The sequence below is a fragment of the Corvus moneduloides genome, chromosome Z (assembly GCF_009650955.1).
Source record: "Corvus moneduloides isolate bCorMon1 chromosome Z, bCorMon1.pri, whole genome shotgun sequence".
Taxonomy (NCBI): Eukaryota; Metazoa; Chordata; class Aves; order Passeriformes; family Corvidae; genus Corvus; species Corvus moneduloides.
Genome location: NC_045511.1, coordinates 29,238,997 through 29,308,012, shown reverse-complemented (window position 1 = coordinate 29,308,012; position 69,016 = coordinate 29,238,997). Strand labels below are relative to the sequence as shown.

At 43.1% G+C, this 69,016-nt stretch overlaps 3 protein-coding genes across 5 annotated transcripts; 1 reads left to right on the top strand and 2 right to left on the bottom strand.

The window, feature by feature from the left end:
* Window positions 1-11,159: 11,159 nt before the first annotated feature.
* Window positions 11,160-43,789, top strand: MTAP (methylthioadenosine phosphorylase). 2 transcript variants are annotated; one of them, XM_032095900.1, is made up of 8 exons: window positions 11,160-11,445; window positions 16,733-16,819; window positions 22,936-22,994; window positions 25,285-25,452; window positions 31,694-31,796; window positions 36,256-36,495; window positions 37,013-37,135; window positions 42,858-43,750. In XM_032095900.1, the coding sequence occupies exons 1-8, from the start codon at window positions 11,413-11,415 to the stop codon at window positions 42,894-42,896; spliced, it is 852 nt and encodes a 283-aa protein (XP_031951791.1). In that variant the 5' UTR covers window positions 11,160-11,412; the 3' UTR covers window positions 42,897-43,750. The 2 variants fall into 2 exon arrangements, with proteins under 2 accessions (XP_031951791.1, XP_031951790.1); XM_032095899.1 differs by lacking the exon at window positions 11,160-11,445 and adding an exon at window positions 11,461-11,855 and having other exon boundaries at window positions 42,858-43,789.
* Window positions 43,790-51,436: 7,647 nt separating this feature from the next.
* Window positions 51,437-61,913, bottom strand: LOC116437761 (cyclin-dependent kinase 4 inhibitor B-like). 2 transcript variants are annotated; one of them, XM_032095902.1, is made up of 2 exons: window positions 61,510-61,913; window positions 51,437-52,774 (listed from the first exon to the last, which is right to left on the bottom strand). In XM_032095902.1, exons 1-2 carry the CDS (start codon window positions 61,522-61,524, stop codon window positions 52,256-52,258), a joined length of 534 nt encoding a protein of 177 aa, XP_031951793.1. In that variant the 5' UTR covers window positions 61,525-61,913; the 3' UTR covers window positions 51,437-52,255. The 2 variants fall into 2 exon arrangements, with proteins under 2 accessions (XP_031951793.1, XP_031951792.1); XM_032095901.1 differs by lacking the exon at window positions 61,510-61,913 and adding an exon at window positions 55,020-55,259.
* A 1,580-nt stretch (window positions 61,914-63,493) lies between these two features.
* LOC116438266 (cyclin-dependent kinase 4 inhibitor B-like) lies at window positions 63,494-67,305 on the bottom strand. The gene is given in 3 exon segments (XM_032097097.1): window positions 63,494-65,444; window positions 66,935-66,975; window positions 66,978-67,305. Coding segments are annotated over 3 exon segments (633 nt in total). The 3' UTR covers window positions 63,494-65,180.
* Window positions 67,306-69,016: the final 1,711 nt, after the last annotated feature.

Here is a 69,016-nt window from a genome sequence, read left to right as displayed (position 1 = left end):
GAAGAAGATGTCAGAAAGAATTGTTTATTAGCTGGCTCTCCCTATTCTACCCAGCCACATGTTTTCACAAGTCTCAAAGGAACCAGTATCTTTGAGACCTCTCTCCCTCTTGGATTGGAATGACATTGGACAGTAATGTAAAAAGTCAGTAAGAGGAGGTGAGAAAGAAGGGTGCAGATAAACAGAGAGGCATAATGGTCAAATATGTCCAATTCTCCCCAGGAAAATCCTCTAAAATAACTATGTGGAGCAATACTTAATATTTTCCTAACCCCATATGTCTCCTTGTTCTACTTTGTAGAGAAATGTAAAGACCAAAAGCTATTGAATGGTACATTTGTCTGTAAGGATCACAAGCCTCTTTCTTTTCTCTCTCTGTACTAAGTGCAAAGATCCTTTCACATGGAACCAGCACATGCTCTGTTTCCATAGGTCTTGTCGTCTTCTGCTGCAGTCCAGGACATCAGAGCACATGCAATGCAGAGCATGAACTCATACCAAGAATACTTTGCTTTCTTTTCAATTTCTTACTGACTTAGAGAGATAACTAAACAGAAATTTCCCCTAACAAGAATATCAGCTGAAAAAGAAATTAGATAATTAGGTCAAAGCAGCTCAGCATGTTAGCTGTGTATTCTGGTTTGCTTCCTGTTTTTCTTCCCTTCCGCAGCCAGTATCTTTCTCTTATATAACAAGCTATTATTATTAGGCTAACTTCACTCAAAAGTCTATGACTCAGCTATTAATAATACTAAAGATAAAGGAGTACTTACTGCTGGCTTTCAGAAGAATTTTAACTTATTCTGTCCTCACTGAGTCAGGAGTTCTCTGCCAAGAGCTTTTGAAATCCTCCACTTCTGCCATTTGAACTTGTGCCTTTTTCACAATAGTAAGTGGCACATTCAGACCCTCAGTATGTACACCTACACACCATGTCCTGACTGCTCACGCATCAATTTACATTTACTTTGTTATTCTGCCAACCTTTCTTAATTCTACCAGTCATCCTTCCTTTCTGCAATTCAAATGAGTCATGGAATCCTTCGATCTGTTATAGCGTAAGAACTTTTCCTACATTCTTGTTGAAAATGGTTTCCTGAGAGCCTCACTACAGGCAGTGACTTTAAATACTTTCTAAATAAGGTCTTGAGAATTATTTCTGTAGAGGTATCTCCATTTAGCAGCTGAAGTACCCTAGCTCCATAATGCATCCTCCAACAATGTTTTTGAGTTTTAGCTACTACCGTAATTGATAAAATGTGGCATATCCTGTTTTAGGACTGGGAGAAATGATCTTTAACCACATGGTCCCTTAGACTGTAAAGCTCTGTATTTGGTTTGGCAGAGGTGGAGTATATTTTCCCACAGCAGCCCTCACAGTGTTGTGCTTTGCAGTAGTGGCTGGAAAGGTGTTGACAACACAGCAGTGCCTTGGCTGCTGCTGAGCAGTGCTGGCACAGCACCAGCCTCTCTTTTCACCAGTAGGCTGGGATGGGCAAGATCTTGGGAGGGGACAGATCCAGGACAGCTGACCCAAACTAGCCAAAACAATATTTCATATCATATTAGGTCGGGTCAGCAATATAAGCTAAGGGAAAGGAGGAGGAAAGCAGGGCGGTGTAAGAGACGGTCCGAAGATCCCTCATCTGCCTCACGATCATCGCCAAGGACAGAGACTGAACACAGCAGTCCTGGCCTGGCTGAGGTGGGATGTCTGCCAAGTGTTGCCTGCAGGTGTGCCCACTGGGAACTGGTACGCATTCCTGAGGAAATTAGTGCAGGTCACAATGGACTGCGCCGTTCTTGCTGCCCAGGCGGGAAGGACTGCGCTGATGAGGAAAGGAATGACCTGTCCTGTACACCTGTCCTGTACGCCTGTCCTGTACCTGTTTCCCAAAGCAACAGGCCCCATAACAATGGCTGTAGATTTCCCAACCTCTTGGCCAGTTGCCCCTCGCTTCTGAAAAGGACTATAAAGGGACTTTATAACTTGAAATAACTGAGCCTGAGATCTCCCCACAGAAAGAAGACGAATCTATTGGCAGAAGACCACGAGGACTTTGTCTCATCTGTTGGTAGCTATTGCCCCGTCTTTTTCCTTCCTCTCTACTTTGTTTGTCTTTCTCTCTCTCTCTCTTACTCTCTTCTATTGCATTACTGTGTTGTGGGCACTTAATAAAGGTGCACTGTTCTGATTAAAACTGAAATCTCTTGTGTCCTTTTACACTCTGAGATTGATAAACGAACCATCACGACCCCCGCTTGCATATGCGGATCGTAACAGGGGGTGCTGAGGGGGGGAGGGGTAGGTGGGTGGGACAGGACATTTGTTATTATGATGTTTGTCTTCCATAGCAATCGCACATACAGAAACTTTACTTCCCAGGAAGTGGCTGGACATCACCTGCTGATGGGAAGTAGAGAATAAATCCATTGTTTTCCTCTGCTTCCACATGCAGCCTTTGTTTTTGCTTTATTAAACTGCCTTATTCTTGACCCATGTGTTTTTTCCATCTTATTTTCTCCCCTCCCCCAGTCCTCCTGAGGAAGGAAGTAAAAGTGGCTTGGCAAGCACCTGGCATCCACCTGGGTTCAACCCACCACAAACTCTTAATTTTGCACAAATTCTAACCACAGGCCTTCTGTGAGCATACCTAAAGGGGGCTGCAATATGTTTCTGCATTGTTTCCTTCTAGACCTCTGCTTTTCCTCATGACAGGACTATTAACACACAAATCTTCTTTATGGCTGCAGCATTGTACACAGGTAACAGCTTTTCAGTTTGCTAAAGCTTGTTAAACTCAAATGGTCATTCATTACAGTAGCAAAACACACCAGTCACCACAGGATAACCCTGTCCCTTTCTTCATCTAAAGATTTGTATTAATTGCTTAGAAAAAGAAAATTATCTTGTTAAATAAATATACTCCTATTACATGAGAAAACAGGAAAAAAGTTTTTAGTAGCACGGTGGTGATTTCACAGGGCTCAGAAATCTGTTAAGCAATTCATCCACATGGGGATTTTTAGGCCCCTATTTCATTCAAGCAGATTAACTCTAGAGATAGTCACAGTCTTCTGCTGCTTCCCTTCTGCTTTCCACAGTCATTTGAGAATTCTCTGAAGTAATTGAAATTTAAATCTGTCTTATGCTTTGTCCCAAGGAAAGTTGGGGAAGGCTTGGCAAAGCCCTCTTCTTGAGAACGGAGGGGTGCAGATGATTGAGCTGATAGGGGTGTGGGGGGACAATGAGTGCACAGCAGCATCAGGATGAATTCTTAACTCAAAATTAGTTCAAAACTAGGATTTGGACAACTACAGCTTGTCATTGCTTAAGGAAGCTCCCTGTCTGTAACTTAGTCTGGCTCAGTGGAAGAAGCATAGGATTGGAAGAGGTGAGACATGGGATTCTGTTTCTGCATTTTCATTGCTCAAGTATCTTCAATTGCTTCTGTCTCTCCTCTCTGCCCATTTGGATCTCCATAAACAGTAAGCTCTTTGAAGCAGAGACCATATCAACACATGCTGCGCAGTTACAAGTCACTGTCTTAACACTTTTGCTCATCTACACTAAAGATTTTACCTTTCAAAGATACATTGGTGGCTACAGCACGGCACACTTTCAGAAGTGAAACTCCCTGCACATTAATACTCTTGTTAATCATGTTCAACTTATTTTAGCAGCTAAAAAAAACAGCAGGAAAGAATGTTGATCCCAAGAATCCTGACTATTACTTTATAGCTGTCTCTTAAATCTTGCTCAAAGACAAATAGTGGAAATTAGATGGATTTTCTTCATAGACAGAATTTCAGCTGCTGAAAACTACTTCTGTCACGTGAGCATTTGATGGATGTTAAATACACTCAGTGCAGACAGCTCAGTGTGCAAGCAGCAGTGGAGGCTAAAGATTGAGCTCTGCCAGGACAAGAGCCCAAGCCTGAGCACAAGGCTGTGAACTGCCAACCCTTTGCACAACTAAGGGCACAGGGACCTGTGGCACCAGCCAGGTGACTGGACACTGAGACAGAGCAGGAGCCGAGGGCTCTGGATGAAAAGGGAGACTTTGGCGCACTTAGACTGTGAAGGTTTAAAAGCCATGGGGTTCCTTTGTTCAGGGTCCCTCCTCGGAGGCACCAGCTCAAGTTGTTATCTTGTTATTTAGTTATCACACCAAAACTATTTTAAGGATCTAGACATCTGAGACTTTGTTATGGGAAACTTGGGGTTGAGCCGGTGAGGAATCCTGGTCTGACAGTGAATGCGAGGGTGGTGTAGCTGTGAAGGGGCTTCAGTCCCAGTTCAGGTGGTGTGAATGTGACTGCCAGAGTGGCTTCTGGGTGGTTGGACAGGGAAGCTTCCTTAGCATGGAGATTCCCTGTTACAATCAAAGAGGTTTTTTCCCTGTGCCCTGAAACTGGATGAGACTCAGATGCCTGGGCAGTGATGTCTCTGGATGCACCTCAGTGTTTGATTGAGAACCAGAGAATTCTCCTGAGAAATTATTTTGGGAAATCTTTTCCCTTCTGTCTGCTGATGTGCAGACCATGGAAGAACTACTTGATGCGGTAGCATGGCTCTCCTGCTCAGGTTTGCCAAATGACCCACACCGTAACAGGGACAACATGAAACTTATTCCTGATATCTCTCTTGACATTTGGGGTACTTTGATCTCACTACAAGGTGTGCAGCTCTCTCCATTAACTGATCACCATTTAGAGACCTGAGCACCAGCTGAGTTCTTCAGTATTTTGACACACTCTTTTTTTCTATCAACCCTTTAGCCTATCATTCATAAGTAGTTTTACCATCTCATTTGGGTCTTGTTAGGAGAGGCGTTTTTAAAATGCTGTATGTTTCTAAATTACAATAAGATGAATGCCACACACAACAGATACCAGCAGACATCAACTCATTGTTCAAAGCATTATCCCTTTACTCAGCTAGAAAGTAATATGTCCTCTGATCGGGGGATTTATTTTACTCCTCTTACGACGCTAGGTCAACTTAGATCAACTAAAATATTAGGTATAAAGTTCTAAATACCTCTTTAGCTTCCTTCCAAGTATTTTGCAACACTTAGCTTAAATTAAACTGTATTTTAAGCTGTCACCTTCTCATCTCAAACATCCTTTATTATTTTGGAAGATGGCAATATAAATAAGATGTAAAAAACACCTCTTTTTCATTTAACATGCAAAAAACTAATATTTAATTGTTCTTTAAACCTGAATGATGAGCTAGAAGATGACATACACCACGGTTTAACCAACATTGCCACACAGGCTACAAAGAAGCCACCCACACAATAGAAAGGAGCTATTCTGCTGCAAGAGGTAAATCACATTGCTGAAGGCCATAACCTGCACCTGCAACGGACACACGTGTTAAGAGTGTTGTGGGTTTTATTTGGCACAGCACCACTACATGTTGGCTAGAAGCACCAGCAAACCTCGGAACAAAGCATTAAATGCTCGGAACATATTTACCTCCACAAAGGACCTGCTGGACCAGGGATCTAACCATAGGGAAATGCTACTGCAAGCTCACTAAATGAGAGCAGGCAGAGGCATGAGAAAGGTGAAGATCTGGTCCTGTTCCCGCTACTCACCATCCAGAGCACGGCAGTGTGGGATGGGCATGTAATAACTGAAGGATGCACTAGAGCAGCAGTGAATACCTGCATGCCCACGGCCAGGGGGAAGCAGGGAGGCAGTCTGTGTCACATGCCTCTGAGTCACCGCACCTCCTAGGCCAGTCCCCTGGGAAGCAGTTTACAATTACCAGGACCTAACTTTTAGTCATCAAGAACATACAGAAGTGATGCCTGAGCAGAGCCAAGGAAGGCACCTGAAGTCAAGATGCAGTTGAAGACGGGTTATGGGTAAACAAAATCCAGATGGAGTTTGAATAACTATACCTCAGCACAAACCAATGAAATATTTAGGCCACTCTTTTTCATTCTTCTCCTTTTAATACTTTTGTGGTGGGAGCTAAGCTGATGTGTATGTCACAAAAAATGCTGGAAGTAGAAGCATGTGGTCGAGTAGCAAGTTCCAGCAGAGCCACATGGGGAGGCAGCTTTTACTCTAGCTCCCCAGATTAGTTTTATAAGCATTTCTATGCACAGGTGATATGGATGCACTCAGATACTTCATGCACAAAACGAATTAACTGGTATGTGGAACATATTCGAGAGAATCACTCGCATCTTAACACTAGCAGACCAGTGCAGCTATTAATTACAATAATGCTCATATTCTGTAACCATTTCCCACATGATCTGAGGTTCCCTTTTCTCTGTAGCACCACTGAATATAATGGGGACTTCGAGTCCGTACATTACATTCAGGAAGAAAAGTATGACTGCATAATTGAAGTATGGATTATATTTTCTGAACTAACTTATGTCAGTAATGTCAAAAGTCAACTTTATGAACTTCACTGTCTTACCTTGAAGATTTTACATACCTGAATTCACAGTGTGTTTCTTTGCACAGAAGCTTTCAGAGTTATTTTATCAGTAAATTATCTGTAAGATGAAAAATTCTCTTTTGTAAATGGCGGAGTTGCTCTGTCTGTGGACTGCGCAACCTTCATTGAATTAAGGTTCTTTAGTGCACAAGAAGCACCTCACAGCTTTAAAGACGATGAGGTCAGCTTCTTCATGGTTCCTTCTTGAGAAAAAAATCATGCTAGAGAAGTAATTTTCCAGTGTTTGTTTTGCTAAAATGGTCTCTTCAAGATACTTCCACTTATTTCAAATTAAGGAAAACCCAGCTGCTCATACAAACTACAAATAGATTACAAATCACAAACAGATGGATCAATGCAAAGTGTTACAGTCTCACATCACAGTCAGTGTAAAGACAGATGTCTTCAGCTACTGATAAAGGTCTTTTGAATTTCTTTGGTTAGCCTTTTGCTGGCAAGCTTTTGAGGGTTCACAGACCTCTCTGCTCCATGAGACATATGTAGAAGCAATAAACTAGTAGTTTAGATAGTGGATCACAATAAAGACTTGGAACTTAGGTTTTCAAATATTCCTGAACCTGACTCAGATACTTACATATGGTAGTCCTTAAGCTAATTTACACTTTAAAAGTTTTTTGTCCTAACACCAAACACAGAAATTATTTTTTCTTTGAAGTCAGTTGAAATCATAAATCATTATTCTGGGGACAGGGACCAGATAATTGTTTCCAGTATACAGGAGCAAAGATGAAATTAACATGGAATGTGAAAGAGAAAGCTAGTTTCACAGCAAGAGCAAATGGCAAATACAGGCTTCCTTTTTGGGTCAAATTTTGTCTGATACAGAAGGACACAGAGGATACTCTTCCTTTAAGGTGTGCAACACTCCATCACTATTGAAAAAATGTTGCGAACTGGTAGGGCAGAAATAACAAAGTCTATAAGCAGTAGAGCATAATGGGAACCCTTGACAGTGAGATCGGCATGAATAAACAGAGAAGGTAAACTGGACTTGACTGAGGCTTTATTTTCCCTTCTTGCATGAAAATACTGTTTCTTTGAAGTAACATTAGCACAAGCAATTCAAAGCTCAGCTGTGTGTACACAGCATTATTTCTTTACAGCAACTTTTGTTGTAACAAAAAAGTAAGACCTTTTGCCTTGATACAGCGCTTTTCACTTTCAAAGCATTCTCACAAATACATTCTAGCTAATCTGAACACTTCTTAACACAGTTAAGATTCTGACTACAATTCACAATTCTGACTACAGGAGGGACAGGGTTTAAATTACTTACATGCATGAAAATACTTGATGTCTGAAGAAGGATTAAAACTCAAAGGTCACTACGTCCTAATATAGACCTTTCCTCAACTTTGATTTGTACTGTGAAGAATTATCTTCTCATACACAGATTGTTTTCTATAATTAACTAAATAATATACCTTTTTTGTAATTAAAGGTTTCTTACACTAACAATAATGTTTCTGTTCATTTGACCAGTATTTCCAAGCTCTGTCAGTCACATGACCAAAACCATTAAGATAATTTTGGGGAACTTGTCAGATCTTCCCAGACTTCTAAAGACTTTCAGGGTTTTCAGGTATTGACTACATGTGGACTTCCACAAAAATTCCCTTGACATATGAAAAATAACTTTATATTTAAGTTTGAAAGGCCTGTTACATAAACTACATATTCTCATCTAAAGGTTCTTTTGTATTTTTTGAATGCTGTAAGGTGTAAATGAGACAATTTTTACTTATTATTTTAACTTCAGCTAAGGAAACACTGTCCATGAGACACAGCCAAGAGAAATACTGAGAAATCAAAGCAGAGAGATTTCAAGTAATTGTGCATTTATTTTATTTTTGAAAAAATGAAACATCAGTAAACTGTTCATTTTTATTCAGATAAATGGATTTACAGTTCATCATTTGGAATATGAAGTACAAAGTGCAATCTCTAAGAAAATACAAAGCTATCACTTTATTTGAAGGTTTTCTGTTCTGTAATGTCACAAATGGAATTGTGAACTGAAATTGCAACCTCTCTAGTAATCCTGTAACAAGTATTTTTTTAATAGTTTATGTTCATTGTGTTTTCCTGAACATTTTGGTTTTGTTGGGATGGTGTTCAATTACCTGCTTCCAATTTCAAATGGCAGCTGTAGAAAGCTGACTACTCACAATGATAAGTGTGGTGTTAAAGATTTCTGGATTACAGTTTCCTGATGAACAGTAGTCACTGAACTGGATTCCACCTTTAAATCCTAGAACAGTATTTTAACTTTAAGGTATTCAAAACCAAGATATCAAAAGCATATGGTGTACAGAAATGAAAGCATTTTAAATGTTCACTTCACAAAGCACTGTTTCTTACCTGTTACTGATCAGTTAAATAATTTTGAAGGCTTAAACACATGTATGCCTTAACTTAGGTTGTAAGATGATACAAGTAATGGGAACTCACTAACTGTTCATAAACACCTCAAATGAAGATGTGCAGAATTTCATATTGATACAGGTTTTCCTTCTAGTAAACTGCTGAACTGAAATTCATGTGGTATTAAATGTGGAAAGGTACTTCAAGAGCAGAGTTTATTAGCTCCTTTTCTGATTCTGAGTCTAAGCTGTCCATCCATTGTCTGGACTGTGCCAAAACAGTTGCTCAGACTAGCCCTCTTCAGAAACTCCATCTAATGAAGCTTCTTTTGAGCTTCCAGCTCAACATTTCTTCAAGTATCTATGTCAGTAACAATCCAACATGAGCAGTCTTTTCTGCTTGCTGTTCTATGTTCAGATTTAATGTAGATATATGGGCAGCATTATGCAGAGCAATATTCCTACAAAACACACAAAACATCAGAGAATCCACAGGTATGGAGCTGGGAGTAAGAATCAACTTTTGACTTCCAGTCCCTAAGAGTGCAAATAGTGAATACTTCAATACTATTTAAGCAACATGAGCTCTCATATTCAAAAAGCAAATAGATTTCATGTAGTTGTGGTCAAAAATGAATACTGCAACACAACTGATACCGCTTTTTATAGCAATTCAGCAGAGGAAAATTGTAGAATTAAACAGAAAAAATTGCCAAGAATTACCCATTAAAAGATTCTGTACACCAAAAGCAGAACATATGCCTTCAACAGAAGAGAAATACACGGTAAATTCCACTCTTGTTGTGGTATTATGGCTACACACGGAAGTCGTAAAAGTAGTTAGCTATGACTTCACCTGAAAAACTGTAACTTCAACTGAAGAAGTTAACCTGTAACACCACTCATGCCCTTCTTTCTCTCTGTATTAAACCATGATTTTCCAAAGTAAATTTCTTATCACTATGGTCTACATTTTGACCTGCAGTAAGAAGGTTTCAGCCTTGGTGACAAATATCCCAGCACTGCACGAAGATTGCTAGCACACACTGAAGACAGTGCTTAAAAAGAAAGTTTAAAAGTGTTTTTAAAAAAAGGTGTTTAAAAAGTGTTTAAAGCTGCACAGAGAGCGCATTCCAGCTGACGCACGAGTTCAGCACTAGCTGCTACTGCCTTAAGTAATCGGGAATATCCTTTTTCTTTTGGTACACAAAGAACTGCCTCAAGATCTTAGCAGTTAAAATGTACGACGTGTCCAGTGATGAATCTGAGCCTGCATTTACTAGCAGATTTATGACAGTTTTTTAACAGGCAGGTAGCACTGAGCGGCATGCGAGAATGGCATGTCTGGGTGGCCAACGCGTCTCCAGTAGGTAAAGCTGCTTTAAAGAAAATATGTCAAACACTTTTACAAGCAAGTACTTCCAATTAACAAGATAATGGCTATTTTTGAAAGCTCTACATTCGATATAAATATACATATAATATTTGTAACTACCTAGAGAAATAAAATGCATAAATATATAAAACCTATTGATGTTTCTCAAAATATAGGATTATGTTATGGTAAAACAAATGTTCTTCCTAAATATATGGACATATAGCAACAAGGAAAATACCACAGACAGAAAAATTTTAATTATTAGTACATAATAAAAGTGCTTACCTTTTTCTATCACTTGAAGCTCTATTTAGCTTGGAGAGCTAAACACGTGTAAACATTCTATGTTTACTTCAGAAAGATTTTTCTTTTTTGCAAGACATGCTCCTATTTGTTCTCAGACATATTTTTGGATATTGAAAAGACAACCCTTAATTTAGAGCACATTAAAAGTCTAAATTAATTAGGTTTTTTTTTTTTTTTTAATTTAAAAGAAACTTCTTCCACTTCATTAAGAGTAGGAATACAGTAGGAATTTTCATGTAGGTTAGAGCTAGAATTTTGGTCTCATTTTGCCATTTCTGGCACTCCACGACTAATAAGCACCTTTTCGCTTCATGTTACTGTTTTATAGGATGCTTCAGGGATTTTGTGGTGCAGTTTAGATCCATCTCTGCTGGCAAATTCAAGGATTTGAAAGGGGGGGGAAGTCAAATAAACCGCTGTCTTTCCAGGAATATGGAAAGGTGGTCTGACTGAAATATAAACCCTCTGAAAGTTAAGTTTTCAGAAAGACCGAGCCAGTGCTTAGCAATCTAAGCACACAGTTGCACCTTTAAGCAGACAAATTACTTCAATCACACCCACCGCAGCACCGCTCCTGTTCCACGCAGCGGAAACTCCGAGAGTCGCAGGTGAGCGTGCAGGTCGGAAGGATTAAGAAGCAAGCAAGACGGGCGCCCTGCTTGCGAATCAAGCGGCATTTAAGCACGCAGGGCTCTCATTCACCTCAGGGTCCGGGTGCTCCCCGGGCGCTCCGAGACCCCGGCCCGGGGCTCCCCGGCCCGCGCCGCTCGCGGGCCACAGCGCGGGTGGGTACTGCCCCCTGGCGGCCTGAAGCGCCCTCCCGCGGCGGGCGGAGCGCGGCCCCCGCGGCGCCGCCCCGCCCTCCCGCCAGCATGGCCGCCGTCGCCGCCTCGGTGCCCGTGAAGGTAAGTGCGCCTCTGCCCAGCCGCACCTCAGGAGGGAGGAGGCGGCGTTCACCGCCGCCCGCAAACCCTCCCCGCCTGTCGCCTCCAGTCCCCGCCTCGGGACGGCTGCGGGAGCGGGATGGCGCGGCCTACACCGCTGCCCTCCCGGCGCTGCCGAGCGCATGCTGGGAAGCGCTGCCTTCCTTCCTTTCTCTCCTTCCTTCCTTTCTCGCTGCCTCCGTCCTGCCCGCTGTGCCCTTCCCTGCTTCCTGCCGCCTTCCCACCTTCCCCTGCGCCGCCTGCCGGGAGCGGGCCCGGTAGCGCCGCGGTGTCGCTGTGGGCGGTGGCGCCCGCCCGCGCGCTGCCTCGCCGAGGCCCGCGCAGGGGCTCCCGCGGCCGTCCCGGAAGAGACGGGGTTTTTGATTTTTGGGGTTGGGGTATTTTGTTTGTTTGGGGTTGGGGTGTTTTGTTTGTTTTTTTGTTGTTTTGGGGGTTTCCGGTGGTTTTTTTTTGGGGGGGGGGGGGGGTTGGTGTTTTTTGGGGTGTTTGGTTTGATGGGCTTTTTTTTGGTTTTTGTTGTGGGGTTTTTGTTTGTTTGGTTTTGGTGTTTTGTTTTGTTTTTAGGGTTTTTTTTTGGGGGGGGGGGGTAGGTTTTTTGTTGTTAGTGGTGGTGGGGGTTTTTTTCAATCCGGAGAAATCTCCTTTTCCGGGTATCCGACCCGGGTGTGGGGGGTTTGTCAGTGAGAGGGACCGTGACGGATCTGTAACCGCGTGCTGTGTTTGTGCACGGAACTCTAAGCTTTGGCGGAAGTGAACAGTGCAAAACTTCCCCTCTAAGACTTGTCTCCTGTGTGCTTGAAAAGCTGCTCAGAGCGGTGATGGCACCAGGGGCAAGCAGGCCAGTGGTCAGGCAGAAACTTGGGTTTTTACAAACTACGCATTATTTTTTCTGCGGTGAAGTAACTCATGGTTGTTTTGGTGTGTAGAAAACAGTTAAAACCTGTCTTCGATGTACAGGTTTATTGTACTAAGCATAAATTATACACAACTTGATGTTTATCTCCTTTTAAGCAAAATTATTTGTAATGCCATCCTCACCCCTTTCTCAGTATCCCCAAAACAGAAGAGAGGAGTACAGAAGGGTTTGTTGGTGATTAGTTGTCAAAAGGACCCATAGGTGATCATGACATGTACTAGTGTTTAAGACCCTCAGACAGACAAGTGTAGGCTGTTATTGCACTGACACCTCTATGCCTTTGGCTTAAACGTACTTGGGGAAGTTCACCAAACACCAGGTGAAGAAAGGCGTACACTTCAGTGTGATTGTTACTTGGAATCACACAGAGAAATGAGTTTGATCTTTGTAGTTACTGGTGTGATGACTGTTTGCTAGATTTCACTTCTGTTGCTCTTCATCCCAGTGTTTGAGATCAACTATATCATAGTAAAATAATTTGTGTTTCACTCTACTGCAGTGCCATTTTACTTGAGATTTAATTCCAGATAACGTTCGATACAACCTCCATTAATTTTTACAGGTTATATCCTTTATATCCCTTTGTATGATGCAAAGTCTGGAATGGACAATACAGTTTTACATCTTTCCATTCTTGAGGTCATTCCTAGATGTGAGGTCACTCGTCTGGCTTTTAAGGAAAGGTGAAACTGCTCTTCCTCATCACATTGTCCCTGTCTTCCCATACCTTCAGTGCCTGGTCTGGTGGGTGGGAGTAGAGCTGAGCTCCTCTGACAGGGTGTTGTGGTTTAGAAATGGTGCTCTCCAATTTAGTGTTCCCACTGAAACCACTCCAAACCCATCCTCTGCAGCAGAATGGAGGGGAGAGTTGCAGGCACAAAAGGTGAAGATTGTGGGTTGAGATAAGAAAAATTTACTGGAAACAATGAGATAAGAAAACAAACAGTAACAGCAACGATATAACAAAAGTATACAAGAGAGGCGAGCGGCTCATATGCAACTGCTCACCACTATGCAGAGCCCAAAAATAACCAATTGTCATGCTACCCTGACCCAGAACACCTTCCCCTGTTTCTGGAAAATGATACGAAGTGATATAAAATAACCTCCAGGTCGTAGTCATGGCCCTCCCAGGCTACTGCAAAAATTAATCCTGTCCTGGCCAGAACCAGGACGTAGAGTATCTCTCCCACTGAGCCTAGAGCATCTGCGTTCCTTTTGATAATTCACTACAAGGTTAGGAAAGCAGAATTTAGTATAGAATCAGATTTTTGTGTCTAGCTCCCAGATGCAGATAGTATTTCTGGAGATCCTGTAAACTAGGAGGAAAAATAATTGTCTGTCAGGTAAAATTAATTTTAGGATTAGAGCTGCCTGCTCTAAGTTGACCTTACAGGACTGTAGAAGCAGCTGCTTCAAAAATCCCTGCTAGCCTAACTTTCCTTCCACTGGAGTAGCTCTCCAGTGAATTTGAAGTGAGCCCAGCATTTCCCCTACCCAGTGTTGCCTCAGGTGGCCTGAGGGTTGTCCAGACTGCCACTGAGGTAAGTTTGCAGTGGGTAAAAAGGCAGAAGCACACTCAACATAGTCTAGGTCTTCTATGCTTTGGATTCTGTACCCTGGGAGCTGTGAGTATTTTGCAAGCTCACTGCAGTCTGCCATTTCTGACAGCAGGGTTATTTGGTGTAAAAGCCTCTCAGGAACTGTACAGTGCAGCCAAAGCACATGTTGATGCCGCTGCAGCAGCAGGATTATGGAGGCTGAGAGCAAATTTGAGAGCAACCACATGCTGCCACGGGCCATGCTTGCTGGTTTCTGTACAGGAAGTCTGTTACTGTGATGGAGCTGTGTGTTCATAATGACCTTAAAACATTGCAGTTCCAAAATAACTTTTAATGGCGTATATCTGGAGCTGTTCTCTCCAGCATTGCGCTCTTTTCCTCAGTCCCAACAACTTTCACTTTGCTAGATGTAAAAGTTCAGTTCCCTTTTGAATCTTAAGTCATAGGACACTAGTAAAACAGATGTTACACCAAGCTAAAACTAGTGAAGTTGCTGAAGGAACCCTTTTTTTTTCCTAGATTGAAAAAAACAAAAAAGGCGCCATTTTGGTCCTGTCTTCTGTTAATGTAGCAATCATCAGTGTTTACTGAATGTGTGCTTGAACAGTGTTAAAGATGTTCTTTTACTGATTTTGAGTTCTGTGATTGTTCCTGTTGGATACCTTCCACGATTCTTAAGGCAGTATGTTATTCATCCTAAAGTGTATGTAGTTTGCAGGATTTTTGTGAGCAATCCAAGTTGGAACCTTTGTGATAGCTAAGCTACACGAGTAACGTGGGAATAGACCCATCAATACTACTGCAAACAATGATCTAGGTCTTCCGCAAAGCTTGTGTGTGTCTTCAGCGTCGAAGTATGTGGGTTTTTACTATTTCCCTTTGCAGTTCTCCTCCTGGTCCACAGGGGGGTAGCACAAGGAAGTAGGAGTTAAAACTATCTCATCGTATCAGCGTTTACACCATCGGGTGTGAAAAGCTTTGTAAGAGAGGTATTTGATATGTAACGAAGACAACAGAGCCTCTACTTGTTGAAAAGAAGTGCTTGATGAGCCAGCTAATACAGTGGTTGAACAAATGGGGTCTCTATGAATGTGAAAGTAAGAAAAAGCTAGGGTGAGAGGCAGCTGTGTATGTGTTGTGGAAGGAGGGTCTTGTATGTTGAAGTCTGGAGGTTTTACATGGGAAGTTTTCAGTCTTTGTGGTAATAAGTTATGTCACAATGGTTCAGACTTTGTTCTTCTCTGATAAGCAAATCAGTCATGATATGTATTAAACTTGAAAGTGATACAAACTGTGGAACAACTGGTCACACTGAAGAAAAAAGAGGCACTGTCATTTTCTCTGTGTGTGATAAATGGTAACATCACTTTTAAATACCTTTACTAAGCTTTCAGTTGTGAAAAGTTTGATGGTAACGATTCCATCCAAGGAGTTACAAGTGTTCTGAACTCAAGGGAAAAACTTGACTTGATCGAAAATCTGATTATCCCTAGAGAGACAAAAAACAAGTTCCTTTCCAATGATGAGCTAGAAACAAGAAAAATCAGACGCATTTTTCTTAGCTGGAATATGCAATCACAGGCAAATCAAAACACAACAGGGATTTTAGTTGGGAAACCTCTTAGATTTTGTCAAGTCAACACAAAACCCTGTTTTTTTTCCAAAAGATTTTCTTTATTTTGGACATATAATACCATGTAGGAATGCCTGTGTCCTGGTTACAGCTATGGTAAAGTTAATTTCCTCTCAGTAACTGTTACAGTGCTGTGTTTTGGATTCAGAATGAGAATGGCATTGATAACACACTGATGTTTTGGGCTTTGCTGAGTCATGTTTATCTTAAGTCAGGGGTTTCTTTTTTCCCTGTCTCATGCTCTGCCAGGGAGGGAGTAGAGGGGGTTTGCAAACAAAGCTGTGAGGGAGCATAGCTGGGACAGGCGGCCCAAACTGACTGAAGGGATATTCCACACCGTGGAATGTCATGCCCGCTGTATAAACTGAGGGAGTTACCCAGAAGGTGGCCATTCTCAGCTGCGGAATGGGAGTCTGGGATCACTCAGCGGGTGGAGAGCAGTTGTCTTGTGCATCACTAGTTTTTCCCTTTTTGTTATTTTTTTTGTTTTCATTGTTGTTATAATTTACCCTTATTACCATATTTTATTTTATTTTCAGTTATTAAATTGTTCTTATACCAACATACAGGCTTGCCTTTGATTCTTCTCCTGATTCCACCACAATGCAGGAGGAAAGAAGGGGGGTTTCAGCAAGTGGCTGTGTGGTGCTTAACCTCCAGCTGGGCTTAAAACCATGACAACCTGGTATTCAGTATGGTGGTTATGTGTAAGACTTTTTGTCCATATAAACAAGAAGCCTTGGTTTTAATGAGCTTACTACACTTTTTCTCACTATTTCTACAATACTGAGTATTTCTCACTCAATAGAGGCATTCCCAAATAGCACTCTTCATTTTTATATTGGAAATAAATGTTTAATAGTGCATCTTTGTGCATTTTTTCATAGCTTTTTTTAATTTGGTATCTTAAACAGGAAAATCGTGGGGTAAGAAATTGGCAAGCTAAATACCAGTTGTTTAAAATCAGGTATTTGAAATGTACATTCTAGGAAAATCTGATAGGCATATTATGCTCTGTTGATCTGTAGTCTTGCGTCACCTCAAGAAGAAGATACATTTTGTAGCTGCCTGGTTCGTTGTTCAGGCATGCAGTTAAATGTAAATTGCAAGAAGACTAATATGTACTTTTTGTGTAAGATTGGAATTATCGGTGGAACTGGCCTGGATGATCCGGATATCTTAGAAGGAAGAACAGAAAAATATGTTGACACTCCTTATGGCAAGGTCTGTATAACCTTTTTATTTATTACTGAAACTTTTTGCCAGTTTTCAAGATGTTTATGTGCTTTAAGAATGTTCCAATTGGTAAATGAATGTATAAAGGTGGTGCTGGCACAACTGTTCTTTTTAGTTGCTATGTTGTGGGATTTTTAGTTCGTAGAAGCAAAGTATTGCAAAGATGATCTGCAAAGGAGTGTATACTTCTTCTCATTTGTAGACTGGATGAATTTAGAAACTCAGTCCTGAATTTACAATCAAGGGATAAACCCTTTCTCTTTCAAATTTGTGCTGGTGTGTGACCTCTATTGTCTGTCAGATCGGTCCAGGAACCTTTCTGAATTGCAGAAAACTGTCCTTTGAGATAGATGAGACACCATTTTCCTTGTAACTACTGAATTATGTTTTACATGCCAATGTAAAATCATGCTTATAGCCACATAATTTGAAAATTATTTGAAAATGAAGCTCTGAAACTGTTCTTGTGACACTGGTACACCTGAACAATTCTCCTTCGTCTTGCTTCTGTCCTTTTCCTCAGCAGAAGGGAGTGGAGGCTAGGGCTGTTGCTCTATACACAGCGCTGAGTGTGTTTTGAAGGATAATTCCTGGCACAAAGCATTGTGTAAGGGGGATGAGAGTAAAACTCAGATATCTTGGTGTGAATACAAACATGAGTTCGAGATAATGTCCTGAGTTGGACTGGGACTGTTAAGCTGACCTGGATGGAGTCAGGTCACAGCCAGAGAAAGAGAGCACAGCCAAACAGCAAGCTTTTATCCTTTTAACTGTAATGGCCTGTCTTCCTTCTCTCTCTCTGTAGATCTGAACTTCTGATATTTCCTCCTGTATAGAATCACATTAACTTCAGTGACTGAATGCAGTTTTCATCCTCATGAGGAGCGACTGATGGATCAGCCTTAGTGTAAGATGTGCAGAGCTTAGTCCACAAGTTACAGTTGCACAAAGTGCAATGGATTTCAACTGAAGCAGAAACAAGCCTCACAAATTCAATTGGTATTATCAGCTGGATCAATATTCACTTACATTGCTGCTGAAACTATTTAGTATTCAGGAAGGAGGTGTTAGACAACCTGCCAGTCATTTTAGAACTACGTGGTTGAGAGGAGCAGCTATTGCTGAATGGAAAATGGCAATTTTATTTTTATTTAAGTGTGCCTGGAAAAGTTTAGAAGTTTATTGTTTGTTAGTATTTTTTTCCTAAAGATATATTTTGTTCTTGATTGTTACTGGAATAAAACCAAATTGTGACTTTTCTGCCATAAAGATACTTTTTCATAGAGCTGTGAAATCAGTGTCGAGATAATCTGCCTGAAATTTTAAGAAGTAAAGGGCTTAATCTGAATAAACTTCAGAACTTTGTGGTCTTTTATTTCCCAAGAGAAACTGAGATGAAACATCAATCTATTCAGTTCAGGCAAAAGTAGGAAGAATGAAAATGGATGAACGTCAAAAGAAAAGGCATAGTTAATAAGAATGTATGTCCATTTCCTTCTGTCATGTGAAAATGCAAAGTGTACAATTCCACTTTACTTAAATCTTGGTGTTTCATTCTTAAGTTTCTAGGCAAGGACGTAGCCAAAAAGATTTTTGACTGAAAACCTTTCTGGGATAAATATTCCTTGGCACCTTTAACATTTGACAGCAGCAAAATAAATTTCTCTTTAATGAAAAATGCTGTTTTCTTTTCTTTTAAAAGATGAATAATAGCTTACATTTTCTTCATACAGAGTCCTTGAATTCTCTGCTGCTTTGGCCTTCTTGAATCATAAGAATCATTTAACAACCAAATTTAGCATTAGGGAATGTGGGAAATATGGAAAAGTTTAAAATATACTATTATGATAGTTTTTTGCTGTTCTCTATGTTGACATTGGTCCTCCTATGATCTTTCAAGTTACATTATAAATAGGGAAAATGCAGTACAATAGTTTTTTTAAAAACTAAGTAAGCTTACAGCTCTTAAAATTCCAGCTGTCTTTTCTCCTTTGTTTGCTTCCACCATTTTCAGTGCATCAAAATTCGGTATTCTATGGAAAATACTCCAAAAATTTTTTGTGATTCTGTCTCCAGATATGGAAAATATTATTCTTCTACAGGATAACAGATGCTGTTCCAAGCAATTTTATCTTCATCATTGAATTTTGAAGCTACTAAAAAGCATTGTTCAGAATATATTTTCAGTTAGATTGTCTTACTTCCTGGATGACAGATCTTGATTCTGAATCACCTTCCCTGGTGGGCAAGAGGTCTTCCTGCTCTAGAAAATTATTCTAGGAGCTCCCTCTCTTTTTCTGCTCATAAGTTTATCTGGCAAACAAAGCAGGGGGTAGTTCCACCTTTCAATTGAGCATTTTTTGCTTTCATCAGGAAAATCAGACCATGTAACATAATACTTAAGCTCCTCTTCTACCTCTGCAAAACAATGTACATCGTTTGGTTCCTGAACTAGCTCACAGGTTAAATGGAGGTTTGCACAACCTCTGAAATACTTTTTCATTGCAAGTGTTTCATGCTCATTCTGTTTTCTGTTCCAACTAGCTTCTGAGATGAGACTAAGGAAAAAATTAATTCTGTAGACACCACATGAACAATACTTTATGCATATTTATGTTATAGACAAAGGGGATTTATTCCAATTGTTTGTTATTGTAATAGTTTGAGGTTAATTGCCCAGGGTTCTATTCTTTCTTTTCTGTTTTGCAACAATGAGTAATATATATCTGGCTTGTATTTTGTGAAAAGAGGGAAGTACTTGTTAAATACATTTATAAATTTTTTATGTTTGAGAACTTTTATTAAATCCTCCTTTAAAAATACAGTATTAGAGCTTTGAATTGAAATTGTTCCACTAAAAGTTTTTATTATCTTATCATCACTCCTGGCTATGACTGAGATAATAGTAAAGAGGTATAGCACTTGGAAAGAACTTGTGGGAGAAAGAGAGTAGAATGGAAGTACACACTAGCTATGCTACATGGTTAACACATAGTTTGAAATTTCTGTTACTATAACTTTATGCACATATCAATAGTTGGTCCAATCTTGTTCAATCTTTTTACCAGCAACCTGGATGAAGTGTTAGAATGAACCCTAAGCCAGTTTGCAGATGATACAAAACTGGGGGGAGTGGCTGACACACGTGAGGGCTTTGCTGCCACTCAGAGGGACCTTAGGCTGGAGAATTGGGCAGAGAGAAACCTGATGGGGTTCAACAGGGGCAAGTTTAGGGTCCTGCACCTGGTGGGGAGAATAACCCCAAGTACCAGCAGAGCTGGGAACTGGCATGCTGGAAAGCAGCTCTGCAGAGAAGAACTTGGGGTAGTGGATGACAAGTTCACCCTTGCAGTCAGGAGGGCCAGTGCTGTCCTGGGGTTCAGTGGCAAGAGTGTGGCCAGCAGATCAAGGGCTGTGATTCCCTTGGCCCTGGTGAGGCCGCATCTGGAGTGCTGTGTTCCAGGTCTGGGCTCCTCAATACAAGAAAGACAAGGAGCAACTGGGAAGGGTCCAGCAGAGCCCCGAGGTGATTCAGGGTCTGGAGTATCTCTCCTATGTGGAGAGACTGTAGGAGCTGGGCCACCTTAGTCTAGAAAAAAGAAGACTGAGAGGGGATCTCATCATAAATATCTCGAAGGTGAGTACCCAGAGGATGGTGCCAGATTCTTTTCAGTGGTGCTCAGCGACAGGACAAGCAGTAATGGCCATAAACTAAAACACAATATGAGGAATTTGCACTGAGGGTGGCAGAGCACTGGAACAGGCTGCCCAGGGAGGTCATGGAGCCTGCCTTGCTGGAGACGCTCCAACCCCACCTGCATGTGTCCCTGTGTAACCTGATCTAGGCAAGCCTGCCTTGGCAAGAAGGCTGGACTAGCTGATCGTAACAGGTCTTTTCCAACCCTAACAATTCTGTGATTGTTTGATCTTTACAATCTTTAGTATCTTTTAATGAACCATGATGCAGTATCTGCATTCTTAAACTGCCCATTCATCAATTAGCAGTGCTTTCTTTATTCCAAGTATTTCTTTTTCTCTTTCTAGAAATCATGTGCTAAAAAGGTGTTCAGTATGTCACCTGAAAAATGTGCAGAATGCATTTCATGGAAATCTGTGCAAAGGTGTCAGCTGGACAGTACTATTATACAACCATCCTGAAGCCTTTTGGAGTGCTAGGATGCAAGCAGATAGGGAAGAAAACCCTGGCTACAGCAACTAGATTTTGAAGCCTGTGGATTTTAGAGCTGTTACATCCTTTTTGATTGTCAATGTACGCCAGAAGTCACTGGAGTTCTGTTGTGGAAATAGAAGTCAAACAGCACCTTTCTACCCCAAATCTTTTGAAAATGATGTAAACTTAAATCTACCTCTTGCAATAAACTTGCATCTGTTACTTATAAAACAGAGTGCCCAGTCATCAACATGCTGATCTTTTTGATGGGAGACAAGAACTTTTGCTGAAAATCCTCTTTAGTTTTTAAGAGTATTTTTGTACCCTTTTGGGGACTAAGTGCTTATTACTTCATGCAGCAAATGTTTGTAAACAAAACAAAATCCCAAATGCTAATTTTTGTGAACCTTCCTTTTTATGGAATGTTGCAATGGCAAGTTGCCTTGGCCACTAGACAGCAAGGCTTTTGCCCTGTGTAAAATGTCACTCTTAAAGCCATGATTGCTTCAGAAGAGTATATGTAAGGTAAACACTTAAATATCAATAGTTTAATATTAAATGGAGACTTGAAAAAAAAGTCAGAATAACTACAGTTCTAAACATAAATTTTCTGGAATGTTCCTTTTTTTTAAGAAAAGGTAGTAAGTGTCTGCCAGAATTTAAACATTGGTGATAGAGTAAATTACAGTGCTTTGGAGAGCTTTCACATGAATAATTACCAGAAAGAGCTGTGCAATAGGAAGTAGAAGGTGATGTTTTGTATTAGAAATGGGAATCTTGAACGTGGGACTCCCATATCACTTTGTTGTCAATCTCTGCAGATTTTCAAGTGTGTAATAAAATCAACAGCTGTAAAACTAAACACTAACTGAAATCTTGCATCTAGCATTATGATTTTATTTGTATTCTATCAAGTAGTTGGCAACAGAACATTTTTAAATGCAAATGTGTGATTCTTTCAAGACACTTGCAAACTTATGATCAGGAGATAAACCATGATTTTTGTTAGTAGCTGTTTTAACAAAAAGGGAAGCTAAAATATAGTGTATTTCAGAAGGCCAGGAGCAGAACACAGCCCACAGAGGAGCTGATTTTTGTAATGGTGGTTGATGACTTAGAGACTGCCTCTCATGGGCAGGATGACCCATCTCCATGGCAGGGTACATGTTCCAGCTGCATAGCTAAAATCAGAATGCTCTGTTGTCCTGGCTGTTTGATAGTCAGGAAGATTGTATTTTCTTGTTGTGTAACTGTGAGAGAAATCCCTGGGCTGAGCAAATCCAACACTGCTTCTGCCACTTATGTACCAGAATTTCTCTGTTATATCACATTTCATTTCCCAAAAGCAGGACTCCCAGCAGCAGGGAAGAGTGAGTTTTTCAGGAAGCTGGAGGTGAGTGAAGGGTAGGTTAGAGGAATCCAGAACTCTTCACACCCCTACTACAAGCCCAAGTTAGAAGGAGGACAGAGAAAAGAATGGCAAGTGTTATGAAAAAGCACGGATTAAGCGTGACTTATGTTTAAAGGGAGCTTTACTAGAGAATGGCACCTATTTAGCAAAAAGAAACTGAAGTTTACCAGAAAGTGAGTCATGCTAACCAATTTAATGGTAACATGTGCATGCTACTATTTTTTTGTGTTTCAAATATTCTTTTCATATATTACCGTTTCAAACCCCAAAGTAAAAAGTTGCTATGTTAATGTTGGTACGAACACAGAAAATTTGTGATAATCCTTCTAGTCTCAAGTTTGATGTTCCTGTTCCAGACTGTTTTGCTAATCTGCCATATTAAATTACAGAGCTGAGATCAAGAAAATGTGAGAATACAATGGTAACCTGTATTTTCTTCCGTAACTGTTGCGCTTATTTTTAGGTAGTAGTAGAGGTTTGTAATGTGATTGTCAGGCTGTAACTCATGTGCTTGTTTTGCAGCCATCGGATGCTTTGATTTTGGGAAAGATCAAAAATGTGGACTGTGTGCTCTTAGCAAGGTAAATGAGCATTTTAAGGGGGGTTTTATTATGTGTCGTAAAGTTTTCTCGGAATTTTTTCTCTTTTCATTAGGCGAACTGAATTTCTTATCTGATACTGTCTTGCTCTTTGTGGTAGCAAAGTCCAGCACAAGTTTAGGTTTTTTCATGAGCAAATTTGATGCTGCAAGGACTGAGAGTATTAAAAATGCTGTGTAGGTTAGATAAAAAATCTGGTGGGAGATGTTGCCCTAGTAAGAATGGCAGCCTGCAAGGCCACCTGCTCTGATGGTAGATAGGTGGTGCTGATAACCTTACTGATTAATTCATCTGCTCACTATGTTAGCAGATGTCCTTTGTGAAATAGGGAAATTGTCTGCTTCCAGATGAACTGTCTCTGGTACCACTATAAACTCCTCCAAATCAATCCCTTAGATTATTGAGTCCTCCTGCTATTACAATTATTGCTTAGGGTGCTGCATCCCCTGCAGTTCTCTCTCGCTGTGTAATTTTTATTCAGACATCATTTACTATACTTGAAGAGACTCTAGAAGCAGGATCTGCAGATGAATGTGTGGAAATTTCACAGTGGTGTTTACCATGGATGTCTAGGACCAGCATGCTCCTAGATTAAATATAAGAATACTAACACAGTTCGCAGCAGCTGGGCAGAATGGACAGAGTGGGTGCTGATGACATGGTCCATCTGCAGGCCCAGTCAAATCAAGGTGATTAGTCAAGCACAGGATTCATCCAGGGAATCCAGGCAGGAGCAGTAGGAGGTGAGAGACAAGGCTGTAGTGTGTGTCTAAAGCCCACCCCGCTCTGGAGATAAACCGCAGCATAGGTCTGAAGGCCATGGGGGAGACAGGACTGAGGACAGGCACACTGTGACACAGCTCAGGCCAGGAGGGAAGACTGGGGCCTGAGCTTGGAGGCAGGAGCACTCAGGCTCAGAGGCATCAGGAGTTTGTGTGGAGGCCCAGAGTGAGACTGGCCAGTGCACTTAGGACCCAGTGGTGCACTCAGGGCCCCGATTCTTTTCATGCCAGTGTTTTTCCATTAAAGCTGCTGACTGCTAAGCATCTCCGCAACTACACTTCTGTCTGTGGTTTTGCTTTTCTTATCTTTCATGGACTTTGCTCGTGTTTTATTGCACCTGGACAACATTTTTCTCATTTTCTCAAATGAAATGCTAAGTCACGTTCTCATAGCTGAGCTGTTTCAAACTAGACCTTGGGCAACAGATGCCTGAACAATTTGGCTGTGGTTTACCTCCTCACTGGGATTTATGACCGTTTATATAGAAACCTTGTGAGTTTACTTTTAGGGCCAAGGTACCTGCAAATTTTACTTTGTGTTTTGGCTTTGAATCAGGTTGGAAAAAAAAAAAGGCATGTATATTCTGTAAGAAAATTATGACAGCAACTGCAATAAAGCAATAAATCCATGTGCCTAGTAGCTTATCAGAAATGCTGATGACAACATGGGAATCCTGCCATCCTGCCTGACAGTGCTTGGCCATGTTGTGTGCAGTTCCTGAATGATCAAATTCGTAGGACTTTTTGGCCTCTGAAAAAAATCAGTTGAGAAATTAAGTTCCTTCTTTTCTCTTACATGGTTGAAAATAATTTTCCAATGTGTTTAATCATGTAAGTGATGTACTTCTGTAGCAAAGACAGAGATAGCACAAAAGTTTGTGCTTATAAGACCAAGTATTTCCTGTCTTGGTGAAAAAGAATACTGCAGCAGTGTGAAGTGGTTCTTTTAATTTATGAAAGTTTAAGATCAAAGAGAAAAATGTGATGATTCTACTGTTTTCTTTGGAAAGATGACAGATTAGAACACAATGTGCTGTGATGTGCCACTCTTTGTGTGGGAGAATACAAGCAATGCTTCTGGGCAGAAAATTCATGGAGGTGTATATAAATCTTAAAAATTTCCTGTAGTGTATGGAAAAGGGGTTTCAGAATCTATGGAACTGGCTTAGAAAATTCAGAGGAAAATACTTTTTTTACTCTTGAAGCTGCTGATGTATATTTGAATTGTATTTTTAAGATCTGTTTCGTTGCAGTCTTGGACTTAAAATTTTGCATTTAAAAAGAAAATTATACTATTGCTTCTTAAATTGAATTCTGAGAGAAGCTTAATACATTTAGGAAAACAAAATATACCGGAAGTAGCTGAAATGGTCAGTTGCATTTCCAGTATTGTTAGGGAAAATATGTTTCCTGAAATTCTCCTTATTTGGGAGAAGGAAGGCAATTTCAGTCTGATGTATTTTACTCTCTTGCAACGTGTATCTTTGCAGACATGGAAGGCATCATACAATTATGCCATCAAACGTCAATTACCGTGCCAATATCTGGGCGTTAAAAGAAGAAAATTGTTCCCATGTATTAGTGACTACTGCCTGTGGTTCATTACGAGAGGAAATACAACCTGGTGATCTTGTCATAATTGACCAGTTCATTGACAGGTGAGTGAGAGGGAGGACAAATGGGGATTAAACCGTATAGTAACATGTTCATGTTAAATCAGGTTTTTGTAAAATGAGCTGATAGCCTCAGTTCTTCAGTCAAAAAGTAAGATTCATACAAGAAAATATGATAGGAAATGGGGATGCAATTATGAAAAGTTCCATTCTAACAGAGCTAGAAGTACCGGGCATTGAAGGATGGCCATGAATGAACTAATGTATAGCTCCATGGGAAAACTGTTCAGAAGAAGAACAAATCTTCTATTCTCAGAGCACAAGCCATTCCAAGCTTTATGAAGAGTCTGAAATGAGATGGAGAAGTACAAGAAAGCATAGTAGGAATCAGCTAGGAAAGTATATGCTATAATTATGAGGTCCTGCGCAAGAGGCATAAATGCAACACAGTAGCAAAAGAGAGGAGGTTGTTTTAAAACAAGGATAGATGCTTGCATATGTTATTTGTTAAGAATCATAAGGAAGTAAATTTGTTTCCAAAGTTTTCCTACGCCAGCCAGTCCTATCCTCTGTGATTATCTGACTAGAAAAATTCAAGCAAAGCTGGGGGCAAAATAAAAGCTACATTTAAAGATCACCAACAACACCAATAATTCAAAGATCTGGTTGTACACTTTAAAGGTAAATCTGTTTTTAGTACTTGGAGGTGTATTATATCTTGAAGTCTTATTTGGGTGTTACACCTAATTTAAAGCATTTTAAATGGTTTATGCGTCTTCTTTGGGCATTTGTGGCGCTGCTGGTAGTATTTCATTGCCAACTGAACATGTAAACCTAGATTTGTTCCTGTACTAGTTTGAAAGAAAACCAGAGATACTTGAAAATCAGAACTACAACTTAATAGGGAAATTAAAAAATAAATGTAGTAGTACAGAAATACTGCCAGAGTCAGGATACAACCTGACACCCTGTCGGTCAGGGTGGTGGTAGCAGTCCAATTAAGTGGTGGCTGCAGTCCTCTTGAGGTGACAGATATGGTTCTGTTGAAGGGGTGATCCTGTAGAAGGGTCTGGTCTTCCTCAGAAGGTCCAGTGGTGGTTATGTAGCTCTTGTCCTCTGGGAACCCTGGAGGTAAGGGTTGAGTGTGGTGTTCCAAACCTCAGATCATATCCAGGTAGCAATGCTTGGTTCCTCCCCCTGGGCGGAGCATCTCACAATGGGATGATGTAATTCTATGAGTCATGCAATGAGGTTAGACAGCCCATAAACAGAAGATATGCCTCGGAGGGAGTTATCAGGGATGTGTCATGGACGAGACAAAGAACACTGCCCCACCTGGTTTTAACAGATGGTGATAGAATACATACTTTTGGTTATATCTTACGTTGTAACCTAAGACAGTTCCCCGCAGTTCAGTGCTACTCAAATTTTGACTTACTGACTTTTTTTTTTTGCACGTGTAAGTGAAATGCTGTTTTTCTTGTAAGAGTAGGTTTAAATATAGTGTATCTAAGTTACTAAGTACTGCAGGGGCAAGCCCCGTATGAACTGCTTCCTGTTATACTAGGTTGATTTATGGGTGGATATCAGGTATATTGCTGACAATGCTCTTTTTTTAGTGCTGATACTGAGTTTTATAGGAAGGATATTAAACAGACTTGGGGACATGGTTTGGACGATTGTGAGTCAAGCACCAGTTATTTTCACAGCATTATCACTTGGCAGACTCCTGGTTAAGTGAGGGGAGCCTCTGCTTGGCAGTGGTGAATGACACCTGGAGTACTGTACCCAGTTCTGGGCTCTGCAGTGCAATTTGGACATGGACATACTAGAGAGAGCTCAACAGAGGACCACGAAGATGCTAAAGGACTGGAGCATCTCTCCTGAGAGGAGAGGCTGAGACAGTGGGACTGTTCAGCCTGGAGAAGACTAGAGTCAAGGAGAATCTCGTTAATGTGTAGAAATACCTGAAGGGAGGGTGCAAAGAAGAAGAAGCCAGGCTCTGTCCAGCAGTGCCAGGATCAGAGGCAGTAGGAACAGACTGAAACACAGGAGGTTCACTTTGAACATCAGTGAAGTTTTTACTGAAGGTGACTGAGCACTGGCACAGGTTGCCCAGAGAGGTGGCAGAGTCTCCATCCTTGGAGATACTCAAAGCCATCTGGATATGGACCTGGAGAGCCCATTCTAGGTGGACCACCAGGTGACCTCCAGAGGCACTTCTAGCCTCAACTGTTCTGTGATCTCTGTCTTCATGTATAGTTCATTCAGATGGTCACCAGTAGTAATGGTATAGCCTGTTTATGAGCAATGTTTCATTTGGGCTAGTAAGTTTTTGTTTTGATGTAGGCAAGGGGAAACTTTTTGTGACTTGTTTAATGGCATCAGGAAACCAAAACGCTTCTCAGTAAAGCACGTTGAGAATATTTCAGTGTGGAAAATGATACATAATATGAATTTAAAAGTCATCCCCAACTTACAGTTTAATTCAGAAAATTGGTATGTTGTGATAGCCTGTCTCTATTGACAGCTGAATTTCTATGTCAAGTGTTTTTTTCATAATGTTCTATGCCAGGGAGTGTTAGACTGCCAAGTCTTTGGAGGTAGGGTCTGCATCAACAGCAGTGTAAAGAATGATTGCATTATATAAGTCATTATGGAAACAGTGCCACTGATCGGAAGATATTTTCATAGGACAGAATATTTTCATTGTCCACCAAAATCTGAAAAGATAGAATTTTTCTGAAATACCTTCTAATGAAAGGTCAGGGTCCTGCAAACAGTGTTTATTAATAGTCTTAGAAAGAAGATACTGGTTAAACGTGTGTTTACACAGTCAGTTATTTTTCTTGAAAGGTATTCTGGCTTCTATAGAGTGGTTAATCCATGCCAGGCACTACATAGGAAAGAAGTTGGGGTCTCAGTGGCAGGGATTTACTCAAGCCACCATAAAAATCAGTGCCTTCTAGTGTCCAGGTATCTTTTAGTATCTGGGCTCTCTCTATATATATTCTCAATAGGGGGCATTCCTGTTCTCAATTCTCCTTACAGGTGAAGCAAAATGAAGGGATAGTGAATAGGAATGGGAAAAGAGCTAGAACTGAGCAGAAAACTGTACGCAGCTATTGTAATTTGTTCTCCTTGGGCATGCACACTGTGAAATGAGTGACAGGATTGCAATATCAGGAGTTGTGTAGGACTTCAGCCTAGCATGGGTTTGACTTACAGTGTGAAACACTGAATAGGTGTAATTAGAACTATATAAGATTTCCTAACTTGGGAGAGCTTAATTCTGCCACTCATTACCACACCTAGTGTTTGATTCTGTATGTAGTCTCTGCTTTCTTTATGCTTGTTATTTTGTGTACTTAACCACAATTAAATAAATACAAAAATACATATGTTGTGTTCTCCTTGCTTCCAAATCCAGAAATAACCACTTGTTATTATAGTCTGCAACAGCTCTCTTCTTTAAAAAAGTACTTTAAAAATCTGGGATAATTTTTTTTCTGCCTTTGACTCCTGTTAGTTTATTGCCGCACTGTTAGTCAGTTGACTACCTCAGACTAATTGGGGGCTTTTGAATACTCTCTAGTTTGCTGTTGATATTTGCTAGGAAGAGAAGAGCAAGACAGTAACTACTTACTTGAATGACTGAGCTCAGTTGAGGAGATGTAGAAAATAGCTTCCTGTAATAGCTGCCAGTTTTATTGTTTCTGTTCTCTGTGTCACAAACACTACTACAATTACTGCAGTATTGTTACACTCTGTAAATTTTTTTGTAGAATTTTCTTCTAGTGTCCCCGAAGATGCAGACCATACTGAAACTGCTTTTTATACAGCTGATGCCAGTGTGAATTTACATTTTATTCTTTTATTACCAATAGTTTGGTAATTCAACACTACTGGAAGAAGGAGGAAGGTGATGATAAAAGTGGTAGAGGGCTGTTTGTCACAGATGGAAATGACTGGTGTGTTCATTTATTTGAGTTGGATTTTGCTTCCTAGAATCAGTCATAGTCAGAATTGCCAGAAAACCCTGTGTTACTGTGATAAAAAACCAAAACGAAGGAGCAAAAGTCACCTTATTGTCTGATTAAAAGTATGGACTGTTGCTGCAGGTACAGGGGCTTAGTGGGGTTTAATTTCCAGGTGGGTTTTAAACTGCAGCAGATGCGGAAGAGAAATTGTCTAACTGTGAACACGTGTGGTCCGCTGCTCAAAGCAATTATAGGTCTTACTGGTTTTACTTACTCCCGGCAGTTTGTGTGAATAGGTGCAAATGTAGTGGTGTCTTCAGTTACAATGTAAAATGTAACCAAAAGTATGTATCTATGTATCTACTGGTGTATTCTATCACCATCTGTTAAAACCAGGTGGGGCAGTGTTCTTTGTCTCGTCCATGACACATCCCTGATAACTCCCTCCGAGGCATATCTTCTGTTTATGGGCTGTCTAACCTCACTGCATGACTCATAGAATTACATCATCCCATTGTGAGATGCTCCGCCCAGGGGGAGGAACCAAGCATTGCTACCTGGATATGATCTGAGGTTTGGAACACCACACTCAACCCTTACCTCCAGGGTTCCCAGAGGACAAGAGCTACATAACCACCACTGGACCTTCTGAGGAAGACCAGACCCTTCTACAGGATCACCCCTTCAACAGAACCATATCTGTCACCTCAAGAGGACTGCAGCCACCACTTAATTGGACTGCTACCACCACCCTGACCGACAGGGTGTCAGGTTGTATCCTGACTCTGGCAGTTTAAGCCAGTGTTTCTGTATCATTGCCTTGTTATCTATGCTAGTAAAGAACTGTTATTCTTATTTCTCATATCTTTACCTGAAAGCCCCTTAATTTCAAAATTAGAATAATTCAGAGGGAAGGGGCGGTTACATTTTCCATTCCAAGGGAGGCTCCTGCCTTCCTTAGCAGACACCTGTCTTTCAGACCAAGTGGGATTTCTTTATGATGGCATGTAGTGATGTGACCATTCTCTTCAAAGAACACAGGGCATCTGAAAGTCAGATGCTAATATTTATTGATATGAGATCTTTTCTCAGACTTTTCTGATTGAAGGTGTCTGACTAATAACATCGGAAATACTATAGTGCAGGAAGTGTATTATGGCTTTTACCATTTCCTCCAGCTCTAAATAATTCATTAGCAGAAAAAATGGAAAAGTGTGAAGAATCTCATACATTCTCTTTGCAGCTTTTCAGTATCCCATAAAGGCAAAATTAATATTAGTGTTTCATCTGATTTTAACAGCTGTATCCCATTTTCCAGATGTTTTTAATTCATCCATATCTTTCCTATTTTATAATCTCATTCTTAAGGCTATCCTATTGATGCTTTTTTTTTTTGTCCAAACCTACTCTAACATGTAACTTGTATTTAAAACCTTCTTTTAAATATTTTCTAGTGATTTTATTGGAGAGCTGTTATAAAATGCATTATCAGCAGATACTTTGTATTTCAACTGTGGATTGAATTTGGCTATTGTCTTTATTTTCTCCTGTAAAGCACAATATGTGACACACTGCAGGGAAGAAGGGAGTGTCTGAGAACATTTTTCCAGATGGTTTGCACCATCCAATTAGTTGGTTGGTTAGCTTGAGGCAGTGCATTTGAGGGTAAAGTGGTAGTGGGTAGCAGTTCCATGTGTTCCAAAATGGCATGCTGGATGGTAATTTCAACATGTTTGACCATTTCCATCCATTGAAAGAAAAGAGAAAAAGGATTCTTCTACTTGGAAGCTGGCAGTGCATGTGTGTGTGATCTTTCTGAGAACATGAAGACATCTTGTTCCAAGGTTTTTCTGATTGAATTCACATTTCCTTCATGCTGGAAGTTGTTCCTGCAAATTCCCATCCTTTCAATGTAGGAATGCAGTGATATCAACAAGTTCTATTTTGACAAGCCTTGTGGTATCTGAGATTTTATTCCTTCCCTTCTTAAAGCATACTTACTCTTTTTTCCTGCGGTTACATGCCTGAGTATTAAATTAGTTGATTGTTTTGCAGTAGAATCACAGCACAATGTGGCTGTTTGTGTCATTTAGGAACAAATCAGTATTTCAGTGTCTTGGTTTAACAAAAGATTTTGTTAATGAATTGACGATGCACTAGTGGAGTGCAGAACAGGATTACAGGTGGTCATTAATATCATACTGTTTTTTTCTTCCACTCCCAGGGATGCTGTGTTTTTTGATTTGTATCAGTTTGTTGCTTTCTTTTTCTGTTGTTCTCTCTAAGCAAGTTTTCTGCTTTTCTAGGACAACTAAAAGACATTGTACTTTATATGATGGACAGCATTCCAGTCTCTCAGGAGTATGTCATATTCCAATGGCTGAGCCATTCTGCACCAAAACCAGAGAGGTTAGTGAATTCTGTAATAGTATTAAGAAATGTTGTTTTTATGGTACTTATTTGTGATATATTAGTCTAATTGTGTATTCTTAGAATACAGAGGCAGTATGCACCTCTTTATCCTGTTTCTCATATACATCATGGTATTAAGGACAAATGTAACATCTGGAAGGCATGGGAAGTAAAAGATCTTGCATCTGTCTTCCTAAGGGAGGTATGCAGAAGAAGTCAGTTGGCAACATAGATTTTCCCAGAGTGTTAATAACAGGACAAAAGATCTTTATTTATCAAGTAACCAGCCAAGAAAGCAACAAACTGAACAAAGCAGTTAGGATTAGAAATTAGTTCCATTTTTTTCTGAATAAAGCTACACCTATGGTAGAGGCACTCTACATACTTAAATATTTAAATAAGTAGTAGTTTAACGTTCACAGAAATTGTAATATTGCTTTTGTGCATTGTAGAGGAGGGAGGTGGTGGAGAGTCAAGGCTTAGGATGTTAAATATAAACAAGCCAAATTAAATTAGCTTTTTATTCTTAGTTATTGTTCTCAGTTGTGTCACTTCATGATTTTCAGGCTTCTCAGACTAGAGAGTGTGAAACACTTCTCTATTTTTCAGTGCCTTTATAAGCTTCTGGGAGGAGTGTATCTGATTGAATATGTCACCTTAGTGTATTCCTAGAGTTGAGGAAAAAGGAAGGTGAAGAATGAACTGCCTGTTTTGTGATGATGTGGAATGCTTCTGATCAGAAGCTTCAAGGAGGTACATTCTTCAGAGGAACAGGAGTGCTTACAGAATCAGTCATATTCATCTAAGAGTCCTGCTCTCTGCAGTCAAGAGAAAGCTGAATTGTGAAGCAGGTGGCACAATCTATACCCTGAACACGTACAAACATTTGGACTACTGAGCTGTTCTGCTTTTGTCACCAATTTGCTTCGGTGTCATTATGGGCTATTTTTGTTAATTGGCCACACTTTGGTTTAGAGATGTCCACAGTGGGAACCAAGGTGTTTTACGGTGAACTAAAGTCTCATTAAGAAACAAACCACTGCATATTACACAAGTGCAGGCTTTTGCCCTTCTTACACTGAGCAGCAAATTATGCAAAATACTTTGCACTTTTCTTGCAAAAAGAGCCTAGCCACATGCTCTTACCAAAGATTAGTTGGCATTTAGCTGCTTTCTAACTGTGGCCATGATGTCATGTCAAAGCATGTGCAAGGAGTTTATTAAGAAATGGATTAAGAAGTTTTATTACTTTGGTGATCGGCGGTACTTCACACTGTCATTTTTTAAAAACAGTAACTACTCATACATTAGGCGTTTCCTGAGACTGCAGGAAACATATGCCAAGACTAGTTTTGTTTCAATAGTTAACTGAAGAGATAACGTTATTTAGGTTTTACATTTTTTGAAAAACCAGCAGAGAAATGTGCCTTTTCAAACAGAGAAAAAAACATTTAGGTACTTCCCAGTCTCACATGTGATCATTATCTCATTAGCCTGTGCATTCTAATCAGCCTAACAGATGTTTTAAAGAACATGTGGGCTCTTTGTGAGGCTGAGAAGGAATGTTTTCACTTCATTTGAAAATACCAGATAAAAGTGGCTTAAATTTTTTCCTAAAACTATCTCTGAAAATTGCTGGGATAATTTCAGGCCAGTTTATCCCAATTCAGAGGAATTTCATAGATAAATGCAATAATAATAAAGCCAAGATTGTGTATGTAACATGTTTAAGGAATTTCGCATCAAAACATCTGAAAACTTCATATTATATTGCATTTATGCAAATACATTAAAATACTCTGGTTTAGTTGGATTATGCACTGTAAATTAAATGAGAATCTAAATGGAGTTTATCTTTTTCTCTGTGAAGTTTCAAATAACATAGGGTATTTTGGGTATTGCTGCTTTTAGAAAGTGAGGCTCAACACTATGTCTTATAGCAGTAAAGTTGGAACTTAGTGAAGAATTTCAGAAAGGCACTGCTCACCTGTGGTTTAAGTCATGTCAATTCATCTATTGATTTATTAACAATGTAATTAACTGGCATTCAGCTAAACATATATTCAGAATTAATAGCCTCAATAAACCAAAATATTAGATCAGCTTAGAGCACAGACTATTAAGGGGTTGTAAAGGACCTTAAAGATTATCTAGTCCCAACTGCCACTGCCACATACAGGGGTACCTTCCACTAGAACAAGTTGCTCATGGCCTTATCCAACCTGGCCTTGAACAGTCCCAGTGTTGTGGCATCCACAACCCCCCTGGGCAGCCTGTCCCAGTGTCTCACCACCTTCATGTTAAAAAATTTGTTCCGAATATCTAACCTACGTTTCCCCTCTTTCAATTTGTGCTTGTTACTCCTTGTCCTGTCACTACAGTTCCTGACAGAGTCCCTCTCCACCTTCCCTGTAGAACCCTTCCCAGCCAGGTTGCTGTGAGTTTTCCACACAGCCTTCTCTTCAGGCTGAACAGCCCCAACTTTCTCAGACTGTCTTCATAGGAGAGGTGCTCCAGTCCTCTTATCAATTTCATGGTCCTCCTCTGGACTTGTTTCAGCAGTTCCATCTCTGTCTTACAGTAAGGACCCCAGATCTGGATGCAGTGTTCCAGGTGGGGTCTCACCAGAATGGAGCAGAGGGGCAGAATCCCCTCCCTCACCCTGCTGCCCACGCTGCTTTGGATGCAGCCCAGGATCCCATTGCCTTTCTGGGCTGTGAGTGCATATGGCTGGGTCATATTGAGTTTTTTATCAACCATCAACCCCTGCCAAGTCCTTCTCAGCAGGGCTGCTCTCAATCACTTCTCCTTCCAACCTGTAAGTGTGTCAGGTGTTGCCACAACCTAGGTACAGGACCTTGCATTTGGCCTTGTTGAACTTCATGGGGTTTGCACAGATCCACGTCTCCAGCGTGTCCAGGTCCCTATGGATGCCCCATCCCTTCCCTGCAGCATGTTGACCGTCCTGAACAGCTTGGTGTCAGTGGCAAACTTTCTGAGGATGTCCTGTCCATGTCAAAGATGTTGAACAGTATCAGCACCAGTACTGACCCTTGAGGGACACCACTGGTCACTGGTCTCCACACAGACAAGGAGCTGTTGACCGCAACTCTTTGCCTGCAGCCATCCAGCCAGTTCTTATCCACCAAGTGCTGCATCTATCAAATCCATGTCTCTCTGATTTGGAGACAAGGGCAGTGTCACAAAATCAAATTAACAAAAGCTACAAATTTCTATATATCTTTCTGTGGCTAATCCCTAGAAGCTCTGCTTTACTCCTACAAACATTCATGCAGTCTCATGCACAAAGTATCCTTCCTGAGCACATGTGAGTTATGTACACACCCACCCTCTTCTGGGGGTGGAGACTTACCTGTTCACATGCATCTGCAGTGGCAGATGTGGATACTCCAGCTTTATGTTGTGCTGCTCCACAAAATCCACTGCTCCACACAATCCACTGATCCACATGCCAGGCACCCCACAAGGTCATGTAAAGCACTTGAGCTGTTGCTGCTTGTTGCATCCATTTATGTTGAGTGTAGGTTTCTCACGGTGTTTTGCAGGGAAGCTGCTCCACATGGCATAAATCATGATGCTCGGAAGTTGCTTCTCATGGTGTCAGACTAGGTTTTTCACTGCTGCTGCATTATGAAGACCCCTCCTGGCCTACCACAATTTTTGATGCTGCTTTCATTTTCTTTCCTAGCTTTTCTTTGTTGTTGATGGCCATTTTAAATAAATGTCATCATAGTTCCTTTCTCTTTCCTACTCAGAACAGTGATGGGTATCCGAGTCCCATTTACGTAGGCCAGTACCCTCTTATTCCAGCTGTATCAGCTGGCATTATCCAGGCCAATTACTAAGAGCGAAAGTCAGGATTATTCTGCCATATATGAGGTCCTAGTTGGAATTATAAAGACGAATGTGAAGTACGTGCTATATGTCAATGTACATATGTACAGCTCAGCCACTGGCATGGGAAAATGTGGTAATAATTCCTACACAGATACCCAGGGTACTCTTTGAAGTATGTGCTTGTAGAGTTTAACTTCCAAAATGTAAATTTCTTACTATTGTTCTCACTAGCTCAGCTCCACCATGTGATAATGTAGTGCTTAGTGGAATGCTTCTACCATTCTGCTTGCAGTCTAGGCACAGTCTAAATGTGCAAAAAAATTCTGTTTCCCAGTCTTCTTGGTCTGCATTGAAAGCAGTAATCCAACTGCTACTAACAAAACCAGATGAGTTCAAGTTCATCCCTGTTGATAGGACTATTGATTTTTCCTGTTGGTGAGAAAACAAAACTGATCTTTGGTGTTGGACAGCTGTAGCCATTTGAAGTATGACTACTTTGTATAAAGCTAACTTCTTCTGTATGCAGGTTTTTGATGGGATGCAAAAGCAGTGCATGAGAGGAATTATTTCCTTTCCCTGACACTGGCATGTTTTGCAGGTTCTTATTGAGACTGCCAAGAAGCTGGGGCTCCAGTGTCATTCCAAGGGGACAATGATCACAATTGAAGGCCCACGTTTCAGCTCTCGAGCAGAAAGCTGTATGTTTCGCAGCTGGGGAGCTGATGTTATCAACATGACTACAGTGCCTGAAGTGATTCTTGCGAAGGAAGCTGGAATGAGTTATGCTAGTATTGCCATGGCAACAGATTATGACTGCTGGAAGGAGCATGAAGAAGCAGTGAGTGAAACTTTTTTCCTCTGGTGTGTCCTGAGGGATTTGGATGAGAACGTGTAGGTTTTAATAAGAGATAACATATTGTACTGAATCTGTTCTTACTTACGTTAGTATCCCTGAGTTATTCTTGATGAATGATTGTGAAAGTAAGAATAGAGTCAATTGTTGCTATCTCATTCATTTTCATAAACCTGCCTCACTACTAGCAAACCTTTCATTTCCTGTTGTCTGAATCTGGGGGTCTGTGAGTATGAAGCTCGTGAATTCTGTGTATGACTTGTCTTCTTGTGATTGGTCTGGTATTTTTTCTTTTGCAGCTCTGTGCAAAGCAATGTATATGCTTTAGTTCTCCTGTTTGTTTCCAATACACAAGTATAAACCATACACACACAGACATGTACTATCTAAAAAGTCTGTGTTATTCAAAGACTTCACTTTTACACTTCTGAGTTAAATTTATTTGTTTGCAATGCATGCCATCAAAATTGACAGACACAACTCAGCTGTATTGTATTTCTAGGTTTCAGTGGATAAAGTTTTAAAGACGCTGAAAGGGAATGCAAATAAGGCTACAAGCATACTCCTTACTGCTATACCTCAGATAGGCTCCATGGAATGGACCAACACCCTGCACGCTCTGAAAGTAAGTATGCAAGTGAGGCTGATGAGTACCGGGGACAGTGTATGTCTATGCACACATAACACAGATGTGTGTTACAGGATGCTTCTACGTAAATCAAAATATTTCAGAGTAAATGCTTCAAGAAACCAAATCCATTCAAGAAGGGCAGAGAAATTCTACACGATTCTTGCAAGTTTTATTGCCAAGATCTAGCTTCAGTTTTACAATAAGTTTTGGAAAAGGTTAAAAAAATGGATAGCTATATATGGTTGATGAAGTGTTATCCTTCGTAATACACAAATAAATGAGATACAAAGTAAGATACAAATATATATGTGAGTATCCAAATGAAACCCTGACCTAGGATCTTAGCACAATGGAGAGTCAAGTGGAAGAGACTGAAACAAACCAAAAACATTATGCTCACTTCAATATGTAGAAGAGGAAAAGTCTGTTAGAAGGTATGGTATTAACCAGTTTGAAATTGTTAGATTTGTGTTCTCCCATAGGTTTGAAGTCCAAAGTGCATGAAAAAATATGGAAAAGAAAAACATTTCAAATATATTGACAAGGGAATTCTTAGGCAGAATTTTCCTTAGACAAGGTTTACTTATGTTTTTTATCACCTGTATTTCACAGGCATACTTGAGATTCATTTGTGGCTATAACAAAGAGGGGAAAAACAATGTTAAAACAGTTGGGATGTCTAACCCACTTATCAATAAGCTTTTTTTGACTGGGTTGAGATAAGGACCAGGAAAGATCATTCATCAAATACTGTCACGAGCAAAACAGGCTCAGCTTAGAGATATTAATTGAATTTATTGCTAACAAAATCAGAGCAGGATAATGAGGAATAAAATAAACCCTAAAAACACCCTCCCCCCACACCTCCCTCTTTGCACCTCTACCTCCTACCCCAGCAGCGCAAGGAGACAGGGAATGGGGGTTACGGTCAGTTCATCCCACTCCTTAGGGAGAGGAGTCGTTCTTCTGCTGCACGGTGGAGACGCTCCTCCCACAGGAGACAGTTCTCCATGAACTTCTCCAACGTGGCTCCATCTCAAGAGCAACAGTTCCCTGCGACCTGCTGAAATGTGAGTCCATCCCATGGGCACCAGTCCCCCTCAAACTGCTGCAGCGTGGGTCACTCTTCTAGGGGGTGCAGTCTGTCAAGGACAGGCTGCTCCAGCCTGGGAGCAGGGCCTGTCTCTCCACAGATCTCCCACGGGGTCACAGCATCCTGCAGGCATCCACCTGCTCTGGTGTGAGCACCTCCCCCAGTGGCTGCAAGTGGATCTCTGCATCCCCATGGATCCCCATGGGCTGCAGGGCCAGAGCTGCCTCAGCATGGTCTGCACCACAGCCTGCAGAAGAATCTCAGCTCCAGTGCCCAAAGCACCTCCTACATCTTCTTCTCCACTGACCTTGGTGTCTGCAGAGTTTTTCCTCACATGTTCTCACTCACTCTTCTCTAGTCACAATTACAACTTTACAATCCCTTTTAGTTTCGAATTCTTCTAAATCTGTTATCACAGAGGCATTACCATAATTTCTAATTGGCCCAGCCTTGGCCAGCAGCACGTCCATCCTTGGAGCCTCCAGGGATTGTCTCTGCCAGACATGGAAGGAGCTTCCAGCAGCTTCTCATAGAAGCCACCTCTGTAGCCCCCCTACTACCAAAACCAGGCCATGCAAACCCAATACATGTTGTCAGTGATTCTCATCTCTAGTTTAGTCAGTGGCCTGAAGGAAGGACGTATTTAGTTTAAAATTCACCTCAGACAGTTTTTAAGCATAAATGCCCAGGTCAGGTTTGTAGAATTCCAACCCAAATTCTTGAGATTAGTCTTTTGCCGATTATTCTTTGGAAAACTCACTTTTCATTAGGAGTGCCTGAATTATCTTTTTGAATCTTCCTGGTTATTGGAAACAGTTATTTTAATGTTCCCTCTATACATATGAGAGAGGTAACTGACTTTTTCCTTTCCCCTTTGCATTCTTTAGGAAGTTGTATCATGGGTGGATAGGGAAGGCAACACAATAGGTATTGCTTCTTCCCTCTAATCCACAGAAAACATTTTCAGAGCATGGGACTGCACTTTTTAATACAGATGCGCAGCTGTACAGCAAACTCAGAGTTTGAACAAATAGTGTAAAATGTGCTAGATATTCCTCAGGCACTTTTTTTCATACTGGCATGAAAGGAAATGGTTCCCAAGTGTATTATGCTGCTTAAATACTGAGAGATCTGCCTTTGTTTCTGGCAGGCATACTTCAGTGAGTAGTGTCCTCTTGTGTTCCTTTGCGTGATTGTCTTGAATCTTCATTGGGAGTGAAAGAGAGCTGGCACTATGTTTGCAATGTTCTCCTTTAATAAACACCAGCTATTCTTTCAGTTCGTTGTCAAGTGCTTCTTCCAGCTCAGTCCCCTAAGTACTGTTTGCTGAAAGAAGAAAATACGATGTACCAGAGGAAAAGTCACTCTGTCCTAATATTGCTTCTTTTTCTTAAATAACACTTCTTAAAAAAACCACTTATTTTCTTAAATATCTACTGCCCATAATATTCATCAATGATGAATATTAAGATAGTTTCACTTGCAATTCTTAGGTGTTTATGTTCTTTGCAGATAGTGGGTTGGGTTGAGTGACAATGTACTGAGAAAGGTAGTTGATCTGAAGGCACTGGAAGAGCTGGAAACAGGAAGTGGTGATTGAAATTTTTTATCAAGAAAGTAGGAGCCACAAGTGTTAATGACTTAACACAATGAGGACTCTGGAATAGTGAGAAATTCTGAAGCTCCAGAGGCTTTGGAAGTTTCCTTTAATTTTACATAGGAACATCAGGAAAGGCTAAAAATGTTCCTGTTTAGGCAATTAAATGATGATAAAGCAGATGAGGGATTGGTCCTATACTTCTGTGTTAACGAATGAGAGAGGCAGTTTTGCAGAGAAGCAAAGAGAAAAGTATATGTATGTGCCTCTGTACAAGTGTGTAATTGAACCAGAAAGAGTTTTTAAAAACTATTCTCTTGTAGTGTACTTCAGTATATTTTATAGTGGGAGTTTTGAAGGCCGGATCATGGAGGTTTTGTACTGATCTGTTTCGGAGGCACATTTTCCTAGGGCTTGAAGGCAGCACCTCTTGCATGCCACGTGGAAACGTGTTAAGGAACACAGACAAGGAGCAAGCTGAGTAAGACTGCAGCTGGTACACTACTATCAGTGACAGCATATATCCAAGCCGCAGCTGAACATCTCAAATGGGCATTTGCAAATGTCTGTTCTAGTGCTGGGAAAGCATGTGGAACAGTAAAGCTCTACACAGACACAGCTTTTCTTTTCCAAGATCTGTAATCTGACTGCTATGACGGGAGGAACTTCACCAGGCAGGAGAAAATGTGCTGTCAGTCTCTGCCCACCTGTATTTCTCTGTCTCCTTCCATGGAGGTATTCATCCCAGATCAACACACATGCCAGTGGTGTCACCTCTGAATCTCACTGTAGTCTTTAGGAAAGACTGCAGTGTTGAAACAAAATGTCCAAGGGCTGTTTTTTTGATAAAGGATAGGCTGCTTGCCATTCCTTCTCTTTCATGTATCATTTAATCTGTGATATGCCAGTGAGTTTAAGTGTACTGTGGAAGTTACTGGTTTTTAACTGCGTAAGGTGTCTTTAGGCCAGTATTTTGTGGCTTTCTTGCTGTAAAGAGATCATTTTCCAGTGTCAGGTTAAAGCCCTCACTCTTACAGAACAGGGTATTTATGCCACATGTCGGGAAACACAGATCATGCTGTTGATCACAGTGATCCAAGTGATTTCTGGTTGTTGTCAAGGAAATTTCTGCATAGACTGGGTCAGTCATGGGTGATACACAGCAGGATGTGCTGTTAACTGAGAAGAGTTGTTCAGTGAGGTGATAATTAGTGGCAGTTGTTGCTATAATCCTCATGAAGTTGTGGCATTCAACATCCTGTGAGGAGCAAGTAAGGCAATTAAGAGTATGGTTGCTGGAGTTCAGGTGAGCATACTTAGTTTTAATTAATGAACTAGTAGGTATCATCTCAAAGGAGACAGCTCTGGAGAGTCAAGAAGCTCCTGCAAGTTGGCAGGTCTTTAAGGGCAGCATTCTCCAAGCAAAGTACTGATCCACAGAAAGACTTTGACTGATCAGGAAACAGAGCTCTAGTACAAAAATGCAGCATTCGAGGGTTGGAAGCAGGAACAAGCTACAAAGAGAGAACCCAGAAGGAAGTGCAGGTATGTTAGGGATGCTTTCAGGACTATGGGTGCTTGTCTGTAGCTGACAATTGGTAGAGATGTCAAAGGCAACAAGAACTGCAGCCAATGCATTTATAACAAAAACTTACCATGTAAAACATGGGCTCATTGCCTATTAAGTGAATGAATTGGTGAGAGCAGACAATTTCATATGGAAACTGATAAAGCAGACATTTTTTATCCTTGCTAGGAAAAGTATTAGTTAGGAAAACTATCCTGTTGAGAAGAATTTTAGCTCATCAGAACTGGAAATCGAGCTCTATACCTTTATTACAATAAGGTGCAACCCCATGACTATCATGTATCTCATCCCATGAGAGAATCTGTACTATAATGGTAAAAGGAATGTCCTGTTAGAACTGATTTTTTTTACAGTGTGGCTGTAAGAAGATCAGCTTGTGGTAAGGTGTCAGAGCTTTTGTCAGTGCTCCTCAGGTAAATTTTTTGGCTCTGTGAGGAAACGTGCTGGTGCTACCTGCCTTTTTATTGAACGTCTGTATTAGCCTGTGAGAAATGGTATTTGTCAGATCTCTGATACAAGGAATAATGCTGTATTTTGAGAGTTGTGGTAAGTGAATACTGTAGGATAGTTTAGATTGGGTAAGGTATCTGTAGATGTGTTTTAATACACTTCATCAGTGAGTCACTTGGGCATTTATGTGTTTGATAGGTAACAAGTTGAAGGGCATAAAGTTCAGTCACTTTTTCTAGTCTATCACAAACTGAAACTGACATTCCTAAGTTCTGTATGTAGAACTCTAACTTTGTAAATATTTTTGAGTAATTTTCTTCCTCAAAAAATATGTCAGTGAAATCAGTGAATGTACATATGTGACCAGAGTATATTGGCTCAGGTGAATAAGGTGGAGGAGGAAAATTCATCAAGGCTTCACTTCAGCTGTAGTTGCACTGGTGCAACTACATGCAGGGGTACTTGCAGGCCAAGGACTTCTCACAAAAGCTGAGATTGAAATGTTTCTCAGACCCTGCCCTTTAATGTGGCTAGCATCAAAGTTGCCTGTCCCTACATAATTTGAGTATTTGGTTCGCTCCTAGTCAGTGCCATCTGACTGGTTTCTGTTCCTGATAGCTGTATTTCAGAACTGAGAGAAAGTCATGTAGAAGTCATAAAAAGCAAGCTGCACAATTTTTTGTTTGTAGCCTGTGAGCCCAAAGTCCATAATTTACTGTTTCTGCAATATGGTTATTTTTCTCGATGCCAGTAAGCCTATCACCTAGCTTTTCAAAAGCTGTAATGAAAACTCCCTGTGTGTATATGCCCTCCTTGTAATGATACTGACTTTTGTGGTGTTAGAAGAAGTTGGAGTTACTATGCATGTGAAAGGAGTTACACCTGTTTATAACCCAAATGGAAGCTACATAGTCTACTTTTACGATGAAAAGTAGTTCTCTCTGCATTGGCAGAAGAAGCATTTACCTACTGTGACTTTGTATTTCAGACAACAGTGCAGTGTTCGGTCATCCTGCCAAAGCAGTAACAACCTGGTTGGATCTTGAAGTTCGAGTGCTTACAAGGAAGAGTGGATCACTTTCGAACTTTCAGAGGTTATAATATCTTCAAAAATTGTCACAAGCTTAAAAGAATGGACTAAACATTGACCAGTGATCATGTGTAAGGCTGCTGTTATAATTTTTGTCGGTTTGGTCATATATAAGATGGTTAAAATTAGATTTTGAGTATGTTTTCAACTATGAGTAGCTCTACTGACAAACTGTATCTGACAGTGGTCAGAGAAAAAATGTCAGTACTCTATTCAGTGGTACCTTTTAATTGATGGTAGAAAGGAAAGTCTTAAGTAATATTGTTGTTGGAGTTATATAAAATAAGATCTAAGAAAGCAGATTCACAGGCTATTTGTGTTGCTGTTTCTACCTCCCATCTTTTCCTTCAACAGGACACATGGTTACAATTCACTTCAGAAACATAACAGAAAAACTGAACAAACAATTTCAAATTAAAATTATACTATTTTTGTACATTATCCATATTTTTTATTCCAGTGACTTTTTTTAAAGCAGTGTATTTGTTTGTGTGCTAGAAGACATGGTTTAATAATTGTAGTGGTTCTGTCACAGCAGCAGTTGTGTAATGAGTTAGTGTTAGACTGAGGTAATGCCTAAACCAAATTTGTGCCTGAAGATGTACTTACGTGACTTACAGAACTGTCAAGAAAAGGTGCTTTCCTGCCAGTGTCCCAAACACTCTGCTGGCCTTTCTCTGCTTCATTGAACAGCTCCAATTTTAGTTCCTGTATTAAGTGATGAATGTGCTTGAGTGGTTTGAATGTATGCATTTCAATTTTTTTAATACAGTTTTATTTTAATAAAATAACCTGCTGCTTCTTGTCTAGTAAATAAAACAAATGAAACATATGCTTCTCCAAGATGTGTGGAAATCAGGGGGGATTTTATTTACTTCTAGCCATTATGTCTCACAATTGCTTTTGCCATTCATGGAACAGGTTGGTGATGATACCTTGTAAACAACACTTTTAGAAGTACACTTTTTAGAAAATACTGTGCTACTCAGAACTTCAGGTTCTAAGTCCCTGAACAGCAGGGATTGCTGAGGCAGAAGTGGATCAGCATGCAAGGAAAAGATCAGAAACATGAACGGTAAGGATTCTCATAGTAATGTGTAAAAAAAAAAAAAAAAAATCCAAAGGAAAATAGAAGAAAGCAGGTACATAAGCATTTTAGCTTCCTAGGCTTTTTCCATTAGACACCCAGTCTCCTCCTGTGAAGGCCTTTAGATTTGAATGTATTCTTCCTAGCAAAACCAGTAGAAGTGATTTTCAGATACTGGGGAAAATAGCTTAACCAATTTTCTGTATTTCCTGGTGGTTTTTTAAGGACTTGGATTGCAGGAGCCAGAGCTTGAACATACCTTTCATTACCTTCCACTAAGCCAAATCATGTATCTGGCCTTCTTAAGAATGGTTTCCATTTTTATCTTTCTTAGCTAGGCACTTTTGGTGAAATGGATCAGAGCCAGGAAATTCATATCTGGGTGGTCTAAGAGAAAGTTTTTTATGGGTGTCTGTTTTCAATCCTTTGCATTTGGTAGTGAAATATAATGGTCATTGTTAGGTTAATTTCTTTTGGTGTATATACTGGGTACTTAGTGTCACAGGAGAGTGTGACAGAGCAGAGAGCAGGCCCACAGGTACTGGTTCCTGTCATACATTTCTGTTACAAATTCTTTGTATGCAAGACTAGATGAGAACACTAGGTAAAGATAGCTTCATCCAACGAGTTACAGTCAACAACTCAGTGTCCAAGTGGAAACCAGGAACAGGTGGTGTCCCTCAGAGGTCTGGGACCAGTACTGTGTAGTATTTTCATCAATTAAATAGTGGGATTGAGTGTGTGGAAAGCAAAAACATCAAGCTGAGCGGTGCAATTGGTTACCAGAGGGAAGGAATGCCATCCAGAGGGACCCTGACAGGCTCAAAAAGTGAGGCCCAAGTTCAACAAGGCCAAGTGGAAGGTGCTGCGTTTGAGTTGAGGCAAAGGTGATTGAGGTCAGCCTTGTGGAGATGGAGGTGGGAGTGCTAGTGGATGAAAAATTGAATGTGGGTCGGCAATGTGCACTCACAGCTCAGAAGTCTAACTGCACCCTGGGCTGCATCAAAAGCATATTGAGGGAGGTTATTTTCCTTGCTTCTCTCATGAGACCCTGTGTGGAGTACTGCATCTAGCTCTGGAGTCCTCTGTAAGAAGATGGGGACCTGTTGGAGCAAGGGATGAAGCACCTCTCCTGAGAGGACAAGCTGAGGGAGTTGGGGTTGTTCAGACTGGAAGGGAAAAGGCTCTAGGGAGACCGCAGGTGAAAGGGGCCCTTTCAGAACCTAAAGGGTGCTTATGAGAAAGATGGAGAGAGGACATTTCACCACAGCCTGTAGTAACAGGATAAAGGGCAACAGTTTTTAAACTCAAAGGGGGTATATTTAGATTGGATGTAAAAACTGTTTTTATGATGGGACTGTGAGACAGTAAACAGGTTACTCAGAGAGGTGGATATGTTTGGAAGTATTCAGAATCAGGCAGATAGAGTTCTGATCAGCCAAGACTAGTGGAAGGGCGTCCCTGCTTGTGGTGGGGAGAATTGGGCTATATGTCTTTGAAAGTGTCTTCCAGCCAAAACCATTTTGTAATACTTACTTGTTCTGTCAACACAGGCTTGGTATCTAAAGGTATCTCATACAGAATTTGTATATGAAGTCTGTAAAACTGGTAGTGTGTAGTGTGTTTTTTGCAAAGTTCAATGTACATTTTATACTCAGAAATGTGTTGGAAGTAATTTATCCATAGGACTACAGACAAAGATGGTAATTGGCAAGAAAAGCATAGGATAATGTTTAATTATGTAAAGATAGGACCAAATATAAGTGATTTTAATTGTCTTTCTAAACAGTCCTACAGTTATTTCCTAACTTCCTACAGTTGTTATAGGAAGAACTGCAGGTGGGATAGAGAGGAAGGAGGTTTTTCGGGTTTTTTTTGCAACTGTTAATTTAGTCCATTTGCTGTGAAGAATTTGGTGTACTGCCTTCTGGTGCAGAGTATTGACATTGCTGCTGTATCAGTGTTAGCAAGTACTAGTTTGAAGCTCTTAGAAAATTGCATCTTGGGCTGGTAAATGACTTACCAGGATATAGGATGGTAAGTTGTGGCTGTTGCCTAGTTTTCAAATATCCCAGGTTCCAAAGTGTGGCCTCTCAAGCTTGACTGATACCATTGCTCATCTTACAGACACTTCATGTCTTCTGGTTGTTAATTATGACATGATACACTTCTGGTTTTACACAAACATCTCTTATACCAAATGCTGTCTCCTAGAAAAATTAAAGCTTTCAGCAGGAAACCTGTCTGGTTTCTATGTATATGTTTCACAGACCACTTTGAAGCCTCCTCTAAACTCTGGTCACTTCAAGACAGGTACCTAAATAGTGAGCCCTGAAGCAAATAAGGTAGCTTCTCTGTGGGTAAATTACATGTCATACAAAATGGCTTAGAACCATGGAAAGCCTAATAAAGTATTAGCTAGTGAAATTTTACCTTAAGTTTCCCAGGTCTGCTTCTCATTCTCCAGTGGAATTGTCGTAAACTTACTGATCTGTGTGGCCTGAATGCTGTCTTGACTTTGGGTCAAAGAGAACATCTGTAGAGCTAACAAGAACTGCTGAAGAGCAGATCAGTCTCGCATGCTGCGCTGCAGGATATGCCTTGGGGGAATAGATAAATGCAGCTGGGAAAAAGTGGGTATGTTAGAAATTAATGCTCAAAGCCTAATTTTCTTTCCCACATACACAGAGGGGAGAGTGAGTGGAACTGAGTACTTGCAAATAGCACAGATGCACAAAGCAAGAGGCATATTAGGCAAGTACCAGGAAACACAGCCAACTGATATCTTACTAAATTTTCAGCTGGCATCCAAAGTCAGAGATAAGAACTTCATTAAATGTCCAGATCCACACCAACCACAGGCGGAAATGTCACAGCAGGGTAAGTTCAACATGAAAATGACATGCAAGAGAAGACATACACCCACTCAGAGGAGCTTTTGTCCAACTGTCCCTTCAGTAATGTTCATTAGGAGTTCTGTTTCATCTTGGCACAGGTGTCACAGGCAACAGAACTCCCGCTTTGACTGAAGAGACTTCTTGATTTGGACTCAGTAGCATTCAGATGCCTTGTCTATATTCCAAGCCACACTTGCTTGTATCATGAGCACTTGCTCTCTGAGTGTGGAGTTGCTATTATCTCCTACCCTATTCTTCACTGATTGATTGGATGTTGTATTTTGCTTAGCCCAGCTATCCATGGCTTTTGAAGTCCTTTTATCTTGGTTGAGATCTCCTTTTATTTTGCTCAGAGCGTCCTCTAGTGTGCGTATTAGCAGAGTAATGTACTGATGGCAATGCAATACTGTGGGTTCAAATATGGCATGAACTAGACTATGAGGCAGGCCATTAGATTTACTCCTTTTCTCCTTTCTCTGTTTTCTCTAAAGCATTCTTTACAGCCTAACGTTGATCTATCTTGCTAACATGAGATTGCCCACTCATATCTCATTTTCACTTATCTAACACTTCACACTCTTTCATGTTAATATCCAAAGCATCTCTCAGCATCCGCACAGGTGGCATATGACATCAGAATTGAGTTTTTGTATTAGTATTCAAAACAGATCTGAGAGCAGTTGGTGTTCCCAGAACGGTAACCAGCAAGAGAGTATTTTGTCTATTGAAACCAGCTGAGTATCAGCAAGAGGAGAAATTAATTCAGGAGGTGCTCAGCACTGGGTGAGATCAGCCTTCTAAGACGGAAATTCTGGCTTAACTGTTTTAACGACTGCTTCCTCTGCCCACTGCCATTGCAGTGTTGGCTGAAGCAGGACAGTTCAAAAGAATTGAAATTAACATTTGATGACATTTTTGCAAAAGTTTGCTGTTGTTTATTTAGATGATTGTCAATTTCTCCACCGCCTTTGCTGTGAATTGGCTCAGGCAATTTGTGGTGCAAAGACCTGTGTGATTAGGCATACTTGAAAGTATGTTTTCAATCTGAACATCAGAGTGTCACAGATGAGACCTAGCTGGAACTAAAAATAGTGCCTGTTGTAAGTGAAATATATTTTAGAAGACACATGTAGTCTGTCCAGTTGTTTGTTTGGTTTCCTACAGTGTGGTTCCTCTAGCACAAGAAGGAAGACATTTCAGCTGAAGTCTTTTAATTTGACCTTAGAATCTGTGTTTTAATAATTAGTGCTTTATAGGAAGCAGCTTTTGTATGGGCTTTTATCAACTGAGTAAGAAGGTTCTGAGATATATTTTCTGTGTTTTCATAACATAGTCTATCATTGAAATAATTCTTTTGCATCTGTCTGAAGGTAAGCCAGCAAGATAATTCAGTAGGAGGATGGTAGTGGTAGGAGCTTCTTTCCCCTTATTTGCATCCAAGGACAGAGGAATTTTCTCTGTCCTGGACCAGATCTATATTTAGTACAAATTCTCCACTCCATGATGTTACTGGTACCTTGGGTTGACTCTGATTTTCTTCTCTGGCCCTTAGGCTGCTCGCCATCTAAAGAGAAAACAGATGTAAAAAAACCATAAAGCCAGCAGTGTTCAAGTGCTTGTTCTGTATAGGCAAGGAATGCCCTCCAGCCCATTATTTCCACCAAGCAGATTCTGCTGTCTGATTTTAAGTGCCACTGCTCAAAAGCCGCATGCATTGGATTTCTGCAAGGATGAGTGTTGAGAAGCCAAACAAAATCATTGACCCAGGCTGGCATGGAGTGGGTAGGGGTAAATGTCCCTGGTGCATCCTTTCAGGCACAGGCAGCCATATTTATCTCCCCTTTCCCCAGGCACCTCTTTCTTGAGCTGGACCTGTGTCTTTTCTCCCCTGGATACCCTCCTCCCAGCTCTCAGCATGCCTGTTTTCCTACCTGTCAACAGCCAGCACCATGGAGAGTAGAAGGTGCTGATGCTGGCACTTTCCCCACCTGGGAGGTCAAACTCTCGTAGATTGCCACTCACCTCCTCAAGTAAGAATGTTTTTGTTTAGAAATCACATGTAGGAGGCTGCTTCCTGAAAGGAGTGACTACATCAATGGCAGCGACAGCTACCTAGTTTGGTGGTGGGAAGTAGGGTATTTCTAGCACCATGACCTCTGCTGATGGTGTCAGCTGAACCCTAGATGTGTTGTCCCTTTTCTCCTTATTTGCCTGAAGCTGTAGGTGCAAACAAGGATTCTCACAGCCCACCCTCAATCCTGAACTTACACTTGATAACAAAAGCAATGCTGGATTGAGTGGCAGTCGTCTGTGTACCTTTCTGGGAGGCAGCCTGAAGTCAAAAGAATTGCAAGATTCTTGGTTTTCCACTCCTAAGGACCACCTCTCCTTTCACTATCCCTTCTTGGACTTTGTCCAGCACAGAAACACTTTGTTTGCAAGTGTTTTTACCAAAAGCAGGAAGATGCTTACAAGTACATAGTAATAGTCAGGAATGTGGAGACATTGGTCCTCTAGGGACATTCCCACAACGAAGAAGAATGTTCTGTCTTCTGTTCATACAGTATTTTGAAGTATTTTTACCTCTTTTTCTTGTGAGTTTGGGGAAAAAAGGGAAATGTTTAATTACTTCAGTGAGTGTCAGTTTAGGATTGATTGAAACCTGGTTTAAAAAGAATAAAAATAGAACCACTAGGTAAATAATCTCTTTCCTGGAAGTGATAGCCCCACCAGGGCACTTAAAAGACACAAATGTCTTCAGAGGTTCCGTCTCTGGCACTTGGTACTTTGGCTTGCCTGTTCCATCTTCAAATCCTCACTTTCTTCTGTAAGGGCTCTGAGCATTTCCATTTTTATCCTGAGACTCACAGTACATGAGACTTATTTTCTTTGTAAATAGGCAGTGAAGTTAATGTATTTCCACACCTTTGTTCCAGGCAAGGTCGGGTGATGACTTCTTTTTCTAAAACACTTTTTGTTTTTCCTGTTTTTCCTGAAGCTTTCAAAGGCTTTGAACACAAGATTTAAAGCCTGTGGACTCTTAGACCTGGGTGAATTTGAAGGGGATGTTACCTGTTGTAAAGCTTGGGAGTCATGTTCTCAAAAGAGCAATTTTTCATAGTGTGTAATAGCAAGCTCTGTTTTTCGAAGTGCCATTACATCTGAAAGTATTTTTACTAGATATTAACGTTTGGCAGAGGACACCACAATTGAAAAGTATCTTGTCAGCTTATTCAGATGCTGGCATTCGCACACAATTGAGGTGTGCTTTTTGTAGCACACAGCTCTGCTGGCTCCTGGTCCAAGCACTGAAAGGCACTTACACCACCTCTGAAATCACCATACATAACTCCATGCCGAGACCTTTCCATCCTCTTGAGGCAACTCCCCTCGGAAGTTTTCGGCTTTGGCAGCTCTGGGAAGGTTACACTCTTTTGGCACAGCTTTCCCGAGTGGGGAGAGGCTGGTGAAAACCCCGTGGGCACCCGGTGTGAATACCACTCCCCCTGCCGTTTCGGAGGGGACTCCCCGGAGCTCTGGCCCTCCTTCCCACGGGGTGGGCAGCCTGCAGTCAGGAGGGCGGCCGGCAGGGACCGGGACAGGGAGCCCAGAGGCTGGGATGGATGATGGGTGAATGGATGCTCTGCGCCCCGCCGCGCCAGCCGAGCTCTGCCGAACACCTGCCTCAGGCCCCAGCTCGCGAGGCTGAGCTGGGCTCCCGCCCACTTGGAGGGTCGGGGGAGAAAAGGAAAAGTTCATTCACAGAATTACAGACTGTTCTGAGTCGGAAAGGGAACAGTTACTTGTTCCACCCGCCCTGCCCCAGATGGGTTTGCTCCCAGACGCCGAACTCTGTGATGGAGGCTCACTCTCCATTTGTCCCCCAAAGAGCAGGAAAAAAGGAAACAACCTCTTTTTTTTTTTTTTTTTTTTTTTTTTTTTTTTTTTTTTTGGGAGTAGAGTGGTTCTTCATCCTGCTCCTATTTTAAAGAAACGGGTCTGGCGCTTCTTCGGGATCTGTGCCCTGGCCAAAGTGCGGGCTCCCAAACACAGACATACCAACAGCAGTCTTCCTGCAAGGATCAGAAAAAATAGCCTTCAGTTATAGTACGCACCCGTGGTGCCTGATTCCACGGTGTCGGTTGTTTCTTTTTTTTTCCTGTGGCAGGAAAACCCTCGCACTCTTAAAAATAGATCACAAAGTTAAGCAAAGATACAAAGTGCAGGTGAGCTTTCCTGTTGCACTTAAGAGTTGTTTTCAATAAGGAAATAAACTATTTGGATATTTCTAATTCGCGTGTGTATGTGCTTAAATAATACATATCTGTGAAATGTCCTGTTGTCTGACCTACGTGATTGTGCTGTGCATCCATATTTATTTATGCAGAAACACACACACAAATATTGAAAGCAATAAACAAAGCTGAAATAAATAACACCACCCAACTGAGTAGGGCTGCATACAGAACCATTAAATAGTCGAACACGAGGAGTGAAGTATTTTAAGACAATCTTTTTTTGTTTTATTACTGAATAATAGCAGATATTTCATCTCACATAAGGGGTATGAACATTGGGTAGATGACAGAAATCACATGGGAAAAACAGAAAACAAAAACCGAAAAGTGTGAAAAGATCCAGATCTATAACCAAATTCGGTCATTTGTTGTTGTTTCCAAATATCTGGTTTAGAGACACGGAAAACTGTCTTTAAAATAAGAGGTTAATTGCCCATATCTTCTGAGCAAATGGGGTCTCCAAATGCAAAGAACGATGCAGTAAGTAGTTGATTGCCAATTGTTTTCTCACATGAACAGCTTTCCATGAATACAGCTACACAAAATATGTGTAGTTCCCAAACTGTAACGCTTATCAGCGTTAAATTTTTTTAACATTTGATCAGTGTTACATCTCTATGTTAAAATCGTATGTTGAGTGGGCTGGTGAGGGGAGAATATTTGGGGATTAATTAAATTTTTGGATGAGATAGCTAAGGTGTTCAGTATTTCGGAGCACGACAACATAAAGGAATCTCGAAGAATAACTAAAATACAAAGCCTTGCAGAGCAGTGAGCAAACCAGTAAGGGAAACAGAGTGTTCTTACTTCTCTAAGCAGCTTTCTTGTAACCGAAAAAGAGAAAGAAAAAATAGAGAGAGGGGGAAAGGCGAACTCTTTCAAATTCTTTAAAAAAAATTTTTCCCCCTAGAGCACAGACGAGCAGTCTTGCTTGTGGTCTACCCGCCGGAGAGCATGAGAGGGAGAAGCAGGAGTGCTAGCCTTGATTGTGTTCTGGTTTTTTTCCTCTTTTTCTCAGGAAATTGAGTAGTACGTGTCTTCTTGCAGAAGCGGCAGCCGGAGTGCCCGGGGCGTGCGGGAGGAGCCCTGGGGGTAACGGCACAGAGGAAGACTCTTCCCAGCAGTCGGACACCGGGAGCGCCGCCAGCCGCGATGGCTCGCTGGTGACTCGGCGGCGCGGATGCGGGCTGCAGGGGACGAGGGGACAGGGACTCGGCGGGACGACCGGGGACGGGTCAGCGCGCAGCCTTCTCGGCGGCCCCCCCCGGCTCCCGGAAGGTGCGGCAGGTCGCGCAGGTACCGCCCCACCGCTCCGTGCGGGCCCCCCGCCGCCACGTCGAGGGGCAGGCGGCCGCGGCCGTCGGGCAGGTCGAGGCGCGCCCCGGCCCGGTGCAGCGCCGCCAGCGTCTCCAGAAAGCCGGCGCGGGCCGCGTCGTGCGCGGGGAGGCAGCCGGTGCGCGGGTCGGGGCGGTTGGGGTCGGCTCCGCGCCGCAGCAGCAGCTCGGCCACCCGCGGGCTGCCCAGCATCATCACCTGCGGGGAGAGACAGCGTCAGCGCCCGCCCGCCCCGACCACCGCCGGGCGCCGCCTCCGCGGAGAGTCCGGGTGGCAGCCGGGGCTGGCGGCGGCCGGACCCGCGTCTCTTTCGGGGCCTAATTCTGCTTTGTCGGCTACTTGGAGTCGTGACCTGCATGTATGCTGACAGCCGTTTGCGATGATCTGTACGGGTCCCTTCCAACTCGAGACAGTCTATGATTATATGATAAATTTAAAATATGAGCTATGATGTGTGTGGTTCCCAGACTAGGTACGACACGTGTACGTTCTTCTTCACTTTTATGCCATTTATATACACCATGGTATAAACGGTACTCGTGGTGTGTGCATAAGCATATATGTGTACACACTCACGTTTATACGCACGTACAGACACAGCTATGTAAGTGTGTACAGATATATACACACAATATAGATACTGCTTGCGTAATGTACCCTTTATTATATAATAAATAGTGCATGTATATGTATTAGAAATATATTCAGGCATACACACATACAAAAATACTTTAAATATATTTATACACATAAAGAGCGTGTATATATTTGTATATTATATATACACACAATGCATTTAATGAGAGCTCTGAGGGACCTTGCATTAAGTTTCCTGCCACTTAGAATACATTATTGATTCATCAACGGTGAGCAACCAACGGGGCAATGCAGCTGGGTATGGTTCCTTTTGGCATTCGGTGTGTATTTTTCCCCTTATGAATTTTGGACCAATATGGGATTTTTTTTTCTCTCTCGCTTCTGTCTTCTTCTCAGAAGTGAGAGCAGCTGCTGAGCACTCTTGAGCAATGCACAAAACTTAACTGATGGAAAATTCCGAGTTATATTTTATATCTAAATGTCAAATTCCCAATGGCATTCTGCTTTTCTGCCAATGGAAGAAACTTGGCAAGGTTTGATCACACACGATTGAACAAAACCCAACAGGAACCCCCAATTAACCAAAAACCAAAATAAATTTGCACCTGGGGTTTTACTTCCCTCAATGTCCTGGTCATTTTCAGTGGAATTTTAACCTCCCTAAATTGTGACTAAACACTTTGAAAAAGATCTTAAGACAATAGGTTTTTCTCATCATTTTCTTTCTCGGTACTTTGGTTTGTGCACTTCAAATAATTGGGTGTGATTATAATAGAAGTGCGAATATGCTTATAAATGTAATAATTTATGAATTCCTGATATTAATCTTTTTCAGGAAGAAAAAGAGGGTCCACATATTCGATGTGTCAGCCATTTTCTAAATTGCTGACAAGGGAAAAAGAACTTAGTCTCACCGTGAAATGAGGAAAGCAAAGAGATAATTTATGAGAATTTGGAGATTCTTTTCATCTGGAATTTGAACATACAAAAGAAATAAAACAAGTAACTTTCTGAGAGCCTTTCTCGGTAACATACTTCAGAAAAACATTTCATGTAAAGTGCAAGGGTCAAAATGGCTGTTCAGCTTAGCTGATGAATCATTAAATATGTCTCTTCAAATGGCAACTCGAAATATCTTCTTCGTGAGATACACAACTCTAGTTTAAATCACAGTATATTAATCGTTTCAAACGAACATTAAAAAGCTTTCTACTTAAGTATGTCGATTGATATAACACACTTTTAACTCTCAAACTGCCTAGAAAGCAATTCTACATACTGCTACTTCTAACATCTATGAATAAATTCTGCCACTATTTATGAATAGAAAATATTAATATTACTACTACTTAAAGAAAAAAAAATAAAGAGGTGACTACTAATATACACCTAATTTCAAGTTACAATTTTTACCAGCACAATTTCCAGGTTCTTTGTTCAAGAATATACTAGTAAGGGACCCTGCTTCGATTTACTTGGGGAATAAAGACCTATTCGGTCTTTATTTTAAAAATCAATAAATTTGCTCGAAGTGCAGATAATTCCCCAAACCTATCTGGAAAATGATTTTGCAGTCCCACTTCTTCTTTTGAGTACACCCTAGAAAAATTCGTTTGCTGCCAGGAGTTCCTCACTGAACTCCATCTTGCATTTCCAGGACGGCAGGGCTTAGTAAAAAATAAAGGGCTCGTTTGAATTCAGACGGCTGCGGCTGGAGTATGGTTCCGATTATAACAATAAAAATTAATTCTATTCACAAAGTACCCACCCCTCCCCGCCAGCGTGGCAGAGCACAGCTTCCCCCCCACCCCCTCACCCGATTACCCCTCTTCCCTGTGCTCCGTACCTGGAGCGGGGTTCTCCCAAGGGAGTTGGTCCCGTTGGGATCCACGCCTGCGTCCAGCAGCCTCCTCACCTCTTCGTGGTCCCCGCGGGCGGCGGCGCTGCACAGGTGGTCGCCGTCGCTCCGGGGGGACCCCTCCATCGCCCCCCGCCGATCTGAGCCGCACGACCGCCTCTGGCTTTCCCTCTCCCCTGTCTGCGATCTCTCCCGTAGCTGAGACGCAGCTCCTCCTTCCCCGAGGGCAGCGGCCGCCCCTTCGCGTCCCCCTCCTGGCCCCCCCCCGTGCCCTCCCCGCGCCACGCACTCCGCCGGCGGGGCGGGCGCTATGGCATCCGCTCTCCCCCGTCCCCCAGCGGCTGCCGGAAAATCCGCGCACCCGCCCGGGGCGAGGGGCATCGGCAGGGCGACGAAGGATCGCGGGATGCCCGCAGTCTGGTCCTCAAGCACGGCACCTCGGAAAGCAGCCCGGTTTCACCCCCACCTCGAGCGCGGGCGGCTCTCGCAGGGTTTTCCTCTCACGGGGGAGAGGGGATGGAGCCCCATAACCTCTGTCCGTATAGGGGCGGGTTGCGAAGGCGGGGAGCGGGGCGCAGACCCACCGACAAGCAGCCTCCACGGCAGCTGCCACGGCCCGGGCAGGTGGGACGCGCCACGCGAGTATCTAACGCGGGCGGACGACGACATGACGGGAACAGAACTTTCTCGGGACAGAGAGGGACTTTGTGCGAGTGATGGCTCTGGTTTCTGTCTCCGAAAGGGGTTCTGCCTTGCCGGACCCCCTCCTAGCTGTGGGTCGGGGGTCCATCCCTCCGTCCTGCGCCGGCAGAGAGCAAGTGGACCGGATGAGGAAGGGAGCCGTGCTCCCGTTGTCTGTGACAAATCTCATGGCACCGGATAGAGGAGGATCGCTTCAGCCTGGCCCTGCCAGAGCCTTCAGCGAGCTGGAAAACCGCGGCGAGAGTCCGCCAGGCTAAGGTGCAGCTCCAGCCGCCCAGCGGGAGGCTGCGCAGAAGAATCTCGCCTGGTGGCTGTAAAGATCCTCAAAAAATCCTGGCTCCTCCCCTTGGCTTTCCGCCCAGCGCCACCCTGCTGCAGGCCCCAAGCACGCCCGTGACACATACCCCCACCCCGAGCGACCCACCCCGCGGTAGTCGAGGGGGGAGCGGGTGGTCGGCACCCACGACCCGCGGCGTGAAGTTTTTATTCCGCCACCTCAAAGTTCCGGGCAGACCTGTGTAAGAGGCAAGGGGAATAAGGGTGTTTTTCAGGGTTTTGTTTTCCCTTTTCTTTGTTGTTTCCACCCGCCACCCCCCCGCCCCTCACAAAGACAGTTCCCTAATCTTTTTTTTTATTTGCAGAAGACCGGTGCGACGCCACAGAAGTATGCGCTGCGCAGATACTTTGTGCTCTTAGGCGTTAACCCCCGAAAAGCTCTGCTAAATGAGAAACACGGTGATTTATTCTACATTTACTACTAGCTGAAAGACAGTGACATCATTGGATGAGGAGAAATAAACACAGATTTATCCCTGAATAGACAAGTCAGAGATTCACCAAAATGTCTTAATTTAGCGGCTTTCTTTCCCTTGCAAAGTTTCTGGGGCAAGCGGCATTGCAAGATGAGTGTCCAACATTTGAAGGGGGTTTGTGAGGTGAGACCCTTGCTTGCCAGGGACTGGTGGTGAGGTCCCACCACACCGTGTTTTTTCTACAAGGCATGGTGCAAAGTGGCCCTTGGGACAGGTAAAAAATTAAAACCAAATAAATAAATAAATAAATAAATGTTTAAAAGAGTGGATTTTAAAAAATCTGTAAAGTCTAAGAAATTAAGAGGGTCCCCCACCCAAAAGGCAAAGTAGCTTCCAGTTCTTCTTGTGCTCTTTGACATTAATGACAGCCACACAGAGATAAATCTAAGGAGAAAACCTCATTGGTTATGTCTGTCAGGTGTCTTAAAATTTCAAATCAATAGTGATGCGTGGCAGGATTGCAGGTTATCACTGGCTAGTCTTGCTTTCTGTGAAATAGTACTGATCATGGATTTTATGCATCTGTATGTATAAATATGGGAATATGTGTCCTTTTGTGAGTATATAAAGATAAAAATAGGTTGGACTCAATGACCTTAAAGGTCTTTTCCAACCTAGTTAATTCTGTGAAGAAAAAAATGCACACTCACAAATCAATATACTTGCAAGTGAATACATTACTACGAGTCAGAGGGCCCATACCTCCATCTCCCCTAAATTAAAAGCTAATGGTGTAAAACAACAAATACTGTCCCATTATTATGTCTCAACATTACTGACGCTCCAAATCATGTATCGAACTACTAGAACGTTTTTAAGTCACAGAATTTTAAATTACATTATTGAAATAATGTGATTTCTTCCCCCTCTAAAAGCAAATCTTATATTCTACAATTCTAATGCCAAAAAAAGACCTCAAATTAATCAAAACATAACAACATGGAGTCATATCTGAAGTTAGGACAATAATGAAGCAGCCTGTGCTACTGTGGTTTGAAAAAGAACTACGTATTGCACTTGTATCTTGGTGGGGAGGAAGGAAAAACCACCTTCTCCCCCCAGCAAACCTTACTGCAAGGATATTTTCACGGCAGTAAAAAAAAAAAAAAAAAGAATCAAGTTAAGCAGTGTCCCTATCATACATTTCTTCTCTTTTAGAATCATTATTCAACCGTACAGACGTTTGACAAAGAAAAGAGATCAATTTTAATACTACAGTAAAGCAATCCTGCAAATTGTTCTGAGATGTTTTGATAATAGCATAAAGGACGGAAGAGGTAACTTTCAGTTAACAAATGCAGCCATCTTATGCCTTGTTTAAGGCTTAGCAAGTATTACCCTTTCAACAACAACAAAAAAAAATTCACAACATTTACCTCATTTTATCTAAGAAGTATTTGGATAATAAGTTCAGGGGTTAATTAAATACTATAAAGAGACAAACAAAAAGATAAAGAACATAATATTGGGATTTCCTAGCTTGTAAATAGGCAAAAAGGGCACAATGGAGGCAGGGGTAGGAGGTGCAATGGAGAGGTTGCATGAAGTAGCCTGTTTTATATCTAAGGGGGGTGGAGGGAACAGCTGTTCTGAGTTACACTAAAAATGAAGCAACGCCTGTGTACAGAAATAGTTTACACTATTGTTCTTCTCTTCAGCTTAAAATGTTAGAATATTTGTGAACATGTTTATCCTGATTACACATGCTGCTTAATAACAGGAAAATCTATCACCTTAATTTTAGTCATTCAGAAGTTATGCCATGGAGGTTTCTGTTGAACACAAAAATGATTGAAAAATAATCCTGCACAAACAAAGTCAAAAACCAAATGCACACAAAAAGCCCAAACAAAACTCAAACAAACTGCAATAATAACGAATAAATACTTCACGGATTATATTTTACAATCAGAGACAGGTTAGGGTTGGAAAGGACTTCAGAGGTATTACTTCCAATCCCACGCTGCCACCCTGCCTCATCCAGTCTGGTCTCGAGACTATTCTAGAGATGGGGCAGCCACGAGTTCATTATGTGTTACCCTAGACAGTTACAAAATTATCCCTAGGCATTGTATCTTTCATGGGGTTTTTTGGTTCTGTTTTGTGTTTTGGTTGTTTGGTGTTTTGTTTTTGTTTTTTTTTTTTTTTTTTATTACATTTAACACACACACTTATCTTACTCCATCCCAGGCCCTTCAAAATCAGATTTCTAGTCTAGAGCTAATTGGCATTTTAGAAAAACTCATTCCCCGATTAAAAAGCTCAGGGGAAGGCGATAAAAAAGTAGCAGTATTTACAGCAAGTGTGGAAATATAGTGAGAAAATAATAGCTACACTTTCGGATCCATGAGGGGGTTTTGTCTTTCCTACAGAGAATTTACTTCAAGGTACTTAGTACCCTCACACTTATGTTTCAATTTGAGATTCATGTTTTTCAGGTCGGACAGAGTTTACAGTTTCTTTTTCTTCCTTTTAGTGCAGGATGAAGAAACAAGGCCTAGTACAAATGCAAAAAATGAGGCATTTGAAGGCAACAAAGAAAATTTGCTATAGTTTCTGATTTATATATTTATAAATACGTGTGTAAGTTCTTACATGTGTGTGTGTGTCTGTGTGTATGGCGCCACACGTTATTCAAAAAGCACTGGAAGCAATCTAAACAGAGAGTGGAGCTGGGAAACTGAATTACTTTATCTCCACACCCTGAATCCTATAGCCTGAAAGGTTAAAAATTTTATACATCTATTTATATATGTATAAAATAAATGGTCCCTATTTTTGTACTTATTTTGAGGCAAATATTTCTACTTCTCTTCTACCTCTGTTCTTTTCCAATCTGTGCTCTGTATTAGAGGAGGTTGTGGAATGCTCTAGTAACCCTCTACGAGGATTTTGCAGAACAATTCTCAAATTGTCATCAAAATTAATATTCACTTTAGCTTCACTGTATATCTAATTATTATTATTACTATTATGTGTGATAATCAATGCCTAGGTCCACAACAATCTGATTTTGCATGGTGCACTAAGGAAAAAGTCTCTCTAAAACTGCCTCTGATGTATCTCAAGATCCTTCATACGAGTGTATTTTAATCACTCTTTCTGACGATGCTCGGCCGCTCTGACCCTTATTTCCCATATTATCTTAACGGCAAGGGAAGGCAAAGTAGGCCACTGTATTTCACTGTCGTTTACAAGCGTGGAGAGTAATACATCGTGAGAAAACAGTAGCCATTTTCTCTCTTCAGAGCAGTAGTTATGTTCCTTGTTTGCAAGGAACTGTCTGAAAAGGCTGGTAAATGGTGTTGGGTTTATATTTTCTTAATAAGCTATACAGAAAACTTCTCAAAAAGTGGGAGGAAAGGCAGAAATGCATTCCAGTAATTTTTCAAGAACAGAACGTTTTCTACTGCGTAAAAAAAAAAAAAAAAAAAAAACAAACAAACAAAAAAAACAAAACAAAAAAACCACCACGCACAGAAACACCCCGCCTGCACAAATCTAATGTGTTCCCGGTGCCATCTGAGCATGCGGCCCCGAGGGGTCCCCGCGGAGCTGCCACCGGCGCTGGGCCGCCGCCTCCCGCTCCCGCCGCCCCGTCGGGCCACCCGCGCCGCCCCCGAGCAGCCCCGCTCCCGGCGTCCTACCTGGGCCGGGGGCTCCCGCGCCGCCTCCGCCGCAGGACCAGCTGCAGGGCGAGGCGCCGCGGCCAGCGCCGCCCCAGCGCCCCGAAAATGCGGCGGAGGATGCGCCAGCCCAGCGCCCAGGCCCGGGGCAGGCTACGGGGGCGCCGAAAGTGGATGGTGCACCTTATCCGGGGGGTCATGGGTGCGGGGAAGCCGCGAGCGCGTCACGCTACAAATACCTCCCCAGCGGGGCCCCACCGGTGAATCGGCCCTCTCACCCTCCATTCATTGGAGAGGATTTTCTTTTTTTTTCTTTTTTTTTTTTTTCTTTTCCGTTCAACTAATATCGACTCCCCATTTCACTTCGCCTCCCTCTGCTCCCCACCCCTCCCCTACACCCCACTCTAAACTCCTCCCATGATGACGGCTCCCGGGTCGAAAGCGGGCGAAGGAAGACCGGCGGCGGGGGATGGGGACGGGGGAGATCGCCGACTCCTCTGCCCTCCCACTGTGGTCCCGGGCAGTACCGCCATCAGACGGGCGTGGAGACCGGCCAATCGTAGAGCGCTCCCCTGCTTTCAAATAAAGCCTTGACGACATGTCCTTGCCCTCCCCTCGATCTGCCCCTCCAAACACACCGCCTCCCTCTCCGTTTGGGGAGGGGTGTTACTTCCCTGGGGTTTTTTTCTTGCTGTTCAGTTGCTCTCGGACCCCACTCCCCCCGGGAAAACCCCGACGGGGAGAGGGCCTGCGGCAGACCGGAGCGCCGCGCTGGCGCTCAGGGAGCCGGGTAGCGGATCTCTGCCGCTTTAAAAGCGCGGGCCAGTGCTGGCCCGGGCGAGTAGCTATTTCCTTGTCACATGGCCATTTGAACGCGACGCGGGACCGTTGCGTAGGGGAGCGGAGGGGGGGTGGGGGGATGGAGAGGGAGGGGGGCGGGGGGGGGGGAGAAAAAAAAGAGGATCTCGCTTTCCTCGCGCCGGTCACTGGAACGGGTAATGAGCGGTTCCCTGCCCAGCCCCCGGGCCTTCTCCCCGGCCGTGCTCCGAGGCGTCGGGCCGCTTTGCTTTCCTGTTGAAGGGCGAGGTTTTGAAGCGGGGCGGGGGAGCAGCGGAGGGTCGCTCAGAAGCCCCAATCAACCTGCCGGCACTCCCCTGCCCGGCCACCGGTCTCCCAGGAAACACCGGAGAGCTGCCGAGACCTGCGACAGCCGGTGCTGAGCTCTGCCGCCGAGCAGAGGATCCCAGGGCGGTGGAGGGGTTATCACTACCTCCCCGCCCCGCCACCCACCCCAAGAATCCCTCTGCCTGCGCTTCCCCCCTCCCGGGTGCGAGGTACCTCCGACCGAGCCATGGGAAGAGCGACGGGCAGCGACAGCGTCGTTTCGGCTGGCGCGTCTTCGCCCTCGCCGGGCGCGGAGGGGCCCGGTTCGGCTGATCACGGCTAGAGGCGGCTGCGAGAGGGGTCGGGACAGCTCCGGGACTGCGGGGAGGCGCGGAAAAGGCGCCGGGAGGGGACGCACAGTGGCAGTCCCTGGGAGGGATGGGGAACATAAGCCTGTGCAACACCCCCTTACAATGACGATAAAGAAAAGCCTGTAATGGTTTCTTTTGGACCGAGCTGGATTTCAAGCCTGGGATACTGGGTGAGTGAAATCGGCCATTTCGAAATGAAAGCACCTTTCGAGAGAAGTTTTCCTTTCCTTTCCTTTCCTTTCCTTTCCTTTCCTTTCCTTTCCTTTCCTTTCCTTTCCTTTCCTTTCCTTTCCTTTCCTTTCCTTTCCTTTCCTTTCCTTTCCTTTCCTTTCCTTTCCTTTCCTTTCCTTTCCTTTCCTTTCCTTTCCTTTCCTTTCCTTTCCTTTCCTTTCCTTTCCTTTCCTTTCCTTTCCTTTCCTTTCCTTTCCTTTCCTTTCCTTTCCTTTCCTTTCCTTTCCTTTCCTTTCCTTTCCTTTCCTTTCCTTTCCTTTCCTTTCCTTTCCTTTCCTTTCCTTTCCTTTCCTTTCCTTTCCTTTCCTTTCCTTTCCTTTCCTTTCCTTTCCTTTCCTTTCCTTTCCTTTCCTTTCCTTTCCTTTCCTTTCCTTTCCTTTCCTTTCCTTTCCTCCCCTGCCGTGCTACTGCTCCCCGACAGGCAAGGCAAAATTCAGAGAAATTAATGCCTACCTGGCTGTGTGACGCAAGTGACGGAGCAGCGGTGAGAGGATGACGCGACAGCTTCGGCAATAGAAACCGAATTCCCACCAACACTGAATGCATGGCCGATCCGGGGCCGAGGAGGAGCTCGTCGTGCACAGGGCACAAACCCTGATGCAGAAGGGTGCATGTGTGCTCGCACATGTACTCAGTTACAGCGGCAATATTAAAAATAAAATATGCCAGTAATCTGCCACCTTAAACATCATGCTTTTAGGGCTTTCTCGATAAAGTGTATTGCTGCTGCTGTTTGTTGTTAACTGTTACTATTCTTCTTTCAAAGGAGGACTCCAAGCCCTGGAGCCGCTGCTGCTCCCAGAAGAAAAGGTGCCTGTGGAAGCTCTTGCAGCCAAGCAGGATCTTGCCGGTGATCCCCATCCTTCCATGGAGTGAGTAGTCTCCTCCACAGGCCTGTCCTGGGAAGGCACTCTGGACCTACTCTGTGAGGCAGATTTATAGCAATTAGGTATTTAGCCCTGCTGGGTTTTGAGGACATATTGAGGGCATACTCTGCTTATTTGGTGCAGTCAGCCTAGCAAATTCTGTTGTTTCCCCTCCAACTTTATGAACAATAACAGTAATAATATAATATTACTGTTTCTGTTGCTGTAGTTTCATAAGCCTTAATGGAAATGCTAAAAAATTTAAATCAAATCTGGTTCTTGGAGAATATGACAATTGAAAACAGAAATACTGGTCCAATTGAGGATGGAAGCACAGTTCAATAGAACCTTACTGTTCCGTAAGGAATGTAGTCAGGCTCTAGCTTCCTCCTATCTCTGCATCTGGTCGAAGTTCCATACTGGTTCCCACAGGCATGGGATGCAGGCACTTGACTGCTGCATCCCCAGTGCTGTCCTTGGTTCACTTACAGCTATGCCATGTTCTAGGGCAGAGTGTGGCACAAATTAACACGGTGTCATATTATAATGTTATACATTTTCTACTTAAAGATAGGTATAAAATACATGTTCTAGGCATTCTTATGATGAAAAAAGTGTGAATGCAGCCTAAAAATAACATAAATGTTTGGTATGTGTTTAATATGCATATAATTTGGTTATAATTAAACCAATGAGCATAATTTAAAAATTAAGCATATTAGACATAAAAATAATTGCTAAGCAAATATATCACGTTGATAAATAATCATAATGGTTTATATATGTGTGTTATATATGTGTATCATGTATACTTTATATAGGTATTACATAGATATATTATGTACATTAATTACATAACTAGATATTTTATAGTGTGAGAACTTATACGAAGTAATTATAAAGCATGCATTGTATGAAATTACATTATAATAAATAACATATTCCAACACGTTACAAAAAAGGTATATATATATTATTTTTCATGTTTATATATGAAATATCTGGGGGTTGGATACTCAGTACGAATGCAAAACCAAGATAAATGTTTTTCATCTTTTCTACAGGTAGCTCTGCAAACTGCCCAGGATTTGCGCTGGGATACAAGACCTGAGCTCTGTCACTGCCTCGCCTGGCTTCCCTTTCTCAGCCCCTAAGGTGCAGGACGTGTGAGCACAGCCCCGTGTGGGTTCTAGGGAGAGAGGTAGGGTCTCCCACTTGTCCCGCACCGGCTGGGAGCACCGTCCCCGCCGCCTGCCTCACCGCCCTGCTCGGTGCTGCCCGTGCGCTCCCGCAGCACACCTCTCTGGGCACTCGGGGACTCGTCGCGGTGGGAGCGGGTCTCCCCGTCTGCTCACTTCCCCTCGGCAGAGGCTGGGTCGCCGCTGTATCTTTTTCCTGGGGCGCTCACATCCAATTCCCCCGAGCCGGGGCAGCCAGTGAAACATGTATCGACTCTCGCATAATTAATATATAGTCCCACCCTCATTCCCCCCACCAGCAGCAGAGGTGTTTCAAAGGTTTGCTTGTTTCTTTACCAAATGTGTCACCTCCGAGCATCTTGGTGATGGAGCCCTGGAGCCCAGCTCAGATGTATGACTTTTAATTTTTCGTTTATGGCTGCCTTCGTTTTACAATCATGTGATTTTTAAAAAGTATTTTAACTCAGGGGAGGTCACTTGCAAGTTGTTAAAACAACGAGTACTTCAGCTGGGGACCGTATCAGGCTTGCAGAGACACAAATCCCTCTTTATTTTCTCCTTCCAGACGCTATGGTTGCAGTCTTCACAAGGAGAGCCACGGATGCACTGTGGGTACGTGTACAGACATGCACAGCATCCTACGTGGTTTTACGAAGGTATTTGCCAAAGCTGCAATTGCACCAGGAGGCACTGATCCTGCTGTCCGGCCGGTTTTGCTAGGGAGAGGTAGATTGGCTTCAGCATCACTTCAGTTCGATTTAACGAAAATCAAACAGGGAGCAGTCGGGACAGGGCGAGCTTGAAGCCTCTCCCATCTTCTTCAGATGGAGGGCTAGCAAGCGTGACTGGGGAGCCCCCGGGGAGCAGAAAGTCCAGACGTGGCCCCATCAAAACAGAGGGAGGGTTTATAGTACCATCTCCGTGCGGGGATTTTCCATCATATTAAATATGCAATATTTGTTATTTAATATTTTTACAATTAGTATTTTCTTACTTCATATTTAATATTTCTCTTCAGTGTTTGGACTCTTGTGTGAGAAAAGAGGCCTGTGGAAGGTCGTAGCATTTCCAGTGCAGGATAATACACAGGCATGAGCAAAGAATATCGTCCTTCGTGCATCCCAGGAGAGAAACGCGATCTGGGGTTATTCACAGCATCGCATGAGTACTGTTCGACTTGGTGTCTCCCGAGTCGGGCGCGGGCAATAAGTTTGGGGAGGGGATGGCCTGGGGAGAGGTTAGGCACGGAGCGGCGGGTCGCGCAGGTACCGCCCCACCGCTCCGTGCGGGCCCCCCGCCGCCACGTCGAGGGGCAGGCGGCCGCGGCCGTCGGGCAGGTCGAGGCGCGCCCCGGCCCGGTGCAGCGCCGCCAGCGTCTCCAGAAAGCCGGCGCGGGCCGCGTCGTGCGCGGGGAGGCAGCCGGTGCGCGGGTCGGGGCGGTTGGGGTCGGCTCCGCGCCGCAGCAGCAGCTCGGCCACCCGCGGGCTGCCCAGCATCATCACCTGCGGGGAGAGACAGCGTCAGCGCCCGCCGCAGAGCTCAGGCTTTCTCGCTCGGCCCCGAAGGAAATGGGGATCCGCAGTGGAAAAGAGAAGAAAATCTGCAGTGAGGCATAGAGATCGGCTCCGGACGTGCCACGAACGGTGGAGAACATGTACCCGTCGGGGGAGTTGGGCCGCATCGGAAAACCCTTCTTCATCCACGCCAGGGGACAGGAGGGGCAGAGAGATGCGGGGACCCCTGTCGGGTCGGGGCATGTGGACGCACACTGGAGCTGCTCCGTGACAGGAGCCGGCGGGTGTCGGTAGGCTCGGAGAAGACGAACCGGGGGAAGGGACTCGCTCTTCTGCCGACGCACTCCCACAGGAACCCAGGTCAAGTACCAAGTCGCTTCGCACCGGTCCCCACACAACCGCGCCGGTGGAGCGGCTCGCAGGGACTGGCGTCATTTCTCCAGAAGGTCCTTGACAAGGGGAAACGCGTAATGCAGGGAACCCACCCTGTCTGAGGCGCCTCACCTGCGCTTCCCTCACCGTCAGAAGGGAATGCACCTTTTGCCTGACCCGCGTGTCCAGGGCAGTACCGAAGTGTCCGGCAGCCCTCCCCCTCGGGCTCGCCGTTTTCTAAATTGGGTTTCCCCTAGCGCGCCCAGCAGTGCGTTCAGCACACGGGTTAATTAATCCCTGCCGCCCAAATTGAAAAGAAAAAAAACAACCCAGCACTGGAGGACGGCAACAAATACCTGTTTCAAGTGAAAGGCTGCACCGACATTTTGTAGGAGAGTGTTTCGCAAGCACTGGCAGTAAAACTTAAATATAGCTTCTCAGATTATTCCAGTTTCGTTTTATTTTGAATTTTTTTTTAAAAAAAGCTGGCTAGAACTACCTCGAAAATTAACTCAGCCTTTATAAATTTAACCTGTACTACACCTCCGGGCGCTACGTCTACCTACACGCTCACGCGAGTGTAAAATGTGGGCAGACTGAGCCCCACAAGGATTGCTCGTTGTCTACCTGCAGCGTAAGCTGGGCAAGGCTATCGTGACCAGGTGTTTTTGTTTCTGAGAGCCACCGAATATCGGGTTTTTTTCCCATGGGACAGGAGACGAAAAATACTAACAGTCATATAAAGCAGAAGACGAGGTGTAACGAAAGGGAAATTATTTCTGCAAACGTGAGTTTTTACATTTCATTGCACGTTTATTGCGAGATGAGCATTAAAGTTCTCGGATTTGAGTCATCCTATCTCAGTTGGTTCAAATACAGTCAAGAATTGCTAAGACTAAAACTTCTCTGTTGCGGCCGTCACAGACTTTCTCCTTCCCAGAGAGGCGAGAAGAACCCCTGTGCCCCGCCGCCTTGTCAACAGCCGAACACTGTGACCGGGGGCGGCCGGCTCCGGGCCACTGTCCCGGCGCTGCCACCGGCCCGCCTCGGGCAGGGCACGGAGGGCCCGCTGCCCTCGCCCAGCCGCCCACAGTCCGCCTCCTTACCTGGATGGGGGTTCTGCCGTAGGAGTTGACGGCGTTAGGGTTAGGTCCCTGAGGCGCCGCAGGTCCCCGCGGGCGGCGGCGTTGGCCAGCTCATCCGCCGCCGCGCCCCGCACAGCGCCGCAGCCGCCGCTCGGCCGCCCCGCGCTGCCCGAGGCTGGCGGCGACCCCGGCCCGCGAGGAGTGCCTTGCCCATGGGAACGCCCGGCCCACGAGGAGTGCCTTGCCCATAGGAACGCCCGGCCCGCGCCCCCGGCGGCCCCGGCCCAGAGGTTGCCGCACGGTGCTGTCGCCAAGGCCGCCTCCACCTGCGAGAACGAGGAGGAGCCTCCCGGCAGTTGTTTCCTCCTCCCGGCTGGCACCGCCCAGCTCATCTCGCGGTCACCGCTGGCCTCGCCCCGACGGGGCGGAGCGACCTGCGCACCTCTCCGACGGCAGGGAGGGCCGGACTGCCGGGCGGGCGGGAGGCGGCGGGGCGGGCTCTTTCTCCGTCTTTTATGTTCGTCTATTATTTTATTCTCCGAGGCTTTCTCTTGAGGCCAGCAGTGTCTTAACCAGTGCCTGACCGCCCCGAGGGGAGCAGAGGCGGGGGGAAGGGGAGGGGCAAAGGTAGCAAAAGACTAACGAAGGCGGGACATGAGGAGGAGAGTGGCCCCGGGACCGCGGGCCTAGTGTCAGCAGGGTCCCTTCCCGCCCCGGTGCTGCCTCCTCGCCCTCTCGGGACACCAGCTGGCGCAGGAGGCGGCGGTGGCCGCCCCTCCTTCCCTTCCTCTGGGTGAGCTGCGAGCTCCTGTCTCTGCTTTCTTAGTTGGCAGAGACACTTAATAAGAGATAGCGGGCGCAGCGGCGCCGACAGCCTTCAGTGAGACACGAATCGCGGCTGCGACGTCTCCATCCCACCGCCTAAGCCGCCTTCTTTTTTTTCTTTTTTTTTCTTTTTTTTTTTCTTTTTTTTTTTTTCTTTTTTCTTTTTTTTTTTCTTTTTTTCTTCTTTTTTTTTTCTTTTTTCCTTTTTCTCTCCTTAAAAAAGTTGCAAGCCAAACAAAGGCCGCGGCGAACCGGCAAGCTAAGCTCTCCCGCGGCACGGCAGGGTTCCAGCGCCCGCCTCCCGGCGGGGACCGGGCCGGGGCGGAGCGCTCGGGGGAGCGCGGGGTCGGCAGCACCACGGACAGCTCCCCCCGCCGCCCGCTGCCCCGGCCGGGCCGCGCCGGGGGAACCCCCGCCTCCGGACCTGTCCCTAAAAGTACCCTTTCTGAACGCCCCGCATGTCAACACGTCTGAAGTGCGATGTCGGGCCGTGTCGTCCTCCGCATCCCATGGGATGAGGCTCAGTTTAGCTACCATAAATGGCGTGTGGGCGTTACAAGGGGCGATAAAAGTTTCTTAGGTCTTACTGCACGTGGTATGGTGCAAAGAAAAAGTCCCTCTTTTTCATTTGGTATGATTTAAGATATGCTTCACAACCCTGAGATTAGCTCAGTTGGTTAGAACATGGTGCTTAATAATGCAGAACTTGTGGTTTGGTCTCCATACAATCCATTTACTAAAGAGTTGGACTCAATGATTCTTGTGGGTCCCTTCCAAACCAGAGTATTCTATCATTCTTGAGGTTATAATTACCTACAGTTCTTTCAGTGTGAAGTGTCACAAAAGTGAACTGTTTCCTCACCTCAGTGCAGGAGTGTGACCTTTGGCAGACACATACTATCTCTAAGCTCATTCTCCTGGTTCACGGTCATAACTCTACTCCATATTGTCATTCTTTTTTAAATTCTTTACCAATCACACCACTTGCTTGTTTAGCTGTACCTAAAACAATTAGCACGTATTAATCAAAGCTATTCATTACTTTCTTCTCATAATACTTTAGAAAGGCAGAGCTATACTACCAAGAAAGCAATCTGTTTCCAGTACCAAATGGTGCAGGCAATTTCCACCACCAGCAAACAGAAGAGTGGTAACTGGGGTGGCCAACAACAACTGTCTTCAGCTTACATTTGTGTGTTCACTGGCAACACTTAGCACGTTCCTAAAACTGTGCCAAATTCTTCTTCATCATTACACTTTGCTACTGTTTCTATGTTT

Excerpts from the sequence above, each read along its gene's own strand:
- MTAP (XM_032095899.1), top strand. The coding sequence starts at position 11,607 with ATGCTGGGAAGCGCTGCCTTCCTTCCTTTCTCTCCTTCCTTCCTTTCT. Across the intron at positions 11,856-16,732 it reads CGGGGTTTTTGATTTTTGGG|ATTGGAATTATCGGTGGAAC; the intron begins GTTGGGGTATTT and ends TTTTTGTGTAAG. Across the intron at positions 36,496-37,012 it reads GGAAGGAGCATGAAGAAGCA|GTTTCAGTGGATAAAGTTTT; the intron begins GTGAGTGAAACT and ends TTGTATTTCTAG.
- LOC116437761 (XM_032095901.1), bottom strand. The coding sequence starts at position 55,157 with ATGGAGGGGTCCCCCCGGAGCGACGGCGACCACCTGTGCAGCGCCGCC. Across the intron at positions 52,775-55,019 it reads TTGGGAGAACCCCGCTCCAG|GTGATGATGCTGGGCAGCCC; the intron begins GTACGGAGCACA and ends CTCTCCCCGCAG.